The 64,645-nt window shown below is 32.9% G+C and overlaps 6 protein-coding genes and 1 pseudogene across 7 annotated transcripts; 3 read left to right on the forward strand and 4 right to left on the reverse strand.

Annotated features, from left to right (window-relative positions):
• Window positions 1-5,427: 5,427 nt before the first annotated feature.
• Window positions 5,428-6,392, forward strand: LOC132032824 (NDR1/HIN1-like protein 2). Its single transcript, XM_059422577.1, has one exon. The coding sequence runs from the start codon at window positions 5,550-5,552 to the stop codon at window positions 6,237-6,239; it is 690 nt and encodes a 229-aa protein (XP_059278560.1). The 5' UTR covers window positions 5,428-5,549; the 3' UTR covers window positions 6,240-6,392.
• Window positions 6,393-6,836: 444 nt separating this feature from the next.
• LOC132034714 (NDR1/HIN1-like protein 2) lies at window positions 6,837-7,903 on the forward strand. Its single transcript, XM_059425082.1, has 2 exons — window positions 6,837-7,001; window positions 7,652-7,903. The coding sequence occupies exons 1-2, from the start codon at window positions 6,837-6,839 to the stop codon at window positions 7,901-7,903; spliced, it is 417 nt and encodes a 138-aa protein (XP_059281065.1).
• A 7,397-nt stretch (window positions 7,904-15,300) lies between these two features.
• Window positions 15,301-16,096, forward strand: LOC132035197 (NDR1/HIN1-like protein 3). The gene has a single exon (XM_059425483.1). It carries the CDS (start codon window positions 15,449-15,451, stop codon window positions 16,067-16,069), a length of 621 nt encoding a protein of 206 aa, XP_059281466.1. The 5' UTR covers window positions 15,301-15,448; the 3' UTR covers window positions 16,070-16,096.
• Window positions 16,097-16,570: 474 nt separating this feature from the next.
• LOC132035196 (mitochondrial carrier protein CoAc1-like) lies at window positions 16,571-18,507 on the reverse strand (annotated as a pseudogene).
• Window positions 18,508-18,834: 327 nt separating this feature from the next.
• LOC132035198 (uncharacterized) lies at window positions 18,835-20,376 on the reverse strand. Its single transcript, XM_059425484.1, has one exon. The coding sequence runs from the start codon at window positions 20,332-20,334 to the stop codon at window positions 19,543-19,545; it is 792 nt and encodes a 263-aa protein (XP_059281467.1). The 5' UTR covers window positions 20,335-20,376; the 3' UTR covers window positions 18,835-19,542.
• Window positions 20,377-23,891: 3,515 nt separating this feature from the next.
• On the reverse strand, window positions 23,892-30,096 carry LOC132032825 (uncharacterized). The gene is made up of 9 exons (XM_059422578.1): window positions 29,984-30,096; window positions 29,811-29,894; window positions 27,166-27,275; window positions 26,980-27,030; window positions 25,998-26,141; window positions 25,814-25,903; window positions 25,028-25,134; window positions 24,599-24,683; window positions 23,892-24,371 (listed from the first exon to the last, which is right to left on the reverse strand). Exons 1-9 carry the CDS (start codon window positions 30,093-30,095, stop codon window positions 24,273-24,275), a joined length of 882 nt encoding a protein of 293 aa, XP_059278561.1. The 5' UTR covers window position 30,096; the 3' UTR covers window positions 23,892-24,272.
• A 13,399-nt stretch (window positions 30,097-43,495) lies between these two features.
• On the reverse strand, window positions 43,496-47,807 carry LOC132032826 (protein SMAX1-LIKE 3). 2 transcript variants are annotated; one of them, XM_059422580.1, is made up of 3 exons: window positions 46,067-47,807; window positions 44,803-45,055; window positions 43,496-44,709 (listed from the first exon to the last, which is right to left on the reverse strand). In XM_059422580.1, the coding sequence occupies exons 1-3, from the start codon at window positions 47,365-47,367 to the stop codon at window positions 43,627-43,629; spliced, it is 2,637 nt and encodes an 878-aa protein (XP_059278563.1). In that variant the 5' UTR covers window positions 47,368-47,807; the 3' UTR covers window positions 43,496-43,626. The 2 variants fall into 2 exon arrangements, with proteins under 2 accessions (XP_059278563.1, XP_059278562.1); XM_059422579.1 differs by having other exon boundaries at window positions 43,496-44,712; window positions 46,067-47,804.
• Between the last annotated feature and the right edge of the window lie 16,838 nt (window positions 47,808-64,645).

Genomic DNA, 64,645 nt, shown 5'->3' on the forward strand with positions numbered 1-64,645 from the left:
ACCTCCTATAAATTGTGGTTTATGAACTAGTTCTAGGGAGGTCGGAAACCGGCGGAAATTCCCTAAAAAATTAGAGTTTTTAGCCGTCGTGAATCACCTATGAAAATAAGTTTTCAACCGCACAAAATCCCCAAAAAATATTAGCCCGCTGTTTTCTTAATATTCGAAGTGTCGATTCGTCTTTACTTCTTATTTTCGCTCCCATTACTGTTTCGCATCCGAGTCTACGCAAACTCGGAGATTTGAAGCGTTCGAGGTCATATCGAAGCCTTCGCCCCACTTCGCTGCACCCGAAGCAGGTAATTTTCCTCCATATCTTAGTTCGTGTTTCATTCAACTGTGTGTTAAATCATGTTTAGCCGAATGTTTGGTATGTCGAATATTGGTCTGCTTTGTTTATTAAGATTAGTGTAAAGTAATGAAGCGTTTAAATGGTTAGGAAGAACATGATGTGTGTGCTATTCGATATGGTCTTAGACTTATTTAGGTTCAGTCTTATATGATTAAATATCAGTATAAAGGGTAAGCTTGAATTCTAGTTTTTTTGTTAACATTAAAATCTGTGATTCCGTGTATCATGTGACCATTATGATTAGTTAGCTGATGGGTGATTATCATGTTTACAGCTTCTTTGGTATGAATGTAGGTTAGCCGTTGTTAACTTTGTTTTTGGTTAGAAAATCAGCCTCCTTACTCTTCCTATGTAAAAGTATAAAATTCTCAGTTAGTATATATTTCTTCTATGACCTTTAGCAGATTATATAAGCTTGTGCTAATCATAACTGCAATTTCAATTAGTTGACCTTTAAACGATGTGAAAACTTAAGTAGTCGTTAAACTAAAATAAGACTAAGAGTATGATCATTATGTCATTTTTCCAATATTAGATTAACTGTAAGTCATCGTTTGCAAATTCAAAATGCTTCCCAGCTTACTTGTAATGAGTTTCATTTGAAGTATGTGTGAAATGGTTAACCCTTCTGTTTATACAATTGTTCAAGAGTGGCTTCGCGGAAATAAATATTGCAATTTTAACAATTAATCGGGAAATTCTATTAAGACCTTTTCACTGGGAATGCTAGATTAGCGGTAATTAGCCTTGGTTTTAACTCCAGCTTTCTTGTGATCTCCTATGTGCAAATATGACGTGCAAGTATGACAGTTAGTCCAAAATAGGCAAGTGTTGATCACTGTTTGAACCCAAAGGAATGTTGTAAAAAAAAAAAAAGAAATTGCCTCTGCCTAAAGATCTTAGTAATTATATAAAAATGAACAGTTCTGTTTTTTGTGTCTTTTGAGCGTTTAAATATTGAATAAGCTAATTTGAGTACCCTTATTTGTTATCTATCCTATCTTGAGCTGTGAAATTCCTTGAGAGGGTGCTTTCGCCTTGAAGGTTAGCGACCTATTTTAGAACTTGGGAGAGTTGTTTTTTTTTTCGGCCCTTTAGTGGGCTGCTGGAAATTTCTTACTAAAAAAATCAAGTCTATCTTTTCGAACCTCTTTAAGTTACGGAGGATAAATGAGTTTTGAGAATTGAAATGATCACCGGGCTTAGAGGTTAATTGTTCTTTCTTATTGAATCCAGCTTTTTTTTTCTGTGCTGCGAGATCCTGAAAGTATGTTGCTAAAGGGTTAGTATGCTGGCTGATGCCCTCTGTTTACAGTGGCTTGGAGGTTTAGCCTCACTTGGCTAGTTAACTTATTCTCACAAAACGACTCTTCAGGATTATTATGGACATGTTTTGGGTATCAAAAAATAGAAATATATAATAACTTAGCCATGTTAAGAGTCGAGAACACCCCCTAAAGTAAATAACTCTAGCATTGCATTGTTCTCATATCCACCCCGTGAAACTTGTATGAGTGTTGTTCTAATCCCCCTCTCTCTTTTCCTTTGTCCAAATGACTAATCATACACACATTTAGCCATGTTTTAAATAATCACGATTTTGTCTATGATGAGATAAGAGTAGGTTTTGTTGAAATAAGACTAAAATGTTTCGAATAAGATTGGATTATGGTTGGTGGTGTGATATGATATTGCAGCCATGCTTAGGTTCATTTGTCTTTGGATGCATGATTTTTGTTTCAAGCAGCGTGTTTTCTGTTTTGGTTTGATCTTTGCCTATCTGAAATTCGCTGATGCTGCCGCAAACAATAATAAATAATAAAATAAAACCGACAATGACTCTGCCTCAACGAAATTCCAGTTTGGGTTTTGTCCGTGAAAGCTTCACATGCTAAGTGGAAACATTATGGAACTTTGTCTAATGTATGTATTGGGCTTCTGAATAGTACTCATACTCGGCCCATTCTATCTACTTTCGTTTTAATAATTTGTTTGGGCCCTAAACTCGTTTCGCATGACTCAGTTAAGGCCTGTTTGTTTTAGATCGTTTATCTTTGCGTGTTTGCTTGATTTGCATATCTTACTTTGCTTAAATGATGAAATTATGTGTTTGTTTAAGTGCTCAGACGTATACTAATCCTTTTCCTTTCATTTTTTTGCATGACCACCGCATACGAGTCCGAGAGACTCGTTCCTCTCCCGCATTCGGAGTTGGGCTAAGAGCCCAACCTAATCCCGCTCAAGTTGTCTCTATTCCAGCCCTCAGTCCACAGCAAACAAAAGTTCTGGGCCAAAAGCCCAATGACAAAAAATGACAGCAGCTCAATCGCAGCCGCCCTTTTAAAAATGGGCTGAGCCCATTTACATTTCCTACTCCTCATTTATTGTGTATTTTTATGACTAACATCTTATCCTGTTTTTTTTTTTTTTTTAAACTTAGATAAATTTTAGTAAATTAGTGGGATATAGTTTTAGTAATGGGTAGTTAGTTTAAGGGAAAGTAATAATTAATCTCATAAACTTTCACCTCTCTTTGTTATTAAAGTTATTTATAGTATCTATAATATTTATTTTAGAATGATTGATTTTCAATAGCATAATCCATATTTTAGAATTAAAGGAGTCATATTCTTATCATCTTAATATGCAAATATAAACCGAAATATATTCTTAAATAATTTCTTTAAGATTTATCAAGTTATACATGTTTTCTTTAAGTTGAGCATAGTTAATTAAAGGAGAAAGAAAACTCACTTTCTTTTTGCATCCCATTTACTAAGTCTTCTCTTAAAAACTATTATTTATATGCAATTATTATACTTCGCAAGCTTTATTTTTATATATAGCATTATTTCTTCACGCTTTGGCAATATTTATAACTTCAATTTTAAATATCATTTTTTTTTATGCAAATCATTACACCTTTTATAAATCTACTTTAAATAGTATTACTGCATTTCCATTTAAAACCTTAATAATATTTATAAATATTATTTTAAATAGCGTTATTATATTTTCTTTTAAAACTTTAGCAATATTTTCTAGTTTATTTTAAAATAGCATTTAAAATCTTCTTTCACGCGAATCATTACGTATTAAAATGTATTATTTTGTTTTATTCAAAGTCTTAACGCATTTATAAATCTTATTTGTAAAAGCATTTAAAATTTGCCTTTATGCTAAATCGCTATGATTTCTACAAGTTAGCTGAAATAGTATATTTATACTTTCCTTTACAATCTCAGCAATAAGTATAAGTCATTTTCTTGAAATTCAATCATCACTTTTAACCTAAATTAATTAACCTAAGTTTGGCCGGTAAACCGTAGTTAACAGATTCTAAAGGATGCCTAACCCCTTCCTTTAGGATAATCTAGAACCCTTACCTAGAATTAAAATTAAGCAGACCATTAACGGAGGTTTAGTTTGCTTTTACCTTAGTTAATAAAATAGGTGCCCTAATTCACCTTAAAATCAATTAGGTGGCGGCTTAAAAAATAAGCGAATTTAGGAATCTCGATATGTTGTACTCTAAATTAGCCGGCTAAATGGGGTATAACAATACAAAATCCAAACACATGAAGGGGAGCGCCGCGTGGCCCCCTGAGTAAGTTGTTGTCGTGTGACCGTGAGATCACCACTCGAGCGTGGAAACAACCTCTTGCGAAATGCAAGGTAAGGCTGCGTACAATAACCCTTGTGGTTCGGCCCTTCCCCGAACCCCGCGCAAAGCGGGAGGATAGTGCACCGGGCTGCCCTTGCCGTAAAATCCAAACACATACATAGGATGTGTTTGGTATAAAACAAAATGTTTTTCGCTGTAAATATTTTGAAAATAAATGGTTGTCCCAAAAGAATTTATACATAGTTTAGGCAAACACTATGGGGGTGAGATGGGAATTGGGTGTGGAGTATTGGGAAAGCGGGCTATGGGCGTATGTTGGAGATCGGAAGTAGGGGAATGCCACTTATAAAACTTATTTTTTCTCTATTTTTACTAGAAAAGTCATTTTTCTCATTTTTAAGTAACTTGTTTTCCTAATGAAAATATTTTTCAAAATTTTTGAGCAATTAAACATGAAAAAAAATTCTTTTTGAAAAATATCTTCCTCCCTACTAACACCTTGTTTGGATGGTTGTTACCTATTGTATTGTTAGTTTAAATGTTTATTTTGTTGTCACTTAAATTTTATTATATCGTATCGTTAAATTCATTATTATGTAATGATGAAAAGTCTCATTTTATGTAACGACCGATTTGTTGTGATCGAATGTCTCGCATTGTTACCTTATTTTTTTCTACTCATTTGTCTTGCTTATAATCTAATAATTGTATTTTTATCCTTTATCCTACTTATTTATACTAGCTCACTCTTTTTGTAGGTTTGTTCTTCAAATTGTTGATACACGCATTATGTAACGACGGAAAAACTATACATTCAATCCAAATAGTATATTCATCAAAACAATACGATATAATATTATACAACATAACACAATATAATACAATACCCTATCCAAACGAGGTGTAAAACACCCATAGTGTATAAAGTAATTCTTATCCACGAAACAAACAAAAGTTGAAGACCAAAAATAAACATTTTTTTTGTGTGGAATGCCCCTTCAAAGGCAATGTCTTTAATTTTTGCCCCTCAAATGGATCTTTAATTTTTTTTCCTTTGGCTAAAAATTTCTTAGTTCCGGGTTCGAACTCCAGCTTAGTCAAAAAAAATTTTAAAAAAAATTTCAAGATAGAGTTTGAATTCGGCAGATAGAGTTTTTCCTCAAACTCTACCTGATCAGGCAGAGCTTAAGGCAAAACTCTGCCACGCTGCCTAACTTTTGTCCGAATAGGCCTAATTTTGCTATGAAACTCTCCCTTGCAACTTTTTTTTTAAATGAACTGGAGTTTGAATCCAATACCTCGACATATTAAGCGAAGGACAAAAATTAAATACCATTAATTTGAGAGGAAAAAGTTTTAAAAAACCCAATCCAACTAAAACACAATAACTAAAACCTCCCCCAATTGGGCCAGGCCGCACACCCCACGTCATTTTCCCTAATATATAATTCATACCCCTACCCATACCCACAATCCCACTAGCATAACAAATCTTCCACATTATTTTTTACTTCACATATACTCCAAACAACTTTCTTTCTACCATTTCTTGATTTTCCGTCCAAGAAAACCATGCCAGAACCCCACTTAAACGGTGCCTATTACGGCCCATCAATCCCCCCACCTTCATCCAAGACTTACCACCGTCCAGGCCACTCTAGTTCCCCTTCATGTTGTTGCAACCCATTCACATGTTGTTGTTCTTGCATCTTCAACTGTATCTGTACTTGCATTTTCCAAATCCTATGTACACTCTTAATCATCGTAGCTGTCATAGGATTCATTCTCTGGTTTATCCTACGACCAAACAAAGTCAATTTCCACGTGGCCAATGCTCAGCTAACTCAGTTCAGTTACTCTAACAACAATACCCTCAATTACTATCTTGCCCTTAATGTCTCCATAAGGAATCCTAATAAAAGGATTGGGATTTACTATGATTTGATTGAAGCTAGGGGTTTTTACCATGGGGTTAATTTTGGTAATTCGAGTATTGATCCGTTTTATCAGGGTCATAAGAATACTACTGATTTGGATCTGTTGTTTAAGGGTACTAAGAATGAGATTAAATTAGGGGATTATTATAATGGAGAGAAGGATGATGGGGTTTATGAGATTGGAGTGAAGCTTTATATGAGGATTAGGTTTAAATTTGGGTGGATTAAGACTAAGAAGATTAAGCCTATGATTAAGTGTGATTTGAAGGTGCCTTTTAAGGGTAAGGGTTCTTTTGAGAGAACCCAATGCCATCTTGATTGGTGATTTTTGCTTCATCTTAGGAGATATATTTTCTCTGTTTTTAGTAATTTTTTGTTATAATCTTGTTGGATTATTGAGATATTATTCATCCATAGACAATGGTATTATCTTGCTTTTTTGTTATTGTTTGTGAATAAATAGTGAGTTCTTGAATTTCATTTTTTATCTCTCCATATTGATGTTGGGCTATTTTTCCTGTTTTTAATTTTTTCTATTGGATTATTGGGCTATATTCATCCACAGAGAATGGTATTATTTTTCTTGTTTTTTATTTTTATTTTTTTTATATATATATCTGTAACCATATTTTGTTTGTTGTGTTTCGCTATTGTTATTGTTCTTTTTCTGAATGCGTTACTGTTTTTCGTATTTTCTTTTTTATAACTACTTTAATTTACAGCACCTGATCTTAGGCTCTTTTAGAAACGTCTATCTACTTCCACGAGGTAAGGCAGGGTCTGTGTACACCCACCTAAAAAAAAAAAAGGGATTTACTATGATGCAATTGAAGCTAGGGCTTTTTATCATGAGGTTAATTTTGGGAATTCGACACTTAAGCCGTTTTATCAGGGTCATAAGAATGCTACTGATTTGGATCTGATGTTTAAGGGTACTAAAAATGAGGTTAAATTAGGGGATTATTATAATAGGGAGAAGGATGATGAGGTTTATGAGATTGGGGTGAAGCTTTATATGGGGATTAGGTTTAAATTTGGGTGGATTAAGACTAAGAAGATTAAGCCTATGATTAAGTGTGATTTGAAGGTGCCTTTTAAGGGTAAGGGTTCTTTTGAGAGAACCCAATGCCATCTTGATTGGTGATTTTTGGATCATCTTAGGAGATATATTTTCTCTGTTTTTAGTAATTTTTTGTTATAATCTTGTTGGATTATTGAGATATTATTCATCCATAGACAATGGTATTATCTTGCTTTTTTGGTTATTGTTTGTGAATAAATAGTGAGTTCTTGAATTTCATTTTTTATCTCTCCATATTGATGTTGGGCTATTTTTCCTGTTTTTAGTTTTTTCTATTGGATTATTGGGCTATATTCATCCACAGAGAATGGTATTATTATTATTATTATTATTTTTATTATTATTATTATTATTATTATTTTTATATATATATATATATCTGTAACCATATTTTGTTTGTTGTGTTTCGCTGTTGTTATTGTTCTTTTTCTGAATACGTTACTGTTTTTCGTATTTTTTTTTTTTTTTATAACTACTTTAATTTACAGCACCTGAGCTTAGGCTCTTTTAGAAACGTCTATCTACTTCCACGAGGTAAGGCAGGGTCTGTGTACACCCACCTAAAAAAAAATGGGATTTACTATGATGCAATTGAAGCTAGGGCTTTTTATCATGGGGTTAATTTTGGGAATTCGACACTTAAGCCGTTTTATCAGGGTCATAAGAATGCTACTGATTTGGATCTGATGTTTAAGGGTACTAAAAATGAGGTTAAATTAGGGGATTATTATAATGGGGAGAAGGATGATGAGGTTTATGAGATTGGGGTGAAGCTTTATATGGGGATTAGGTTTAAATTTGGGTGGATTAAGACTAAGAAGATTAAGCCTATGATTAAGTGTGATTTGAAGGTTCCGTTTAAGGGTAATGGTACTTTTGAGATAACCCAATGTCATCTTGATTGGTGATTATTGCTTCTATTGTTTCTTAATCTCTTGATATTTTTTGGATATTAGGAGATATAATTCTTGATATTGGGATATTTTCTCTGTTTTTAGTTTTTTTTTTTTTGTTAAATTTTTGTTGGATTATTGAGATATGATTCATCTATAGACAATGGTATAATCTCGCTTTTCTGGATATTGTTTGTGAATAAATAATGAGCTTCTTTATTTCATTTTATATTATTTTTTATCTGTTGATAGTCTTTGATATTATTGAAATTGAGCTATTATCTCTGTTTTGTTTTTTTTTTTTTTTTTTTGGGATATTATTCATCCATAGACAATGAATGAGGTATGCTCTTGATTTTTGGATATTGTTTGCGAATAAATAATGAGTTTTTGTTTAAAATTTTCTCTTTTTGTCTTGTGTTTCTTTGTTTTTATAATGCTTGCAGAAGATAATTAAATTGGGATTAATTGTTTTATCCAAATAAAAAGTTGAAATGTTCCTTTCAGATTTTGTTTTCACATAAATAATGGTCAAGTTGTTGCACATTAATTCAGTAATATTTCCGTTACACAAAAGTTAGAAAGTGCCCCCTCGGAACTGATTTTGAATTTGAAAATTGACCCTCTCGGTGTGTTTTCGTTTTTGGTTTTGCTATAGGCACTTGTCTTTATTTTATACTCTCTATGTTTCAATTTATGTGAACTCATTTCCCTATTAGTTCATGCCAAAAAGAATGACATCTTTCTATACGTTTGAAAATAATTTACCTTTACGATGATTTATAACCACACAAAATATATGTCACTATTTTACACGCATAGTTTAAAAGTCTTCTCTCTTTTTAAACTCCGCGTACGGTCGAATGGGTTCACATAAATTGAAACGGAGGGAGTATTTTTTTTTTTTGAAATAGTTGCAGCTGAATAAATTAGGCATAATACATAAATAGACCTTTAAACTTGACTTCAGCTGACAACTATGCCCTTCAACTTTGAGTGTGTACAAGTAGGCATCTCAACTTGTATAACGTTGAACACATAAATATAAATACTGACGTGGCACTGATGTTGCACATAAATTTTGGAGTTGTCTAGACTATCAGTTTGTAAGTTGGAGTGTTCAGTTAATGAAAGTGGAGAACAGTTGAGGTCTTTCTTGTAAGAGACGAAAGTTAGAGGACTTTCAGCTGAATTCAAGTTTGAGGGCCTATTTATGAGTCTGTTTGCCTTAGCTTATAAGTTGCTAAAAACAGCTTATAAGTTGTTTTCAGCTTTTTTGAGTGTTTGACTTTGTGCTTAAAATAAGTCCAATAAAAAAAAGTTGGGTTTAAGCCCATCCAAACAGGCTCTATGTATTATGCCAATAAAGTACTGCTGTAGTTTTCCACGTGTGCAATTTACTTTGTTTTCTTAACATTTCCATTTTAAATTGTAGTAATAACAAAAGTTCTCACCCTTTCTTAAAGAAGTGTGATTTATTTCTTGTCTTCTTCGGTAAGTGATTTCATATCTCACTTTTCTTAAAAGCAAGTGCTTTATCTTCAATAATACATTTCTGCAACAAAGAATCAAAACACACTTCAACATTTTTCCCGATTTTTTGTTTTTTCTATTGGATTATTGGGCTATAGTCATCCACAGAGAATCGTATTATTATTTTTTTAATTATTTTTTACTTTTATATCTGTTACCATATTTTGTTTGTTGTGTTTCGCTGTTGTTATTGTTCTTTTTTTTTTTTTTTTGAATGTTTGTACTGCTTTCATGTTTCTTTTCCATAACTACTTTGATTAACTACACACAGAACATTTTCTTTCGGCTGTCTCTCTATTTTCACGAGGTAAGGCAACATCTGCATACACCCTACCCTAATAAAAAAATTGGGATTTACTATGATGCAATTGAAGCTAGGGCTTTTTATCATGGGGTTAATTTTCGGGAATTCGAGTATTGACCCGTTTTATCTGTAGATTTCTTTACTACAATATGTGGGATTGCACTGGCTATGTTGTTGTTGTATTGGTAGATTTCTTTGAATATAGGAGATATTATTGAAATTGAGTTATTATCCCTGTTTTTTGTTTTGTGGATGAGGTATGCTCCTGATTTTTGGATATTGTTTGTGAATAAATAACGAGTTTTTGTTTAAAATTTTCTCTCAATTTCTTTTTGCCTTGTGTTTCTTTGTTTTATAATGCTTGCAGAAGATAATTAAATGGGGATTAATTGTTTTATTCAAATAAAAAGTTGAAGTGTTCCTTTCAAATTTCGTCTTCACATAAATAATGGTCAAGTTGTTGCACATTAATTCAGTAATAAGTCCGTTACACAAAAGTTAAAAAAGTGGCCCCTCGGAGCTGAATATTGATTCTCTCTCAGTGTTTAAATTTTGAATTTGAATTTGTTTTCGTTTTTGCAGCTGAATAAAAGTACCACTCCTACGATTTTCCACGTGTGCAATTTACTTCGTTTTCTTAGAATATTCATTTTAAATTCGTCCTAGCTAAAAAACACATATATTAAGAAATTAATATTATATAATAAAAATAAATTTTTTTCTTGTTGAAATTATCATTACATAATAAAAATAAATTATTCAAGTTTTATGTGTTTTAATTAGGGTATTCAAAATAGTTCATTTATGCTGGTCAATAGTTTGGCTCATTTATGCCATCGAACTATCAAAATGGCTCATATTTTCATTAACACCAGTTATTACCATGTGATTTTTTTAATCAATTAGAGATCCACGTTGTTTAATTTAACCGCACCAATTAAATTCTAAATTAAACTAAAACATATAACGTTTTTTGACATGGATCTCTAATTGGAATGTCGTATTATGTATTATGTAATGAGAAAAATGGCAATAACAAAGGTTCTCACCTTTATAAAAGAAAATTTTTATAAAAAGTGTGATTCATTTCGTGTCTTCTTCGGTAAGTGATTTCATGTCTTCACTTTTCTTAAAAGAAAGTGCTTTTATCTTCTATTTTACTCTTCTGCAACAAAGAATCAGAATACACTTCAACATTACATTTTGTCAACTCATTTAGATTATTGATTGTAAACATTTCTTATCAGTATCGCGTCAAATTAAAAGTGGGTACTAAAGTTGAATTAGAATGTATGGTGTGTAGGTTTTAAAGGCAAAAAAGGCGGTATTAACATCAAGCTTCTCGCGAGTCCGGAAAAATGTTGGATAAAAGGGTCAATTATACGTAGCGACACCGCATTTTTGCAATGGCGCTTATAGGTTTTATTGAGGAAAATACATAAAATTACACTACTAACTTGTGTCGAAAAGTCAGATGTGCTTTATAATCTTGCAAACTGCCTTTTACTCTCCCATTTTCGTGTTTTAAGTGTAATTGGTACCTGACGTGCGGATTTAATTTTTTTTATGAGCCAAATACATATCTTTTTTTAGAGTACTATAAGGGATGATTGTGATACTCTTATATGACCTTTATCTATCTGCTAACATGTTAAAATGTGTGATTATTTCATTTGAAACTTTGATCTCACAATTCAATACTAACATGTCTTTTCGCAGCAAATCTAAGTTTCAATCTAGGAAAATCTTCGACCTTGAAAGAATTTGTAGCTTATCTTCGATCTTAAGCTAACTAATAATTCTTTTCTTAAAGTTTTTTCCTTCCAATCTTGAATCCTTTTTCTCTTGTTTTATCTGGATCAGAAAATTCAGCAACTGTCATTATCATGTTCGATCATAACCTAATCAATTATCCAATCCTTCTTTCTGAAAGGAATAGCATAATCTCGCTTTATGCACACTTTATATACAATAAACATTCTCAATTATTGACAATTCATTTTTCATTTTCTTCTAACATTGACTATTGCAAACACAAATTCACGGAAGACTACGTCTTTCATCTTCTGTTCTATGATCTTGTGAAGTCCTTTACTTAAGACTCACACTTTCTGGACAGATTGCTCTTTTCTTCATAAGTCCGGAGAGTATGATTCTCTTTGAGAATATCCTGTCTCTCAACATGTCCTCAAATTCGGAGAAACACCTTCAATGAAGATTATGAAATTAGCCTTACACTTTCATGATCAAACCGACAATTTGATACTAGTTGTTAGAATATAAGATGGATTCTTGATAATATAATAAGGCATAAAGCGAACGGGAAAAGGAGACAAACATAAAACATAATTGTATTAACAAACAACAATATACCCAGTTGAATCCTGATGTGGGGGTGCAGGAGGGTAAAGTGTCACGGACCTTACCCCACCTTGGAAGGTAGGAGGCTGTTTCCGAAAGACCGTAAAAATGGGCGAAAAGAAAACAAGGAAAACAAAGGAAAGAGTCGGATACGGACAAGCAAATCAAAACAATGCGAAAATGAGAAATAAAGAAGAACAAGAAGTCATGATAAACGAAGAAGAGAGACAAGACCCAACACACATAGAAGCCGAGTAAAAATACTCCTAATACGAGAAATGAAACCTCGCGACCCCCGACTAGCCCTCCCCGATACTCGACCTCCACCCCCTCCTATCATGGTCGTGTCCCGCCGGTAAGGCGAATTAGCGCCATGTCTGCCGAATCACCTCTCCCGGAGCTTCTTTGGCCTACCCTCTCCCTTTAGGCTCTTTTACCGCCATCCTCTCACACTCTGCCTCAATCGGGCGTCTTGGACATCTCACGCCGCACACATACTTATATCATTAAAAGAATTCACTTTTGCAGAGCAACCTTACAGAAGAGATTTTTATAGGTGAAATAAGTGACTTCTAAACTCTAATTGCATGAACTGGAGTATAATTAATAAACATTCAAGGATGACTTAAAAGATACTCAAATTACAAGCTCAGAAGATGTGGGTGGCCCACAAGTCTTTAGTTCGTTAAATGAACCCCTTAACCTTTAAATTAGAAGTTTTTTAGTTGTCAGATTCACCCTGGAATGTTTATTTCATTTCAGTCGAGTCCTCCTGAGTTAGTTAGAATGGATAGACCTGTATTAGTAGTACTGCTGATCAAAGGCTGTAGGTTTGTGTGTTTACTAAATAATACTCCTTCCGTCCCAATTTGTTTGACATTTTTAGCTTTTGGAGAGTCAAACGAGTTATTCTTTGCCCCTAATTTTTTCATATGTCTTTTAAATATTTTAAATTATTAACTGTGGTGACTTATAGTACTTTTAACGTAGTTTCCAAATATGAAAATTTTATTTCGATAATTTGAAAGATTCTATGTTCAAACACATGATCAAAATTAAGAATTTTGACTATCGAAAGGCGAAAAGTGTCAAACAAATTGGGACAGAGGGAGTAAATAAATTGAATGAGAATGTATGTCTTTGCAGGTTTATTAAGGGGAAAATATATAAATTACACACAAGCTTGTCGCCAAAAGTTAGTTACTTACATTGTAATCCTAAGCTGAGATGCAACACCCAAAAACAATTGGCCTGCCCAATTATCATAATACTTATTTATCTAAATCTTAGCTCCATGAAAGAATATGTTACTCTTGAAATACAGAAGAATTGAAATCCTATCATAAGGGATAACTTAGAGTGCATTAAGCCTTCGTGAAATTGACGATCAACGACCACTTGACATAAGTGCTTTCCCATCATTCGGAGGCTCATCAAAACTTCTATCGAAGCTAACTCCAAAATACATTCTATCACCACCCATGACCCACTAAGCGGATCCAAGATTTAAAGTTTATGAAATTTTGTAACATTTTCAAACTAAAAATACAATAATAACTGAATTGACTATTAAATTAAGGACTAGATTCACATGAACTCGTAACCAACCTCTAAATTTGCCTTTACCAAGTTACCATCCATAACATGTGGTCTGTGTCCTAGAGTTGGGTATTTGAGTATCTCACCACTGCTAAAATTTTGAGTATTAGGTCGACGACATGTCCACCCCCATTTCTACTTTTGAACCCTTTTTACTAGATGAAGTGTTGGAATCAACGATTACTTTTATTTGCATTTGTGACAAAGACACCTAATCTTTCCTTCATCCAGAAATTGAGAAAGAGATTTTTCTTCATTAGGCGAGTATTGAATTGATAAGTAATCATTTATTCTCCTTTTCAATTCTTTTTTTCGTCCAAACTTGAATCATTCCTCTTTTATTTTTTTCAATTATTTTTATTTGAATCATTCATCAACTGTCATTTCCACATTCGATCATAACTTGATCAATTATTTCATCTTTCTCTTTAAAAAGAATAACATCATCACTCTTTTTTCGCACTAAATATCAATAAACGACCTCAATAATTGACAATTCATTCTCCAATTTTTTCTAACCTACATTGGCTATTGCAAACACAAACCCATTAAAGACATTTGTTGTCGTCTTATTGACGGACTGCTCTTTTTTTTCACAAACCCGAAGAATTCACACTTCTTTTTTGTAAATACCCAACCTCTCACCAGGTCCTCAAATTTGAAGAAGCACCTTCAATAAAGATTGTTAAATTATTTAATTACCCTTACACCTTTCAGGATCGAACCAACAATTTGGTACCGCTTGCTGAAATATATGATGAGTTATAAACTGTTTGTGAATAAAAAATAGAAAACAACAAAGTATGTGGATTAAACGCTGGGAGGAAAAGAGAATCAAGAACTTCATGAAGAATCTTTTGACGAGGGAGAAGAAGAGAATAACGATACCATTGTTTTAACTAACTATGGCTATGTCTCATCCATAATAAAATTGAGTTTTAGTTATATACACTGTTATTAATGTAAATAACCTTAGGTGATTTCTTTTCATCCACTAGACCAAAAACACACTTTGTTAATGAGTTCCCAAGTTGTATTTCTTATATATTCTTGGAATTTTCAATACAAATACTGGATCCACGCGAATGTATAGGGGTTCCCGGGATGTATGGGGGTTCCGGGGAACCCCCATTGTATAATCTAAATCAGCCCCTGTTGGTTGTGGGAGATAACATATACCTCGTGAAATTAGTCGAGGTGTGTGCAAAGCTGCAAGCTAAGTCGAATATCATGGTTCTTCTGCTAGTCTAGTTAATTAGTTTTTATACCATCATGCCACAATTACATGTTGCAGAGGAAAACATGTCTTATTTTTAAAATCACAAATTTCATATTTTAAGGAGGCTTACTTGTAAATATCCTGATAGGTAAAAAAAAAATACTTAATTACTCAATATATATATATATATATATAACACACACTCAAACTCAATAAAATCTCCTCCACATAAAGCTAATTTTAACAAAATTGACTAAAATAGAATTTCTCAACAAAGACAACCGTGTGTCAAACCTTAACCACAACAAAACATTATTGGCATTTCCAGTATTTCCTCCACGCCTTTTATTTTCCTAGTTCACAAACTAAATATATCTATACATATACACATTAACCCTACATTTGAGACTAGCAGCAACACACATACAGAAGAATCATACTCCCACCAATTTGATTCTTCTGTATTAGAACACATAAAAAAGAAATCCTTCCCATCCAAATTTATTATTAAGACAAAAGAAAAATAAGAAACAAAATCCCCATCATGGGGAAATTTTGTTGTTGCAACTGTATCTTTAGTTGTGTTTGCGCATGCATTTTTCAGATATTATGCGCCATCATAGTGATCTTTGGCATCATTGTTCTAGCCATTTGGCTCATTTGGAGGCCCAACAAGATCTATTTCCACGTCGCGGATGCATCATTGGCCAAATTCGATTTTTCCCCTTCAACCAACACCCTTGATTATGACCTCAACCTAAGCTTTGACATTAGAAACTCCAATGAAAAGCTCGGGGTTCACTTTGACTTTATCGAGGCCAAGACCACTTTCCATCATAGAAGATTCGCTACCACCAATCTTGAATCGTTCTATCAGGAGCCTAGGAACACCACCACTTTGCACCCAGTGATCAAGGGACAAAGCGCGGTTGAATGGGGAAGTAGTGAGAAATCGGATTATGAGGACGAGAAGAAAAATGGAGCTTTCGATATTTACACAGTGTTTTCCATGCGCATTAGGCTCAAATCAGGTTGGATCACAACGGGGGAGCTTAAATTTCTTGTTGGCTGCTCACTGAAGGTTCCCTTGAAGTCAGATAAGATATCGTCTTCTACTTTTGAGAGAACTACGTGCATTCCCCTACCTAATTGGACGAAATCTTAATTAATTAATTTTGGAACTTATTTCTTTTTTTTTTTAAAAAAAAAACTAAAATTTTATAATTTGTTTCTCTATACATGTATTCTTTGGTTTGTTAATTAGATGTTGTTGATTATGGGTTTTGTTTTTTAACCCGATTTATCTTTATAAGGATGAAATGCATTTGAATAACTATAACGAATATAGAGAATTCATACAGTTGATCCCCTAGCTTGGGATTTGATGTATGCATGGTTAGTCATTGATAGATCATATTCTTAGATGCTATTCATCGATACACATATATATAATCTGGTTATTTTGATGTTGGATTTTCTGTCATTCTGGTTTTGTTTTGTGTTTCAATATTTTGGGAGATATGATTATGAGAATAATGAAGCATACTTTCATTAAGTTTGTTTGGAGATTTAGGAGGATTAATCATTAATAAATTATTTAAGGAAGATACAATGATAATTTAGACAAATATCCCTTATGATCAACTCTATCAAAATAATGTTTTTTTATCTCCTTTTCAATGGGTGTATCAAATTCTTTGAACTACAGATTAAAAGGACCAAAGAGAGCAACTTAGAAAGTAAACTAGTTGTGATTCTTTCGAGAAATGGAAAAGAAAGAAGTTTGTACGAGGGGTTATAATACGGTAAACACTTACTTACATCCAAGTAATTTAACCTAAATAGTTAAAAATAAAAGTGAGAATGCATATCACTTATGCAGTAGATATTGATTTTGATTTCAGTCGAGGAGGTATGTGAAGCCAAGCCTTCATTCTGTCATATGCCGTGAAACCAATTGCCACCGATGGAACGATCTTCATGTAGTTTACGCTAAGGCTAGCAAAAAAATTCCTCCAACCTTGATTACGGACATTGGATGAAAGCATGTTAAACGTATTCCTATTTTGCGGGTAAAGCGCTCCACATTGAAATGAAGGTTGCATATGCTCTACCTGCATCTGCCTCCTAACCACGTGCAGCGGATATGTAAACGTCTGTCCAAATAAGCCAGCTAGAGCTCCACAAGAAAGACATATCAAAATGGAGCTTTGATGCTCTTCGGGAACACACCTCTTTAATTCCTCATAAACATAAAACTTTAATCCAGCATACGGAAGAATACCAACAAGTGTAGGCCCTATGCCGCGATATAGTGAAGGTAGTCCCCCTTCCTTGTAGACAGTCTATATGACATGTTTAACACCACTATATGGAGGATGGATCCTCAAATATCCTTTTGTGTCCACAACTTGATAGGCCAACTTGGTACGAGCCAAATCTAGAGGATAGGTATACAAAACTGCAGTTCCTCCTGCAGCTGAGCCAGCTAAAAGATCTAGAGAAGACCCAGATCCCATGACAGAGTCGTAGTTATTCAAAATCAAACCACGATAATGCTCATAGGCCATGAAATGCAATGCAGCATATGGAACAATTCAAAGGACACTCGCTCCATTTCCTCTATAGAAACCAACAATGCCTTCGTGTTTCAGGATCTTCTTTAGAGAATGGTAAACTCCAAGAGAATTAAAGTCTCCCGTTCTCGTCTGCATAAGTATTTTCACCCACTCTAGAGGAGCAACCGCGGTTTTGGCAAATGCACCAGCAGCTGCTCCAGCAATTAGCTCCTTCACATATATATATGGGCAAACCATTAAAAACTGAAACATCTCTATGATTAAAGGACAAAGTAAACCCTAGTGAAGAAGACCCCATCTTTAAAAAATACTATCTTTAATCCAATTACCAAAACTTAAGCCTTTTAATACACAAAACAAAAGAATTATTATCCACCCTATAGTTTGTAGAACGCTATGTCAACCTATTTCTTAGAGGCCCCGAAAAATATATTCTTCCAATTCTTCACTACTCAAATAGGTAGTAACACTCTTATTTATAATAGTAGTTCAAAACCCGTTTTTTAGTAGAAATTGGAAAATCTATTTCCATATGAATTTGGCTACAAATCATATTAAGATACCAAATCCTAAACTATTTAGGTTTCCTACTTCAACTTTGAATTAATCTTCTAATAATGGGAAATCACTTATCTCGATAGATACGCCACAATCAAAACATATAATGACAGTCCTCTTTCGACGGATACCGTCAACTTTCCAATTTTTGTGTTAGTGTTAGCCTTTTTCGAATGGTCAAAAAGATGTCGAAATTCCGACAGATCGGTGTCGGTCTAAAATTGCTGTTAGAAATCCGATAAATTTTAATAGATCCTAAACTTCAATATAGGAACAATCTTGTGATATTTTAATCTGATTATCCATCTATTATTATTTTTGCGTTATTTTCATTATATTCACATTATCAAAGGATTAATTAAATTTGGGCTAACCCAATTGCTTGTGACCTCATTATATAAATCTAATTGATTGACCTAATGAGCAAATTTTAGGTTAAACAGCAAATACCATTTTCAAATTTGTTTACTTTAACAATATAGTATGCTTCCTTCGTTTCAGTTTATGCTATCCTATTTTATTGTAGTCCGTTTAAAAAATAATAAGTCATTTCTATTTAGAAACTTATTAACTTAAACTTCTCCGTTAATCATTAAAAATGTGTGTATAGTTAGTTACATAACTATTATGAACAATTCTCAAAAGTCTAATAACTCTTTTAAGGCTAGACGTATTTAAAAAGTCTTATTTTTTTGAAAAAAGAAAATTCATGTCCCACTAAATATGTTTAAATAAATTGAAACGAAGAGAATATATCTTATGATCATTATTATCTCATATACATGCTTCATTAATACTAAAAATATATAGTTCTGGTCACCTCAAAATTTCTTAGAAAGTTCTAGCGACACAACAATAACATAAATATACAACCAAGGGGAAAAATAGAAACCAATAAGGTAAAATGTCAAAATCAAACCATACAAAAGATTTCCTACTACAGCTCGGCAAAGCCGGCCGGCGATCAGCAGCCGATCCAGCTCTTCCACTACGGGTTTTCGGGAACTCAGTAATTTGCTCATATCCTATATATGTATTATATATATTCGATTGTGCACCTAGTTATCATTGTAAAGTAATTTGATATTGCTGTAGGAACCTATAAATTTCAAATTATGGATCCCCCTGCCGACGCTGCATAACAATGACATTTTATAAGCTTACTTCACGAGTTGGAGAAGCTACTGGAGTTAAGTAAAACGACGTCGTTTTACTCTCCGTAGAATTAGCATCATTATTAGTTGCCGCCGCAACCACCTCCTCCGGCAACTCTTCGCTGACTAACACCAATACAGGCAAAGTCGATATTTGGTTTGCAATTTAAAAGCTCGTATATAACTAATACATAAATAAGTTATGAGGAAATCTATATATTATTTTATGCAGGATAAAAAGTGAAATAACTATTATATAAATAACTAATTCGTGCATAAAATAGTATATAAATTCCTTCATAACTAATCCTTATATTACTTAACACCCGCATAACTCTAATCAGCTTCTAAACGACCCCTTCACAACTCGGAGAAGCCACCGGAGTTAAGTAAAACGGCGAATCGCAAGGAGTTGAAAACGGAGTCGTTTTATTCTCCATAGAATCATAATCAATTGCCACCTCCTCCGGCAACTCTTCGCCAACTAACTCCTTTTTCGGCAACTCCGGCATCACTTCCGGCAACTCCGGCAAGTTTTCCGGCGAGTTTTCCGGCGACTCTTCATCAATTTTCACACACTCCTTTAAGCTCATACTCTTCATTTTCTCATCCGATTTCTCCGATTCCAAATCTTCTCTCTCTTCTTCGTTTATCGTAAACAGAAATCTCGATGGTCCATACATATCATGTAGCTTCAAAAAATCAATAAGCTCCATTTCCACCAGATCGTGGGAACTCGGGTTCGGGTCCGGGTCGGGTTCGACCCGAGAGACATTCGTTTCTTGTGTTTTAAGACAGAATAAAAAGAGAAGAAGCTCTTTGGAAGATGAAGAAGAAGGTTCTTGAACATTTTCATGAACATGAATTGGAATATTATTGCGGCGACGACGACGACGCCAGAGGAGAAATAAGAGCTGAGTGAACAAAGCTAGTAATGAGATGATGAATATTATTGTTAGAGCTGTTCCTAGTGGGCTTAGACTGGAAGTCATGGCAATAAAACGGGTCGGGTCGGGTGCTTTCTGGTGGGTTGTTGCCGGTGATGGAGGAAATATGAGATTTTGGAGTATGAAAAAAGTGGACTTTTTAAAAGTTTTGGAAGTTTCTAACGGATATATTTCTTGGAAATCGAGAGACATTTATATATGAAAGAAAATGTTACACCTGGTTTGGATGGTTGTTAGCGGTTGTATTGTACTCGCGTATTGCGTTGTTAGTTTAAATGCAATATTTATTTTGATTGATGCTTAATTTTTGTTGTGTCGTATAGTTAAATCCATTATTACGTAACGACGAAAAATCTCATTTTATTTAACGATCGATTTGATGTTATCCCGTCGTTACCCTTTTTTCCCCTTCATTTTGTCTTTACTTATAGTCTAACGCGGACTAACTCTATTTTATCTTTTATCGTACCTTTTTATTGCAGTAGCTCTACTCAATACTTTACTTTTTTTGTAGATTTATCCTTCAAATTATTGATGTGTAATATTATATAACAATAGTAAACGATACTATCTGTCCAAAATATTTTATTCATCAAAACAATACAACATAATACAGTATAACATGCATTAACCATCAACACAAGGTGTTAATGTTACGAAGAGAGGGACGTGGAGGGCGAGAGGTAGGTGACATGGATTGGCTATATTTAATTTGAAATAAATGAGTGGAACTTTCCTTTTGACACTTATCTACCCACAAAACTTTGATATTTTTCTTTTAGTTTTTTAATGAGTTTAAGTTATACATCACGTAAGTGTAAAGATTTTTTTCTTCATATTATTACCTAAAAGATATTTATAAATAAGTTTCGTTAATTGTACGATTAACAATTTAAAAATAAAATAAGTTATCTATTATTATTAGAATAGATCAGAGTGATTTAATGATGACAAAAAAATCTTAATGACAGCGTGTATAACTAAAGCTCTTCCTAATATGGGATATGTAATCAATATAGATTTGAGTTTAGCTTATATAAATTGATAGTGTAGATTATTTCTTATATTTCTTGCATTATCATATCATTCAAAAAATATTTATAAGTACTTCATAAAAAGGCAAAATTCATAATTTTGGAAATGAAGGAAGTTACCAGCTACGATATAGAAAAGTAATCCGGCATTGTAAAAATTTATTATTTTATCGGTGTATATAATTAAGTTAAATACATTAATGGTGTAAAAAAAATTAGACTATCAATGCAATTTAGTCAGATTACTAGCCTTATTTTAAAATTTTAAGTTACCATCATCGATGCATAGAACTTAGAAGTTAATATATGATTAAACTAAGGCATCAAAGCAATAACTTGTGGAGTTTAGATTTCTACGTCCTTGAAGGTTGTGACAAACCCTAACAAGTCAACTTTGTGTATAAGGTATGAATTGAATCTTTGTAGTTGTTATTATAAGGATTTTGCAATATCCAACTCATTGACTCCCCAGGTATTTGGTAGTATCATTAAAAGATTGAATAAGATTAGAGTTGCTCTTTGTTAAAAATACTTTTGACTCTATTTATTTAGTATCATTTCAACGTTGAATAAGAACACAATTTTCTCCCTTTGTTTATAAACATGACATAATTGATGTTTCATGCTGATTAAGATAAGAACTAAGAAGATTGAATATAGTATTATACAAGACAAAAGATAAAATTAAACGTTTTAAAGACCTTACATAAGGTGTAGAGTTGTGGTGGGGGTGGTAATTAAGTACTTTAGTCCCTAATAGAGGTTTGGGATTCGAGTCGTGATAATGGAATCGTTTCTGGTAGGGAGTGCTTCACCCCTATAGTGAAATTTGTCGGAGCGAAATTGAACTAGTCTGGCCCATAAGTGAGTATCAGACACAGGGTGAGAAACAAAAAACACTCTCATTTAAATTAAAAACAATTTTTATTTTTATTAACGAATATTGACCTGTAATATTAGTACGGCCCCTCCACAAGGATAAGATGCACCAATCGAGAAATTGTTCAATTTTCTTTCCTTTTTTATAGTTTTGACCTGTAAGAGTGAAACTATATATAATTTAGTTTCTTTTTCCTTTCTTGATACATATGCCTACCTTTGTTTTGTTAGAGAAATGATTTATAAAGATAATATTAAACTAGTTTCCCTGTAAGCTTAACTAAATTTCATAGGATTTAGGCTCTTTAACATGAAATGTGAGTTAATTAATTTTCTTATTATACCTCTGGGAAAATTATAAAAAGGATGTTGGATATAGATTCCAACTTAATTTAGCAAAGGGTATTCATAAATGATATATTATAGAGAGTTAGTGACCATAATTTTTGTGCAATTTTTTAGGCCATTTACTTCAATAGATATCCATTTACTATAATTTATCTTTTGTTTTATTTCTTTTTTTTACAGAAACTTATAGTTTTAACCGTAAGAGATATGTCCAAGATACATACAAACACTTTGTAATTAGATACTGATGTTTCTGCTTGAGGCCCTTCTCCCTGCGCACTCTTCCTGGAAGGTTGTACTGTGGTTGGGTGCTCTTTAATTTTTATTTTGTTTTGTTTGTTATAGAATCAATAATTAGTCAAAATCACACGCATCGTCCCAAACTTTATTATCCACTAAATTCTTACCAACTTTTATGACAGACTCTCTATACCTATAAATAGGTCACTCTTCCTTGTGGTGATGACGAAAAGAGTGATGTACTTTTGCATAAAAAAGTGGTATGTGTGGGAGAAAATATTTTCAAGCACTCCAACATATAGAAAATAAAAGGGAGAGTTAATTTAATCATAACAACATATACCATACTTTGAATTCACTGAACTTCCTGCCCCATGGAGTACTTAAACTTTGCCTTTTTAATATGATATCGGTACAATGATTTGTTTTTTGTACACCTTTTTAAAATGTGAAACTTACAAAAGATCCTACGTATATTTGAGCTTGAACTCTTTAGAAAGGACCAGATACTCTCGCTTTAATTAGCATGAAGAACTGTTCTTGTCACTTTATCAAAAATGCTTGTAGTTTCACCAATAACTTATAGGAAATTCAATAGCTACAACTGAAAATCGAAAGATATTAATGTGGAAGAGCTCAACAAGCTATTTTATTTCAATGGTACTCCTTCAAGAAAACAAAGCGTTTCTCTATTAACTTTGTAATGATGTGAAAAAATTGACTCATGAATGGTTGACAATAGTTTAAAATCAAACATGTAATATAAGTATTTACCTTGTTTTGCACCAGAGAACGTCATTGACTTGCTCTTCGAGATATTGGAAACTTTAATAAAAGAAAAACATAGAGTGCTTCTGTTGCACTGTATAATATAGTAGTTCTATTTTATTTTTTTCAGTGCCTTGGTGCTTAGACTTGTTCCTTCTTCCTTTTTTTTTTTTTTTTTTTTATGAATTTACAAAAATGGTTAATGAAGACATATTAATCGGATTCAAGTACTTTAACTAGCAAAATACTTTTGATAGTAGCCTATTGTTGATTCAGTATCTAGCAAGCTTAGTTAAATTGTTGAGTACGTGGTTGAAAATGCAATTGAGGGTTGGATCAAATAGGCTACCTTTAGAATCGGCAAACAACTAAACAAAACCTGACTGACCATTATCAAAAATAGTTCTAAAATTATGTGCAAGCTAAAAAGATTATATGCTTAACACAAGGGAAAAGAGAATTATTGACCAAATAACGAAGTTGCAAAGAAAATAATCACTCTATTTTGCTCTTTCCTCAATCATTTAAGCTGCAATAACCTCAAGAAAGAAGAGTCATATGAATCAATTTTGAGATTTGAAAAAAAACCTAGCACAGTATACATAACATTATATTCCAAGTTCAAGACCTTACATCTCCTCTCTGTGGAATTGGAAGCAGCAAATTTAAGTCAAATATGTTGCTCTAAGATCAATCACCTCTCTTGCATTTCAACGACCAAACATATGTCTAGCTAAGAGACGTTTTTTTGGGTAACAAAACTGATTTTAGCAGCAATCATCACCAAAGTATGAAATCAACTTCTGTTGGTGCAAACGGAAAGACGTGGAGGCTTCACTTCAAACTTCATATTCTGCATGTTCAGTCCCCTAGAAGCGTCCGCTTTTTGGATGTGTTCATGTAAGGCCTTATGACCCATTCAGTTTGAGCTTCGTCTTGGTCCATCGTCCCTAATTTAATCTACGTATAAAAACAAGTAACTTGATCAGGAATGAGCAGATAAGAGAACTTGCAGCACTTCTTTTCTTTTTTATCGTTCCAAATTATTTTAAAGGAATATGTGGATGTGGAAAATGTAGGTCTGGCTACTAAACTTAGATAAGTCAAGATACCATAGTTTCACAATTATTCATAAACGTGGATGCAAACAAATATGACGAACCAGGTCTTGTATTAATCATTGTTACCTGGTAAAGCCGTAGTTCAAATCGAGGGCCAACCTCTTTCAGCTCAATTGATTTTGGACCTCCATGCTTTTCATAGATGTGATGTCTGCATGTTTCAATCAAATTTAGTACAAAGTAATGGGAAAAAAAGAAGCTGTATCTTATTCAACTATTCTCTCAGTATCTTAATGATATCTGAAATAATCACTATGCTAAGCTGCTGGAACAAATGTATAAAAGGCAATGACCAAAACAACTAAAAGAGCCATCGCTGAAATGATTAACTTGAAAGCACACAAAAAGATGTTGCACGAGAAAAAAACAAACTTCTTATATCTATAATTGTTTAAGAATAGCTAAGCCCAAAGACATACTAGTTTATAAGCTTCATCCGCTCGTATGACACCATTATTTTTTCAGTAATTTAATCACTATGAACAAGAAACTAACCTGAATGAAATGTAATCCGACTGGTTAGCAAATGTGATGATGCGTTTTGTATCAGGCTTGGGCACAGGAAACAAATGCTTTAGGATGTTAACCGTCCTCTCACCAAGCTGCATGATCAACATATCCGTGGTGAGTATAGAACAGTATATATGATGGCTACACTAAGAATACAAAGACACTAGATACTAATGTATTATTAAAACTTCCAGGGATTGATTTTGGCGACATAAGCGAGCAGTTTCAAAGAATCATGATGTCAGTATGTCACCAACTAACTGGGAGCCACTGTGAAGCCATGGACTTTGATATGGAGATAACATAGAATTCTTGTTTCTTTTGGCAATAACTGTAGCAAGTCTATTGAAATGCATGAAAGGGTGATAAGTCTTACAGTTATAGCCTGTTTGGCCAAGCTCCTCCAAGGCCAAATGTGTTTTTTCCAAAGTTGAGGTGTTTGGCCAAGCTTTTAGGAGGAGAAAAAGTGCTTTCAAGTAGAACAGAAGCAGTTTTGACTTTTGAGAAGCTGGAAAAAGTAGCTTCTCCCCAAAAGTACTTTTTTGAATAGCAGTTATGAGAATATACACTTAGAAGCACTTTTGAAAAGTTTGACCAAATACTAATTGTTGCTCAAAAGTGCTTTTCAAATTGATTAGCCAAACACAAATTGATTCTCACCAAAAATACTTTTTTGAAAAGCACTTTTGGAAAAGAACATTTTCCAAATTAAGCTAATTTTAGAAGCTTGGCCAACATGTTATTAATCAAAAAAGGGTTGTCAGGAATTACCTTAGTTGAAAATTTATCAAAAATCAAATGTGGGTAGGCCTCGGGCATTGTTCCCATAGATTTTTTGTCCTTGATATCATGTCTAGTGACCTGCATGAAAATGGTAGATGACGGACATCATCTACAACTCACACAACCAGCAGAAGACTTTTGGGCTATACAAGGGAAGAATAAGACCACTTACCACATTGAGCAAACCAAAGTAAGCAGTTGGACCAAAAGGCAGATGGCTAATGATAATACCATCAGGCACACCACGATGCTCATGGACCAAAATTACATCTGTAAAATCATGAGCACGGCAGGTTTCAATTATTTCTGATATAACCTGCAAAAAAAATAGTAAAATACAATTACACAAACACATGATAAACAATACAAGGTAACTCTAAAAATGTAAATAGCTTGAAGTTCTGCTGCTCGGACTCTCAAAAGTATTCTGCCGTACCGTGTTGGATTCTCCAAAAATGCAGTACTTTTGAAGGATACAACACGCGCAAGTGACATTTTTGAAGAATACAAGCAACTTAGGACTGAAGAACTACATAGCTAGTTATGCATGTACATAAAAGTTAATAAGTCAAAGAATCATTTTCTTCACAGAAAAAAAGGGTCTAAAAGTCAAAGAATCAGAGCTCCTTTCTTTACAAAACAAATATGTGACATCCATTGCAATGTGCTCTCTTCTTTTTATATTCAATTAATTTTTTCTAGATAGTTTGCACTTGCAGAAGCGTATACATGTGTGCCTGAAACACTGTTCCAGTATTTACTCTGTGTTTCAGTATACACATACAGACACAAAAATGTGCATATACACATAACGTTTGAATTGTAAATTAGACTAATGCAACACCTCGTCCTATTCCCGACAAGAAACTAGAGACAACAATTCCAATTCTAATACTACTTCAGTCTCAAATTATTTGTCGTGTTTCTCTTTTACACGCCCCTGAAAAGAACATTAATTAGGAGGGAACATTAATCCATTGCATAACAATTACTACTACCAGTAAAATGGGAAAAAAATTAATTTTGTCTTATAACTTCTAATATGACAAATAATTTGAGACGGAGGGAGTATTATGAATCTTTCAAGCTGTAACCTCCAAACAACTTAGCTCGCAATGGATTGAAGTACCAAACAAGAACAATAGTAGACCAACCTGACCACCACGATTCATCCGCTGAGCATTAGGGAACACAATTTTCAACTCCTGTCTCCATACAACAAGGAAAAAAGGAAAGAATAGGACATGAGAAGTGTCAACTGAAAAAAAATTGTTATCATTTTAATGACTTGTAAAAGAAAGGAGTGAAGGGAGTAGGGGACAACTTAAGGGTACACCAACCTTGACAAACTGAGTAAGAGGAGCACTAGGATTTCTTGAAGTGGTAAGCAAAATTTTGGGATCTTTTTCAGTTGCATTAGCATATTCATCATCAATAGTTGATCGAGGTACTGCATCAACAATATTAAAAGTAGACAAAAGCCTTGTCTTAGCAAATACGTAGCACATACAACTACAACTCAACACGTAATGTAATTGGAGAACATCTCAACAACAAGCAATTATGTTCTATTTGTACATGCATCATCTACAATTCACATCTCTGAAATTATTAAGAGAACAAAGTGAGAGATTTTTCATAGAAAAGGCATGATGAAGATACAGCATAAAAGGGCGAATAACTGTAAAGGTTGTAGGTCCCCACCACACGGTTTTTAACACCAAAAGGGAGTTATGTAGAGCAAGGGAACTTCAGTTCAGAAAATGGCTCTACAACAAATCCTCAAACAGCTTCTTTTTTCTTTTTTTTTTTTTGTTGATTAATCAAAATTTAAAACCTCGACTTTCTCCTTTCTTACAACAACCTCTTGTATTTGCTTATTATTAGATTTCTACTACTACCTGTTGTTTCTTTAGCCACAATTATCTTATTATCTTGTTGTTGTTTATGCTCGTTGCTACTGCCTCCTTTCATCTTTCTTTGAGCCGAAGGTCTATCGACACAACCTCTCTACCTTCTCAAAGTGGGGGTAAGGCCTCCGTACACACTACACTTCCCACTTGTGGAATTGCACTGGGTTTGTTGTTATTGTTGTTTTTGTTAACTTTCTCCTTTCTTTCATTATTCCAAAAGGTCAACATAATCCTGGGGGACCACACAAACTTGAATGCCAAAATTTCTATGCTCCTGAGGACCAGTCCATGACATGAACCCACAGAAATTTGTATCCTAGGAGAACACCACTCATTGATAACCAAAAACAACCGAAAAGTCCTGCCAACTTGGAGGTGAACCAGAGTGAACTATACACGGGGACTATGTTCTGATTCCTGAAAATCTTTAAAATGATGACATGAAAGTGAAACTCGTGACAGGAGCACAATGAATTACTTTCATGACCATATTACAAGGAAGCAGGAAGCAGTATTTGTCATTTTCCGATTCTGCAACCATAGTTGATCTTAGCCAAAAGGTCGAAAAATGCATTTTTTTTTTTTTGAAGTAATTAAAATGTATTAGAATGGCATCAAGAAGATGCTTCAAACAAGAATTAACATGAAGCTAGCTGAGCAAAAACCGAAAGGTCGAAAAATGTATTCTGAGTCTAATACTATATAAACTGAACAAACAAAAGGGTGTGAAAAAGGATCCTCCAGCCAGCACAAATACCCGTTAAATCCGCTCACTGAGGTTTAGACAAATGAAAAAAAAGTTCGACTAGCAATTTTTATTACTCTACTGGGATTTGAACCTTGGTCTCCCATAATTCATTCAAGCTTCATTGACCACTGGCGCTAAGCACGCCCTAAAGGTTCCCTATATACATTCCAACTTCATCGACCACTAAGTCACACCCTTTGGATCCATGGCACTACAAATTTAGCCAAAAATCAATTTTTTGTCCTTCAAGTTATTTTTCATTTAAACTAATTCCAGTAAACATATCACTTCTTCTCCTACCTGAAGGCCGCTAGGTCACATCCTAAAGGTACCCATAATACATTCCACTTCATTGACAACTAGGTCACACTCTTGGATGCATGGAACTGCAAACTTAGACAAAAAAGAAAACAAATTCTTGGCCGTCAAAGTTATGTCTGTCAATGATTTTTAACAAATCCCAGCAAACAACACTTCTTCTCCTACTTGAAGGCAATTAGGTCACATCCTAAAGGTTCCCATGATACATTCCCGGTTCATTGACCACAAGGTCATACCCTAGGATGAATTACACTGCAAATTTAGCCAAAAATCCATTATTTGGCCTTCAAAGTTATTTCTCATTCGGGTACTGTTTTATTCAATGTTTGTTCAATTACTCTTTCAATAAGTTTAAACAAATCCCAGTACATATAGCACTTCTTCTCCTACTATTATACACCAAAACCACTTCCAGCTAAAACAAGTATCCCAATAACCAATACAATAGCAGGATCCTTAATCAACCCTCTAAACTTAGAAAATCATGCAAACAACACATGGGCAAAACTTTAATGAAAAAGGCGGGATAGGGAGAATAACGAAAAAAAATCCAATCTTTGGCCTTCAATTCATTTTTGTCAATCATTTTAAGCAAATCCCAGTAAACATGCCACTTCTTACTAATGTAATTTCCATTACTGATGGACAATTCCACTTCCACCCCAACTCAATCGGGAGATGTTTCGGCTTATATTCCTACTAATGTAATTTCCATTACTGATGGACAAATCTTCTTATCCGCCGACCTATTCAACTCTGGAATCAGACCTGCTATTAATATGGGTATCTCCGTTTCCAGAGTGGGGTCCGCAGCGCAAATAAAAGCAATGAAACAAGTAGCTGCTAAATTAAAATTAGAACTAGCACAATTCACAGAATTAGAAGCCTTTTCACAATTTGCTTCTGATCTCGATATCAAGAATCCCCATAACCAAAACAAATAGCAGAATCCTTAATCAAAAAAATACAAAATAACACATGGGCAAAAGGGTAGTTAGCATACCAGCAGTATTTTCATCTTCAAGGTCGATTTCTTTGCGAAGAGCCGCCTCTTCATTCCTCAGCTCAGTTGGAATCGGTTTTCCCTCTGAAAAATACCCATAAGAATAAGTATTATTCTATAAAGTTGAAGATTTTCTCAATTATTTTGTGAAGAAATTTAGTATTAAAACTTACCTTCTAAAGCTTCTTTGATTTTTCGTTTCTTTTCATAAAGCAAACGTTCTTTTCCTTCTAAGCTTTTTCTGTATAGATATTCTCTTCGTAACCTAATGTTCCTTCTATGCATGGTTTCACTGAGGTTTAGGGTTTAAGAGATTTTTGGAGAAGAAGAAAGGAAGGGTTTTGTCATAAAGAATTATTGAAATGGGTTTCGTTTTGATCTTGCCATTTTTTGACCCAATGGGTCATTTGCACTTTTGGCCCTATTTTGTGTTGCTCTTTTAATTTTTGGCAATCTGCAGGATTGTCCTTCGCTGGGGTGGTCTTTAATTTTTTCTCCTTAAATTAGTGGTTTTTAATTTTTGCCCTTCGCTAAAAACCTCTTGATTCTGGATTCAAACTCCTGCTTAGTTAAAACTTTAAAAAAAAAAAATCGCAAGGCATAAGTTTGGATTCGCAGGGCACAAGTTGGGTTTCAAACTCTGCCTTAAGGCAAAAAAAAAAAATATATATATTTTTTGCTGAAATTTTGCAAACTTTTGCCTTAAGGCCTAACTTTGGGCAAAGTTTAGGCCTTAAGGCAGAGGTTTGCCTTAAAGGCCTAATTTTGGGTAAAAGTTTGTCTTAAGGCATAAGTTGGGGTCCAACTTATGCCTTGCAAATCCCAACTTAAACCTTATGAATTTTATTTTTTTTACTGAGCCTGGGTTCGAACCCAGGACCTTTGGGTGTTAAGCAAAGGGCAAATATTAAAGACCACCAATTTAAGGGCCAAAAATTAAAGACCACCTCAAAAGAAGGCCAATCCGAGCAAAAAAATGTTTAATTTTTCTCCCTTCAGATGGGTTGGTCTTTTAATTTTTATCCTTCAAAATCGAACTTATGCATCGAAAAATTGCGAGTATTTCCCTCTTAAGGATTGGTCTTTAATTTCTGGCCCTCAATTCGCTGGTCTTTAAATTTTTGGCCTCAATTCGCTGGTCTTTAATTTTTGGCCCTACTTCTCATTTAATGAAAATTTGTGGGTTAAAGCACCCTTTTCGCACCAGAAATTCTGGGTTCGATCCCAAGCGCAGTCGAAAATGATAATAATTTTGCAAGGTTGAACCTATGCCTATTCGGGCGAAGTTACATAGAACATTTGCCTTGTTGGCAAAGATTCATGGAAATGAAGTTTTGCCTTAATTTCGCAATTATGCTTGTAGGCATAGGTACTGTGTAGTTTCATAGAAACTTTTGTCGTCTCCGTCATAGTTTCTATGTAACTACATAGCGAATAGGCATAGTTTCATATGAACTTATGCCTTGCGCATTTTTTTTTTTAAAACTCTGTTGGGATTCGAACACAGCATCCAAATGTCGGGAGTATTTTCAGCCACTTTTTTGTTACATAAAGTATCGAAGGGAAAAAATTAAAGACTACCACCAAATAGGGGCATTCATGCGGATTACCCGTTATGCACATAAATTATGCATCGTAATATTTACAAGTCATGCCTACGCCCTTAAAGAACTTATGCTCCATTAGACATAAGCTCGATTTTGAAGTGTAAAAATTAAAGATCAGCCCATTTGAAGGTCAAACCGGGCTATTAGAAATAATTGCACAGCTTGACCTTCAAATAAACTGGTCTTTAATTACTGTAAAATTAGAATTTCGATCAAATCACACATTTGCCTTTCAAATTTGAGCGTATGTCTAACGGGGCATAAGATTTTTAAGGTTGCGGGACATAACTTATGGCATATTATGATGTGAAAATATAAATTTATGCCTTATGAAAAAGTTATTTGCATGGAGGATAAATATTAAAGACCAGCACAAAATAGGAACAAAAGTGCAAATGACCTAAACTTGCAGATGGACTTACATTTGTTTGGGGTTCCTCGTATATATGCTGGACCAAGGTATTGGGGTTGATGTTAGACTTTGGCAATTCCAACTTTAAACATGAAATAGGATGTAGCTAGTAGTATAGATGTGGTTCATTTGAATGCACAACTTTTAGCCTAAATTTAGATTTATCCGTGTAAATTTCATTGAAATTGCTAAAAATATTAAACTGTGCACTCATAACTCACATAAGATGATGGGTTTAACGATTGGAATTTGAGTTCTAAACGAATAGAATTAAAAATTTGGATCCACCGTTGACATTAAGTAATGAAGTTTGAAAATTTTTAGCCTAGAGATTTGAAGCTGGAAATTGGCGAAGAATTAATTTTGACTAAACCCATCGGCGATCCCTTGTGGTTATTCAGATTTTTCACTTGAACACCTCAACTAAAGCTTGTTTCATTTAGACACCTGAGGTAGGGTTTGACTGTGCCATTAGAGACTTTTCGCTGAATCAGCCAAATTTACAAAGTGTGTATAATACACTCGCTGCTGACGTGGCAAATGACGAATAAAATGAGGACATGTGTCTTTTTTAGGAAAAAAAGAAAAGAAAAAACTATTTTAAAATATTTAATAACAATATAAAAGTAATACTCTCAAAAAAAAAAAAAAACTTGATTTACACCCTATCAGAAAATGTCACATTATTAACAAAAAGAAAAAAGAAAGAAAGGACACATCGAAAATTTTGAAATGAATTGTTCTTGGTGTTCTTCACCATCTTCATGTTGTTCTTGTTCCAGCCACGATTTTAATCCAAATTTTCAAGAGAAACTCCTCCAAATTTGTGGTGGAACGTTTGTTAAATAGAGAAGAAAGAGAAAAAGAATAAAGAAGAAGAAGGAAATAAAAAAGAATTTAAAAAAAAAATTGTATTTGGGCTCTTCACGCTCCATTTTGGTGTGGAAATCACACAAGTTGCCAAGTCAGCAAAAAGTGTTTAAATGGCACGGTCGGGCCCTACCTCAGATGTCTAAATGAAACAAGGTTTAGTTGAGGTGTTCAAGTGAAAAATCTTGACGACCACAAGAGGTTGTCAATGAGTTTGATCATTAATTTTTGCATTTTAACAAAACAGATAGTTTTGGTCCAAATACTTGGATGGTATAGGTGAGTTAACAAAATTTTGAGTCCTTTTTTTTTTTTTTTTTTGTGTGTGTGTGTGTGTGTTTACCAGAATAAATTATGAAAACCTTCACAATTTCTCATTTCTTTTCAATTAGCCTTATTTATTAAAAGCGTGTTAATAATGTACCCTTGAAAAGGACAGGAGTAACCCTTTATCAAAAAGTTTCTCGAGGAATTAAGATATAATAAAATATTTAAAAAGGTTTCTAAAGTTAAATAAAGGTGATCAACTCATAAACATTAAAATGGAAAATTCATAAACTAAATAGAAATATGACTTCCACAAAAGCGCAAAAAGATTTTGCATTAATGATTATGATTTGTATATTCTATAAAGGCTTCATATAGAAGTTTCAAAACCCAATAATTCATCATCTTTGTTTACTTCTTTTACGGAAATTTAAATTTTAATATTGGATTGATTTCCTAATGTCCACTATATATTCATTGGATGACCATGTAATTCCACTAATTTCATGTTCCAAATTCATGTAAAGGGAAAAGGGGATCCAAATAATGCCAAAGCTATATGTAGCCTAAACTCTGTGATTAGATGCTTATGCAAATATTTAATAATGCCTTTCTTTTTTCTATATCTTTTTTAATATAAAAAGAAAAGATAATGGAAGCATAGATATTCTTCTTTGTTATTTCTCTCTCATAACATATCAATGCAACTACCTTCCTTTTGGGAGGAGGGAGAGAGGGTAAGGCAGATTCTTATTAGGAAATTCTCTACACTATAAATTGGCCGAAGTGGACGAATACTCGATTTTGGATCTACCATTTAAGTTGTATTTGAATTTGAAATTGTTGGAATCACTTTAGACATACGGGACTTAAATTGCAAAAATTCATGTAACGAAGCTTGGCAAACTTCGGACATTTTTTGCCTAAAGCGCGATGTTGTTAAAGTCAAAGTTTAGACATTTCTTGTACTAAAGTTGTGGCCTTAGCGAGGCCTAACTTCAGACATCTAATGGATACTTCAGACATATAATGACCCATGGTCAACTTCAGCTATTTTTACTGAAGTTGTGGCCTTGACAAGACCTAAGTTTAGACATTTGTTTTACTGAAGTTCTCACGTATTAGGCTGCACTTCAGACATTTTGGCATAAAGTCTAGGTGAATATTCTTTTTCTTCAAGAACCAACAACTTGTTCTTTGTTGAAGAAGAAAGAAGAGCGACAATTTTATCTGAAGTTACTTATAATGGCTACCAATTAGATTTTTTAGAAAAATTAAATATAGATTAAGTAGGCGTTTGGCCATAGAAACCAAATATTTTTCACTTTATTTGAAATTTTGAAGTTGGATTTGTGTTTGGTTATAGTTTAAAAAAATTGGTTTTGAATGTATTGAAAGTGAAAACATGGTTTTAGGTGTTTTTCAAACTTTAAATATAACTTCAAGTTGTATTTGAAATTTTTATGAACAAATGCTAATTTTCAAATAAAGTTAAAAAAAAAAAAAAAAAAAAAACTGAAAAAAGTGAATAGTTCTCGGGGCCAAACGGGTCTCTGTCCAAATAGATACTGAGTGCAATTGCCTCGTACACGAATTACCTTTTGCAAAGTCCAATATCCATTTTTTGGATCGTTCTTTAACTTGCCATTGCTAGAATCATGAATTTTGACATAGATTCGCCTGTTAAAGCAAAAATAAATTGGATGGGAAAAGTTGGATTTTGTGTTATTCAATTGTGAAAATGGTATAATGAATTAAGAAAGTTTATGCAATAATGCTTTCCATATATCCCAGTTCAATTCTGAAACCACACGTGCTTCCTTTTTCACCACATAATTAAGGGAATATAATTTCCTTATGTATGAAGGGAGGAAAAAAGTTTTCTCCAAGTTCACATATCTTTCTAATAGTAGTATATGATTATTAGGATAGAAGACTGGAAAAAGGTGAGGCGTTAAAGGTATAAAAAAGGTGCTTTAGATGAAAGTTCATTTCAGATAAGAAAAGGTTAAAGTTAAACATCAGTCTTTAAAGGAATGAAAAAAAGCTAACAACTTTTGGGGGTGTTAAAAGGGATGTCCACTTTCTGCATTAATGCTTTTTAGACTTTTATTCATTAATTAGTTCATGTGTAGTGGAGGATCTTTTTTACTTGGTTAGAATCCTTTCATCCTTTTGAGGAAAAAATGTAGATTTCCAAACACTTTCACATGTCAATATAAGTATAACTAATGTATAGTTTTACTAGTTGGATATATAGGCCCTTAGAGTAGAATGATACTTTTGTTTTCACGATTTAAGATCATGACATGTATTGTTTATTTTAGCTCAACCACCAAATTTGTCTCTTGGGTTATACCGTCTCGAACCCAAAAATGTGCATATCATATGATCGTGAATTTGTGTTATGCCTCATATAACTTCTCACTTTCCTTACCCACTCCGTTGTGAGGTATGCCTAAGGTATCACGTGTACCCCTTCTTCAGAAACTTATCAACCTAGAGGTGTGACAATCCTTCTCTTTGACCTGCTCTTGTCTGGCCACCTCCATCATGGGCGTCACATAGATTGCCCTTTAGGAACCCAGGGTTCTCACTGAGGTTTGCACCATCACCAGACTGTGAGAGTGTCAGGATCTTATGCCATATTTATCACTACCCAAACTCATGATATGTATTGGCCGCTTTGGTCCGACAGGCCTCATGGATTTGTCCTTTGGGATAAGTCATCATCAAGCCTAAAAGCGCGCGTACCATGTGGACCAGTTCCTTGCCTTACGGATGTTTCATTTAGAAACATGCCAGTCCTTCTCTGTGACAACTGACACGTTCTTGTTGGCCTGCTGTCCGTCACGAGCGTCACATTTGTTTTATCATGAATTTTTCACTTCTTAGTTCTTCACACACTACAAAAGACAAGAAATAGTTACGAAATTCATTATTAATCTCTTTTAAATAATCTGTAATTAATATAATTTTGTTGATAATAGTGTTGGGATATATACTATTAACCATGTGTTTGGATATAGTATTTATTATAGAATAATTGTTTATTCAATTTTTAATAATGATTTAAATAGATCATGTATTTGTATGTGTGTCCTTTACTTATATAGTAGATGATTTAGTGTATAGGGTTTAGCTTATATATGGAAGATTAAATCATCGGTTCTTATAAGTATAAAGTTTATGTTCACAATCTAAGATGGAAATTGGACAAAGCCATCGGTATGATTGTAGCACAAGATTAAATATAATTTGTCTTCATTATGAGAATGGTATAGTTCCAACTTCTTGTGCTAGTACATTTTATATGTATTGAACGGATCAAGCAAAGATAAGTATTTTGTACTGAATATATAAAACAACGTCTCTAGTTCATTAAATGTACTTATACTCTTAATCTTGATATAATTATTATGATCAATGATTTTTGTTCTTTATTTTGATTTATCAAAAGGTACGACTCTACTGTGAGTCAATGTATACTAATAAGTTGGATAGTGGTAGATAACATTTGTGAAATAATAATTAGTTGATAGAATCCATGTCTCGTCTTTGAGATTGATGATACCCCTTTATAGATGCTTATAAGTTTCATGTGAAAACCCTGCAAGTGGATTTTTTATCCGTCACATGGAATAAGTTAAGTGGAAATACAAAGGATTTAATTAGTCAATGAATTAAATTGTCAGTAATTTAATTTAATTGATTGGTATCTGTAATTTTAACCTGGGGAATTAAATAAGTTTTAATGAAAGATTTCGAAATTAAACTAGGAGTGAAATTAGGGCTGCATATCGCTCGGTTCAGTTCGGGTTTCAACTTATTGGTTCTCGGTTTATAGATATGTTAAACCGTTAAACAACCGTTAAGATATCGGTTAATGGGTTATCGGTTAATCAGTTGTTAGTTGTTATTTATTATCGGTTCAGCTATCGGTTTAACCGTTAAGATTTCACACAAAAAGTTTTCATGAACAAAGAACCCATGCACAATTTTGAACGAGAGAGAAATACAAAAACACAGAAACAAGAGTGAGAATTGAAAGCAATGTAGAAGATGTAAAAGAGATTCACTTCTTTTCTTTCCAAGGTAAAGCAAAAGACCATGAAAACTTGGAAGTTTAAACATTAAAGCTAAATTTTGAAAATAAACTTTATAAATTAGTAGTACCTGTTTGAGCGCGGTTGTCAAAGAAGAGGCAAAAAAAGCACTCAAGCAGAACCAGAACGTGATGGAATGCAAAACATAAAACCCCTTTGCTAATTTGCTACCCTTTTTTCTCACAAGCAATGTTTACTAGTCAAGTGAAATCGCCTTGAGACTTGAGAGACTGTTTATGAAGTGGAAATCAAGTAACCCTAAATCTAGTCAAGTGACTTTATATATAAAAGGGTAGAATTGTAATTAAATAAATGATTATCGGGTTATCGGTTCACCCATTAACAAAAATGGCCAAACCGTGACCCGACCCAACAAGCCAATAACCATAGGGCACCACCCGATACCCGAACCAGTAATTCATTAACACGAACCATTAACACATTAACCCAATAATCGGTTCGAGTTATTGGTTTAACCGTTAATATGCACAACCCTAAGTGCAATTACAGTTTTTAGTTGAATAAACTGTAATTATTATGGTAGGATTAATTCATTCATATTCCAAATTAGTACCACAAGAGGAAGCCTCGTAATTAAAATATGTGGTCCCTACTATGCCTGAATATTCCAGAACAGGGAAAATAATATTCTTTGGGGGCAAGGAAAAGCCCACACTTTTTTGCTTGGGTTTTACACTCCAAAAATGTGGCTATATATACAAGACTTTTCAGTCCTAAGAGACACATTTTTTCTCATTTTTTTGTGCACAGTGCCCTTCAAATGCAATGGTCTTTAATTTTTGCCCCTCAAATTGGTCGTTTTTAATTTTTGTCCCTTTCGCCTAATACCATGACTTTCCAACCCCAGCTCAGTGTAAAAAAAAAAAAAAAAAAAAAGAGACACTTTCGCAAGGCAGAGTTTTGCATATGCAAATCTCTGCCTTGCTAATCCAAACTATACCTTGCGATTTTTTTTTTTAATTTTTGACTGAACGGGGGTTCGAACCCCAAACCAAGAGGTTCTAATGAGGACAAAAATTAAAGACCACCAATTTAATGGGGAAAATTAAAGACCGCCCCAATATAAGGGCATTCCTGCGAATTGCCCCTTTTGTCTAGTCGTAATACTCGCGACTCGAGTATTCTTGTTTACAGAATACTTAGTTAATAGCAGAAGACTACAGACCGTGGAACTGAAGGAAGATCGCGTGGATGCTTAAAGGTTCAATTTGCAGTCGCGATCATGCTTCAAGAGATAAGTATTGATTTTATGTTCGATTAAAATCTTGATTATGTGTTGTTTATATTACATGCAAGTTCGATCCTGGCTATTTGCTTCCGCAGTTTATGTCTGTATTCAATCAAATATCTGTCATGAAATAAAATTAACTACGAATATTACTATTTACCGACAAAAATTATCATCACTAATTCCTGTTTTCTTTTACTAGCACTAAAGCATTTGGCAAGTCATCTGTTCTTTTCTTGTCTTCTTTTTCCTAATTTTCACTTTGCTCCCTTTCCAAGGTGAATGAATCCTAGGTGAAAGTAACTGTTTCTTAATTGACTTCAGAAAATGTATAGTACTCTTCTCAATATATTACAAGAGATTTCAAAAAAAAAAAAAAGGAATGATAAATTATACGTCGTAGGATGATGTACAAAAAGGAGAAAATTCAGATCAGTATCCTGTATGTTTTTCAATTACTTTAGCTGCCACTTCATTTTTCTATCTTTTTTTCATAATCAGATATAACATTAATGCTAATCGAGACAATTACATAAACTTAGATATCTCCTAAAAGTGAATTAATTAGTTAATTGATTTCTTTTGTTGTCAATATCTATCTACTTAGCTGCAAGCATAAAAGAACATTAATGTATGAAAGTATGAATTAACAACAATTAATTCAAAGAGATCAATTAAACGGTAAATCTTGAAAAGGAGGAAAAGGAAAGTAGTCAAATATGGAGGCTCCTTCCTTTTTAACAGTACAAAAAGGAACAAACATTGATGAAGTTTTTGGTCTTGAAGAAGCTGGTTTTGTAAATACTACGAGTGTCTATTATGTGGAAGAGTAAAAAGGATACAAAATGATATCTAGCTGTTTGCTTTAACATTTTTGGTCCCTCAATTCTTGGTAAATCTTTAAATGATATGTGGAGTTTGGTCATTTAATGTAGAAAAATAATTTATACTACTTTTAGAATTATATTACTATCAAACGTGCAGTAAGTCAAGAACGCACACGTTCGTAAAAATGAAGGTAGCGAAGGTGCGGATACTCAGATGGATGTACGGGCATACTAAGAGAGATAAGATTAGAAACGAAGTTATATCAGACAAGATGAGAGTGACTTCCGTGGGGAACAAGATGAGGGAAGCGAGATTGAGTTGGTTCAGACATGTGAAGAGGAGGTGCGCGGAGCCACCAGTGAGGTGTGAGAGGTTGGGTAAAACAGGTTTTAGGAGAACTAGAGACGGGCCAAAGAAGAACAGGGGGAGGTGATTAGACAAGATATGACACATCTTCAGCTTACTGAGGACATGACCCTAGATAGGAAGGTATGTAGATCGAGGATTAGAGTATAAGGGTATTAGGAAGCCGAGTGTTGTAGTACTTTTATGTGGGAGAGGCAGGGGGCTAGTGTCCCCTTCTCATCTTCTCCTTAGGTAGTAGTATTATCTAGTATTGGCATAGTATCTTATTATTCAATTTTTATTACTACCAATTACCTCATTTGATTTGTTTATCTAGTTATTTTTGTCGTTGTTATTTTGATGTCTATCCTACCTTGATTACACTTCTTGTGAGTCGAGGGTCTATCAGAAACAATCTCTCTACCCATCAAAGGTACGGGTAATGTCGACATACATCCTACCCTTTCTAGATCCCACTCATAAAATTACACTAAGTATATTGTTATTGTTGTCAAATCTGGAATAATGATACAAACTTAACATAACACGACATGTGTAATTAAGTGGTAAAACTATTGATAATCCTGATAATTGTGAGTATTCACAAGCAAATAGATAAACAGAATCTTTTTCAAGTTATCAATAATTGAGTGACCAAAAACACTAGTACCCTTCTCATAAATAATGACACTATATTATTTGAAAGTTATTATTTTTTATTATGATCTTTTAAATCATCTTTGAAGTAAAACTTAGATCGATGTTTGAATTCATACTAAAATTTAGATCCAATAACTCATCCATTCTTCCAATCTTGTCATTAACCTTAGAACAAGGGTAAATGTTTATATAACTATACTATTTCTTTTATTTGTGGTTTTACTTTTTTTGTTCTAAAGGATGTGATTCTTCTTGAAACTCTTGAGCTTTTCAAAAGCTGGGTACTAAGCGACAAATTCCACTCTTATTGTTATAATTTTAATTTAAAGTGATGAAGATAATCACTTTTGGTGATTCTAAAGTTAAATTAATTAATAAAGCACATCTTTAAGGTTTAAAACAATTAAAGAGATTCTTATCGATGTTCTTCACAATATTTTACTTTTTCTTCTTCTGCTTTTTCATTAGATCAATTTTTAAATTTTTTTAATCAAATGAACTAAGTTTATCATTCCAATTTTCTGGAATAACTCATTTTTATTCTTCTACAAATTCTTTTTACATAATGCTTTTTGAAGATAAGAATGTTGGGTTTACAAAAATCAAAGTGAGAAAAAGTGATTATGTTCTCCAAGACCTATATAGCATGAAAAAGTAATTGCCTCTTTCTTTCTTTTTTGGATATTTCTTTGGGAAGATTTTGCTTTTTTTTTTTTTTTCTTTCCATTATTGTTTTTCTTTTGTGCTTCTAATTATGTAGAAAAGTTTATCCTCCTTTGCACAATTCTTAAGTTTATCCTACTTGGCACAATTCTTACGTTATGGATCACAACACTTATAAAATTAAACTTGCTTTGTGGGATCCAACTTTTTTTACATTTAGTACTGATTTATTTTTAACTATAAAAACTGGCCTAACGCTAAGCAGTAAAAAGCTATTGCCAACTTATCAATGTTGTTGGCTCCAACAGCACCAAGAATATGTGTGTAATTACATCTCAAACCTTTTTGGGGGAATTCTATATAGTTAGTATTTATTTATGGCAAAAAACAACAAATTCCGTCCAACACACATTCACAAATAAGTATTGTAGAGATACGGATATTGAGATGAATGTACGGTTACTGCATTCATGGATTAGACAAGATATAGAAGTAACCACACTCACAAAAAAATTCAAGTGGTACATATCAAAGATAAAAAATAAAAATTTCCATCTCTCAAATTGTTTTCTCTGCTTTATTATAAGTACTTATTTAAGCAAATACTTTCCTATAAGTTTTTTCGCTTTTATTTTTACATTTTCCTTCCAGTAACTAAATTCAATGGAGGAAAAAAAAAAGGAGGTGGGGGGCAAAAAGTTATACATACTGTTCATACTTTTGCTGTTTGAATTGAGCTGTGAGATGCTCTCTAACTCTGAAATAAAGATTGGCACCTCAGGATGGTAAAAAATTCATGAGGAAAAAAAGGAATAATCCTATTGTGGTCACCGACATACTTTGGGTTAATTTCGTTATGATCACTTAACTTTTATTTTATCACGCTAAATAGAGTTACTAAGCTATTTCTTACCATAAAACATAAGTTAACTTTATCTAAATATTACGAAAATCATAAATTGTTAATATTTTGTAACAAAAGAGTCACTCAATTTGCCTAAGTATGACAGAAAGTTAGTAGGAGAAAACAAAAGAGACATCTCATATGATACTAAGGTAAAGTTGAATGATTTGTTGGCAAGAAAATTATTTACAGGTTTTATATGATACTTAAGCCAAAGTTAACGATTTTTTTGTTAAACTAATTAATGACTTTGATGCAATAAATAAAACTTGAGTGGGTATTCGTGAAATTATTCTTTTGATCTTTTTTCAGTATTTTCCCATGATTCAAGAAAAGAAAAACCTTATGAAAAACAGATTTTTCTTTTGGGAAATCTGTTTTTACAGACAAAAAGCAAAATTCCTCCTTTGGCTTTCTTTTCCTCTTCTTTTTCTTATTATTTTGTTCAAAATTCCATGTTCTTTCCCTTTTTCTGGTCGTGATTTTCTTTCTTAATAAGAGTATAAATGAGAAAGCGAGGACACAATAATTGTGTTCTTGTAAGATAATGTAGTCCTTATCTTTTTAGGTTTAGCAACCTTTTTAGGGATGGTAGAAGGCTTTTCTTGCAACCTGGCCTATTTACGCAAATATGTCTACTAAGTTATCATTTAGATTGTGTTCATACCCTTATCTTTTTAGGTTTAGCAACTTTTTTAGGGATTGTAGAAGGCTGTTCTTGCAACCTGGCCTATTTACGCAAATATGTCTACAAAGTTATCATTTAAATTGTGTTCATATTTTGAAAAGTCGAGCAAAGATAGCTCTCGGATGATTATACTTCCGGACAATGTTAAACTCGGGTCTAATGTTTGATATATTGGTCAAACTATTAGGCAAAATATTAGAATGTCGTCTAACGTTGGAGATAATTACTTATACAATCTTAGATTAGATTGCAGTTTAATGTTTAGACCGTGATTTAAACGGTCAATAAGTGACCGGCAGCACAAAAAAAGATTCATAAGTCGCAAGAGAAAATAAAAAGAGGATCATTTACTAAACAACTATGCCAAAAAGAAAAACCACATAAAATTTATCGTGAAACCTTACTATATGCAAATATCGATATCTATTCCCTTCTGAAAATCCTTTATTCTTGTAATTCGATCAATCACAAGCCACATGTATCAAAATAAATCATAAACGATGTTTTATCACTTGTAATATTCCTACCCCGAGCCATATAAATTGATGACTTAGAAACAAATACACTGAGAGCGGATATACCGTTGAAGTTACACATATTGGACAGAAGTCAGTAAATTTAGCACACATGAGGTTCATGGCTTGCCTGTTGGTTGGTTTAATTTTCATATGATATTGCGTTAGACTTTTTATCTAGATCATCAGACTATATTATTTAAAGACTTCGCTAGCTTTTATTAATATGTTAGTTCGGAAGTGACTATTAAATAATTTAAACAAGATTCACTCGACAAATAATACACTTTGGGTGTCAATTAAGTCCACCCTAATTTGAGGTCATGACACTTTCTTTCTTTCTTAAATTCCTTATTCGGTCAAACATGTCTACATAAAATGAGATGGAAGGAGCAACAAATATTGTTTCTTTCAAAATATTCAATCGTAATGACAGATAACATAGGATTGACAGTCTTAATCTTTTCTTTGTTACTTTTAATGACAATATTGTTGTAAGAACAGTATTGAATATAAGTAGTCTCTAATAATGGACATTCTATTTAGAACAATTTAAACTCGGAGCAGAAAGAGACAAGGAATTAAACTATTTGACTAATTACTGCTATCTAAATAGTGCAAAGATACACAGAAAAGTGACAAGGATAAGGAAAATTTTCTCATCACATAATCATACATAAGGCGTTTAATTAATTTATTCTCCTACATTTCTTGAATTCTAAACATAATGCATCTATCAACACTATCAAGAAGCCTAATATCATCAAGATTGTACTGTTGATCATCAACACTAGTTTCATGGTCATCAATTGAGATGTTTAAATCCAAAGAAACACAATTAGGACTAATACTCCTAGTTTCCTCCATTGCATTTGCCCCTTTAATTTCCTCATTGTCTGATCCATCACAAGGAGAAACACCTCTTGATGACCTAGAACTAATAAAACTCTCATGATCACAACTCAAAATGATAATGGCATCCCTTAGACTCACTTCTTCACCACTTGAATTTGTAATTTTCCCTCTTTCAATTGCCTTCTTGATTCCCCTTTGAGAACAATAGTCCACTTGTTCCACATCCTCCACGAAGAAAACGCGATGAGGATTCGAAGAAACCCCTTGTGCAAATCTCTCAATGTAGCTACAACTTTGTTCATCTCGCGACCTTTTGTAATCCAACTTCATGGAAGAAAAACTGCTCAGAGCAATCGATGTGCATCGCGCATAAGAACCAAACACAACCTTAGCTAATTCCCTTGCAATTTTTTCCTTTGCTTGAACATCATTGCCTTGGAAAAATAACCAAGTGTCCTCTTTGACTTCACCATTTCTTTTTATCATTCCTGACCTACATTGCAATATTGTCCCTGAAATTTCTCTAATGACCTCTTTCTGCCATGGCACTTTCTCCTCCAATGCATTGGTAAGAATCTTCAAGTTTTCTAAATTGAACTCCTTAAACATTGAAGTATAGTAATCCATCTCCATGATTTGATCACTTGAGGAAGCGGAATTAGGAGTAGAATTCGGATTACTTGAAGAAAATGCGTTTCTAGGCTCACCATCACTGTGCTCAGGAATGTAGATTCTCAGACTTGTTTCGCGTGTATTATCATTTTTCTCCCTCCATGTGTGTACTTCTGGATCAACAAATGGCGAATTGAATATTGAAGAAGGCGATGTTGAAGAAGGAAAGGTTAAACTTCTTTCAAACATCTTGGTTTTTTTATGAGACGAGTTGCATATTGAATTCCACTTCTTGCAGAGTTGTTCAATTGACACACCCTTCTGAACGAAAACACAAATTTAAATTTAGATTTTTTGAAAAAAAAAAAAGGTCACCCAAAAATAAATCAAGATTTGAAGCTTATAAGGTACCTGTTCATGATGATGATTACTATTAAGTCTTTGCCTCTCATCTTTAAGCCATGAAGGTAAACTTGAGGACAATGTTGAAGATTCAATATTAGAAGCATTGTTTTGTTGTAAGCTCAATGCTTCTAATTTGAACTTGGAAGAGCAATCGGCACAACAAGTCAATTGCTTCTCATGATAATGATCTCCATTATCAACAATCATCCCACAAGATCCATTTTCAGATGCCTTGCTTCTAAGTTCAAGTTGTGTATCACTGATATACAAATATAAAAAACATTGGAAAAAATAAATAATTTGACAAAAACATTCACTATAAAAATAAAAATAAAAACAAAAACAAAAATTAGTTATGAAATTCGTTCATTAATCTATTGGTAATTAGCCAATAACTAACAAGATGTTCTGATAATATGTCATTAAATAGAATTAGCAATGAATTTTGTTGTTTAGTAATAGAAGCTGTCCATCTCTAATTTTTATTTTTTATAATTCACTGCGTGTAAGCTTTGAGCCTTTTTTTTAAAAAAGAAAAAAACTTTGCTTTCTCATAGTTTGAGGGAGTTAAAGAGAAAGCCGATCATAATGAAATTAAAGTGGAGGAAAAAGGAAGGAAAAGGGAAAAGTGAATGGTCAAACAACAAATTGCCTAGAATGAGAAGAAGAAGAAGAAGAAGAATAAAGGTGAAAGAAGGATTAAGGAGTAATGCTTTTGAGGAATATTAGTAGAAATATAAAAAGGGTAATTAACACGTTTTCTGCTCTCTCTTTCATGTAACATTTTCCGCACAAAGGATACTTTCGATCAAAGATAACTCCCAAAATCTAACAATCAAATTCAAGAAAATTTGGTAATGCTGATACACCAAATAACAATCAAATTCAGCCAAAAAAAAATAAAATGAAACGATGAACTCATTAAAATTCAGTAACTAATTTATTTGGATATAAGTAATATGATTGATTGCGTAAAGGATTTTTACGTCAATAAATCAATTATTTACTTGATTACTCCCGAACTTCTGTCACTAAACAACACAAAATTCATTGCTGATCATATTTAACGATGGATTAGCTTATAAAAAATTCATGTTAGCAATGAACTATTTAGAGAGGGATTAATGCCAAATTCCGCAGCTATTTCTTGTTTTTTGTAGTCGAAGATTTACATATTGTTATAAGTGAAACTTAACCTGAAATTAGAAAAAGTATATATCTTAAAAATCTATAAATTGACAGTGCATATTGTTTAAGTGTTTTATCTTACCTGTCAGAGTTGAGACTCAGGCCCAAACTGCCAGTAGGAACAGTAACAGGATGCAGGCCCCAAATAGACTCCAATGAATTATGACCATTTCTGCATCTCATGTAAGTTTGAAATGTTGCAATTCCTACAAGCCAAAATTTTCCATTTTCACCAATACTACAAACTAATCTCCCGAGTTCCATGATCATGTGTTCCACAGAATAGTAGTAACTTGAATTATTGTTACTATTAGCCCTATAATCAGTAATCCACTTGAGATCTCCCAAGTACAAAAGAACTCCTTTGGTCACTAGACTTTTCACAAGGCAAGTCAATTCTCCTATTTTTTGCTCAACTTCTTTTCTTGTGAAATTAGCAAAACTTGAAAGAGGAACACTTATGAGTTTAATTTCCTTCAAAGATTCATCAATAGTACAATCTCCATTTATATTGTCAACCTTATCCATCACTCCTTTAATCACTCCTTCTAAGCTACCAATACATTCACCAACTATCACAATACTTTTCCTCCTTTTGTTCTTCAGACTTTCCACGACACTCATCACATCCTCATCTTTAACATGTGCAAAAGAATTAGGAGTACTACTTACTTTGTTGCAACTTGCTTTTAATAATCCACCACTTTGATCATGAGAAAGGAATACATGGTTGTTGTTGTTGTTGTTTTCTTTGGGCTTACTTGAAGGAGAAGGACTTTGAGAAGTAGTACACATGAGGTCTAATGAAATTATAGCTTGTTCAACATTGGTTTTGACTTGAGTACTAGAAAAGCCAGCTTCTCTCATGACCCTACTCACACTAGGATCATCCAGGATAGAAATAATGAGTTGCTCAAGATCTATCTTCACAGCCAGAAGAGGTTGTTGTTGTTGTTGTTGATGATGATTCTCTACTATTGACCCTCTCCTCTGATGAGCTTGAGCACGCTTGAAGGCGGCCACAAGCGCGTTAGAAATGGAAGGATGTTGATGTTGATGTTGATTCTGATTCTGATGAGGATTATAAGGGCCTAATAACATGGGGCTACTAGAAGAAGAGGAAGATGTAGGAAGGCGATTGAGGGCCACGTTGAAGCAAAGCTCAAGGGCTTTACAACGAAGGGGGTGAGACTGAGACTGACTCTGAGACTGGAGACATGCTGTCCTAAGTAAACCAGAAGAAGAAGAGAGTAGGGTGTTGGCTACATGGAGAGGTGTCACTTGGGCATGGCCGCGACGTTTCGCTAGCACCACAGCTTGTTTTACTATATTTGCTGCCTCTGATGTTAGAGCTTGTTGCACTGTGCAACCTCCACTCCTCATTTTTAACTACTTGATCAAGAAATTAAGGAAGAAGGAAGTTGGCTAATTTTTTGAGCTAGGGTTAATTAAGCTATGGTGTATAGACCCTTGTGATCAAAGTCTTGGTTTCCTGATGAGTAGAGAATTAAAAGTTGCACTCATATAAACAAGGCTTTTGTGACTTGATTGAGTTAAAATTTAACATGGGATACAAGACCTCAATAGAGAGAATGAATTACAAAAGAGAAATTAAGCCCTATTCAACATCAAAAGAATTAGGTTTATATATGTCTATCTTGGATAGAGGACTGTGTAGACATCAAAGCTGAAATCTAGAGTAAGATTGTATTGTTTGAGGGAGAAGTGAGAAATATAAGGTTGGGGGTAGTGAGGAGTTAATAAGTTTTAACTTTTATTTTATGTATCAGGGCCTGTTCGTTTCTTGTATGTGAGGTAAAATTTTGGGGGTCCAAAAGTGACTTGTAGTGGAAAGTGGAATGCATGTACTGACAAGGACGTTGAATTGCACCATTACCAAAGGCAACTAATCAACTTCAAAAAAAAACAAAAAAAATGATAAACTTTAGTTTACTCTCTTATACACATTGTAGATTTATTTAAGTTATATACGCCTTCGATATAATGATTTTTATATCTTTCGGTTACCTTTATTTGTTATAGTTAACAGGTAATTTGTATTATTTTTATAAATCCCATCTATAAATATCCTTTAAGTAATCTTATAATATAATAAAAAAATCTACACTGACGGTGTATATATAGCTTAAACTACGGCAAATACTTACTCGCACCGGGTGTTTACACCAAATCAATGACATTTACCGTGGTTAAGTGATTTAATGAAGTGAATACATACATTAATCATGGTTAAGTGATAATTGTATACAATCAAACACATGTCATGCATTCATTAGTTTGGTATAAACACCCTATACAGGCAAGTTTTTACCACTACCTAATACTCCTACTTAATAAAGACAGTGATATGATTCCCCCGTTTCTTTCTTTTGTTTAGAGATACTTAAAATGATCCTACAACCTTCCATTTGTTTTAATTAATAAAATAGAAGTTGATATACACAATTCCAAAAAATTATACAGAAAAGAATTAGGGTAATTGGTCTGGTTAGAAGATAAATTATATCTAAGTAGGATAATGGGCATCATTATAGCAAATTGACTTACGGTTTCACGTGCAGGGCACGTGCCCCTTGCTGCTAGGAGACGAACTGAGTTAGTGGAACCATACCTTTCATGCAAGTATTATATATTTACATTATTATTATTACTACTTTCTTTAACTATTTTATTAATTTACAAAAGGTGAGTAGTATTGGATACCAACACATCCATCAATTCATTTGGGGCACCAAAATCTTTCTTGTGGTTTTCGTATAGTTAGACTAGTATTAAATTTGAAAAGATTTTTTAAAAAATGACTAGTATTAAAGAAAAGGTACAAGAACCAAATTGGAACTTTTTTTTTTTTTTTTTTGGGTTCAAAAGATCACTTATATTAGGAACCACCTAAACCTAGACATAGCTTTAACTCAAACAAAGAGACGAATATGTGATTTTCCAAAAAGAAATGCTTTACAACGATACATTTGACAATTTTACATTTCGCACAGTTATGGTTAGTCTTTAAAGAAAACGTGTAAGAGCCCCGTTTGAATTAGCTGAAAAAAGTGGCTTTTATGCATAAGCGTTTAAAGTACTTTTTAAGTGTTAAAAGTTATTTCATAAATAAGTAGTTACGTGTTTGGATAAAAGTGCTTAAAGGATTTTTAGAAGTAAGGGTAGTATTGGAATTAGAAAAAAATATAAGGGATAAAAGGATAAAGTTGTTGGTCAAACCAAAATAGCTTTTAAGCCCAAAAAAATAAAAATAAGTTGGGGTTGAACAACTTCTTAGTTTTGGCTTATTTTAAGCACTTTTTAACTCAATTTAAGCTGTTTTCTATGTTACCAAACACCCAAATAAGTTTAAAATGGCTTATAAGCGCTTTGGCCAACTTATAAGCCAATCCAAACAGGCTCTAAGTTGAAAAAGAGGGCAAGAGATCTCATTTTATCTACTTTTAACAGTCTCAGTTTATCCTTAATAACACTTTTTCCTTATAATCACATGACATATTTAAGACCCACAAGAATCAAATAGGCCGAGCTAAGATTTGAAGTTTATGAGTTCAACATTTTAGCCCTTTTAAGTTATTGGAATCTAAATCAATAATTTATACATATTAAATAAATTTCTTAAGACAAATATAGAGTTTTGACCAAACTTAATGGATTCGACCGGACTCATACTTTGATCTCTAGCTCTGCTCCCCATACATAATCCTTTCATATATATGTTATAGACACATTTAATTTAAGATGCTAATATTTACTTTTTTAAAACTATGTCTAATCAAACTAAAACACACAAAATAAAATGGGGGAGCTGTAAATATGCTGACTAATTTTGCAAATATATAAAAAAAGGTTAAAATTTGTGACTGCCCCAATTAGAAGGAGAGAACATGAGATGAAAGTGTGTCATGGAACCTTGTAAATACAACTATTTTGTTCCGAACTAGAGGACAGGGAAGAACGGCCTTCAATTTATAATTGACTACTTATAGTTAGATGTACTTACATTCAATAGTTCAATTATATGACCCTTATGATTTTGTTTTATATTGGTTAAAGAACGTGAAAACTCTACTTTAATACTGGGTGGGGGCAGGGCCGGCAGGAACAGCGGCGGGAAGTAGTCCGCGGGATACGAGTTTGGTTTCACTCAAATTGTGTATGTATTCAGAAACTTATTAAATATGTAGAAACTTGAATTTAATTTAGAACTCAGTTACCAACACTTGAAGGACCGTTTCAAATTCATAACATTATATAGTTCAAATTCTGAATCCACTTCTGATAGACATTTGCATGTTCCGGCAACATCAAATAATATGAGATAACTACAAGTAATTGCTCATACTAATTTGTTGCACAGAAATAAAGCAGACATCCCATTATATAATGTTGAAATTAACCATTTAAATGGTAAAGTCTTTATATTATATATCATGCCTTTACTAGCTAGGCATAATGATATGATAAAGATAAATTTTTATCGGACTCAAAGATTATCTAAATCCAGATTGTAGAATTGTGCTTTGCTTTCTGTCTCTAAGCAATTGGTTTTAACGTTCATATTAATCATCTTTTATCTTTCTCGTTGAAGATTTTTTTAACCAAATAATAATCCATCATTTCATTGTTTTCCCGGATAGTATCTACACAATATGATTACTGTCTATTTGTGGTCCAAATCTACAAGTTATTTGATGATTTTTAATGTTATTTTATCTTATTTTATGTTTATACTTTATAAGGATACTTTGTGGGGGCAATTTTACTTTGTATTGGCCCATGCTATGTTAGATTTGTGGTATCATTCTTCAGCGTGACATATTATAGCATATAAAGAAGAGCAACTCCACTCGCTATCCTCTTTATCTTTTGATAAATCCAACAGAAAAAACAAAAACTCAAAAAGAAAAACCATTTGTAGTATTAAATTAAGATATATAGAAAATGTTAATTTGTGTTCTACACAATTAACGAGAGATCTCACTTTTAATTCCTCAATCATATTCTGCTTTTACTGGCCTTCTTCAAGACTATCTGACAGAATAATATGTTGGGAACTAGCTACTCTTAGGGTGTGTTTGGTACGAACGAAAATGTTTCTCTAGAGATACTTTTTTAGAAAACAAGTAATTTTTCTCTTTTATTTTTTTTGTGTTTGGTGAGTGAATTAAAATTATTATCTCAAAAATATTTCTATATAATCTAGACAAACACTACAAGCATATATAAAGTGAAGTGTGCATGTAGAAGTGGAGGGGGAGGGGGGCAAAAGGGGGTGGAGTGGCGGGGTGAGGGAGGACAGGGGAATGCGTGGGGGCGAGGATGAGGGTGGGGGAGTGAGGTGCGGGGCGAGCGAGTGGTAGGACATGGAGGTGGTGTAGTGGTAGTGGACTTGGGTGGATGGAGAGTGGAGACAATCAACATGGAGTGTTACTTATGAAATTTGTTTTCTTTATTTACACTAGAGGAATCACTTTTCTAATTTGTTACAAGAAACATATTTTTCTAAAGAAAATATTTTCAAAAAATATTTTGATTAACGAATATGAGAAAATTAAAAAAAAAACATTCCTCCATATAAAACTCACCCTTAGTCTCAATCTCCTTTAATTCCAAAAAAAGAAAAGGAGGGAAAATTATTTATTTTAGCCTTTAGGAACAGAATATTTTAAAAAGTGAGCTAGGTAGGGATCTATGTATCCCTTTAAAAACAAGGAGCTTCCCTTTTTTCACTTTTAACTATTATCATTTTTGGTACTGTACTTGAGAACGATAATTTGTGATCTCGCAAAAGAAACAAAAAAAAATTAAAGCAAACAAACCGTAAGAATGTTTTCTTGTGAGGATCCAAGAAGTGGGGGACAAAGCTACAACTTTACCTACGAATTTGACAGAATCCATTAGCATTGGATCAAATCTTATGTTTGTATTTAAAATTCCACTTAATAAGTATAATTAATTTATCAAAAACTCAATAAATTGCTTTTTAAAAAGTTCAGAACTCATAAATCTAAAATTCTATTTCAATCTTTGCCAAGAAGATGCATACAAACGGCCAAATTGTACTCCTCGATCAATTAGTGATGGATTCAAAATTAAGACGTATTGAATAGTGGAGGCCTATCACCTTAAAAGCCCAACAGTGTCACTCAATACTGTATGGACAAACAAAAAGCCGAAATATTTTACTTTGTGTATACACGTAAATATATTGTGACGTTAAAATAAAATAAGTTGAGTCTACTAGGATCACTACTCACTAGCTGGCTTAAGACCATATACATAAATGGTTGAATCAATGGTGCTTAAAGTTAAAGTCAATTTTCATTTACACCTCAATTAACTAAGGTTTGTATCTATTTAACACTTCAACATTATTTTCTCCGGTTCATTTTACATGTCGTCCTTATTAAAAATAAATGGTCCAAATATAATTGTCATTTTAGAAAATCAAAATATAATTAAGTACTATTTTTTTCATCTTTACGAGAGATTCATGTAGTGAAAAAGAGAGTAGAATTGAATTGAGATCAAAGAGTGAATCGGGATAATTTAATCAAATTACCCTTTTAGTTAATATTTTCTTAAGGGAAGTGTAAATAGAAAACATGATAAGTAAAATAGACCGGATCGAGGGAGTTTTTAGATCTTTTGAATTTTTTAACTGAGTATACATGTAAATAAAATGTAAAAAAACATATAAATAACATAAGTTGACACTACGAGGCGTGCGTATCATAGTCCAACTAGTCAAATGTGTAGCTTAAGGCCAAATACAATTGATGGTACTTTAATTTAATACCTTAATGAGGTTTGCACCAATTAGGCAATTTAACAAGATCCAAAATGTATCTATTAAACACAAAAAATCGCAGTTGCAACTTGCATTTTTTTTTTCTTTTCTTAAAATGTCTTTAATATTTATTTTCTCATTGTGGATCTTGGTCATTTGCAGTAAATTTAGTGGTGAGGGGAAAGTAAAAGAGAATAGAAAAAAACAGGAACTTTGCTAGATATGGTAGATGGTCCATTAAACTGTGAGAATATATTTATCTTCTTTCAAGAGGAATTAGCATGCCAGTCAAAAAAGTTTATCTCCCTCATCTTTGTTTTCTTAAAAGACATAACAAGATTGTTTTCATTGAAAGAACAAAGAGAGAGAGAGAGAGAGAGAGCACTCTTTGGAAGCCATAAAAAGTAGTGTTTGATCAATGAAAGTAAGCAACTTTTTTTTTTCTTCCTATAATTTAGCATGCACAAACAAATATCACCCATACAGAAGGTGTTTAAAACCCCCCACCCCATACCCAAACTCACAATTGTTAGAAAGTTGTTCTAATTTAAAGATTATTAAAGTGTTAAAAAGCTCCCCCAAACTGTTTGTTGCAAGTTATTCAATTAGGTAGACCGCTATAAGATATGTGAGCATATATAGAGGAAAATATTAAGTTAACTTAGGCTATTTGGGACCCCATTAGGTTTTTCTCTTTACCTAGTCAAACTAGCGCCCTTTTTTTCCATTTGGTGTCCGGCCGGATGTTCACTTGGGTACTAAACTTATAACGTCAGGACTTTCAGTCAATAGTGACTATAAAAAAAAAAAAATCAATTGTAATTAAAAATAATGACCAATTTGGACTTTTGGAGACTGAATTTCCCTTTAGTGAGAGCTTTTTTTTTCTTGTAATGTCACCCATATATATAAATTTGCTTAATATGACTCAACTTACATTATGTGAGTAATCTAAAGAAATTACTCTACTTTTCTGTACAGATATTGTAAAAATACTAACAGATTATCACAAAGACATAATTGTGAAAAATGAGATTATCAGCCTGAAAAATAAGACAGATAACTTATAATATTAAAATACATTAATTTGTTTTTTCACACTGTCATGTATATGAGTTAAATCCTACTCGTAATAGCAATCAAGTTGTCAACATCATGAGCTAATCACTTATCTTGAGAATTCATGTTGAACCAATGCCTTGGGCTTTCTTAATTAATAATCTTAACTCTAGATCTTTCAACATCAAATCCTAAGTTCTTAGTAATGATTCATTATTTTAATCCAAAAAGATAGGATGAGTGATCATAATTCACACAACTTTAAAACGAAATCCTGCAACATAGAAGTAATCAAGTTGTAACAGAAGTAACTTGTTTGTTCTTTAATCTTTTTCTTTTTGGTTAAAGCAAAGCAAAGCATTCTATGCATAAAGCACTATTAAAAGCAAAATATGGCATTATCTACTCAAAAGGGCTGCTCATTTTTATGCTTTTGAGCTTCTCCTACGCGCCTTTGGCCATGTGGTTTAAAGGAAATATCACAAATTAAGTATATAAAAAATATATGTTTTCCCTGTATTTCAAATTATATGCCTTGCTTTCCTTTTGATTTGTTTAAAAGAATGTCACTTTTTATATCGAGCATTTACTTATCGCAATAAATTTGACACTATCTAACTTAGGATGAAAATTCCGAAAGAAAGAAAGAAAGTTTTTTAAACTTGTGACATATATTTGTCTGACTATCATCTCATTAAGGATAAAATGAAAATTTTAGAGTTAAGTTATTTTTAAATATAGCAAGGGGATATTCTTCTTGAGAAAGAGTGGAAAAAAAAGTGTGTCACATAAAATTGAGACAAAATTATACCTCTTTAATTTTAATATTTAGAGGCGGATCCAAGATTTAAAGTTTATGGGTCTTAGATTCTATGTCTTTCGAGTTATCTGGTTTTTAAATTAATAATTTGTACATATAAAATAAAACTTAAGACAAATACAAGATTTTGACCAAAACTACTAGATTTTAGTTGCTTATATGTACCTTCTACTCTACCTCTACATCTGTCAATGTCCCGTATGACATGTTTAAAATCACATATTTATATAAAGACCTTGAGATTTAAGTTTTTTCTTAATTTTGTATCCGGACAAACTAAAACACATAAATAATTTCGTATTCAGTCAAACTCAGTAGGCGTTTGGCCATGAAAACCAAATATTTTTCACTTTATATTGAATTTTGGAGTTGAAGTTGTGTTTGGTAATAGTTTTTGCAAAGAATATTTAGTTGTTTGAATATATTGAAAATGAAAAAAGTGGAAAAAAAAGGTTTTAATTATTTTTCAAATTCCAAATACAACTTCAAATTGTATTTAGAATTTTCATGACTAAATGTTAATTTTTAAATAAAGTGAAATAATTTTTCAGAAAAAAAGTGAGAAATTCTCGTGGCCAAACGGGTCCTAAGATACATAAAATAAAAAGAGGGATACATAAAAATATGTATGTTTCATATGTTGGTGCTTTTGGGGTGGGTTTGGTTTGGTGGGGGGGGGGGGGTTGGGTGTGTGCCTAGAGCGGGATACTTTAAAGGTGGAGAAGGAAAAAGTTGCTCTAATTTTGACATGACAGCCTTCTTATAACGTTAAAGGTGATGGATTACGTACTATACCCAAACTGCTTTTCCAAAAAGTATTGATTATTTTTAGGCCATTATTTTGTAATGACCAAATTTTATGTTTCATGCACTTGTCAAAGCATATCATGAGAATATAAATGGCAACCATTTGCTTTAGAGATTATTATAATCTGCAATCATCTCTAGGGAATGTTCCCTAGCCCTTGCTTTAGTAGGGCTTTTTGGCCTTTTATTTTAGATTTAATTTATAAACCATTAGTATAAAAATAATTTACACTATCATGTTATTCAAAGAAAATTTATAGTTAATTATTTTTCAATATGAGATTTATAATCTTGAAAATAAAATATATTATTTATTACAATCAGAAATTTTAAACTAATATTATTAAATTTTTCTGTACACCGACGATATATAATTAAAAATTATTTCTCGAAGGTGGAGCCTTTCGATGGAGGGAGTTTTGTGGAACTCAAGGGAATGTTCTGATTCACTCTTTCCTAGGATTATGCTTCTTGTATGTTGGAATATTAATTTGCATTGAGAGGAATGAGATTAATTTTAAACAGCAGCAATATATGAAGTTAAACTATTGATAGTTTGAAAACTGTTCAAATTGGAAGCTATCGGAAATTAGAGTGGTAGTTAAGTTATCTCAGCACTTACGTAATATGGTAGGTAATCTATATACCATGCAGTGGTTGTGACACTTGACAATTGACAATAATTAGAGGCGGAACTAGAGGGATAAAGGATTCGTCCGAATCTTTTTCACTGGAAACTTGTACTGTATATATAAGGTTAAATTATTTTTATATAGTAGATGAAGAACACCATTAGTGGAATCCTGCTTTCCGCCATTGTGTATGGTTGAAGATTAACTCTCTTATTTGATACTTAATAGTATAATTGTTTTTCACATTATCATTACGTATATGGAAGTTACACCCTTTCTCAAATACAGGTAACTTAGTATGTCATAGAGTGTGTTGTTGTCCTTAATTTGTGGTACTTAGCTAAGTAATTAATATTTAATCTCACTTAGATAACTTTTACTATTCTATATTAAAACATCCCAATTTTCATGAAATAACCATAAAAGATGAAATATTCTTATAACATGCAAAGACCAAACGTCGTATCAAGTTGTGTAATGCCTAAATTCACTGGGGTCATTTGCACAATTGCCCTTCAAAGGCACTGGTCTTTAATTTTGCCCTTCGTCTAATATTCCGAGGTTCTGAGTTTGAACCTCGGCTCAGTAAAAAAAAAATCGCAAGGCAGAGGTTTGTAGCAAAATAAGGCCTATTCGGGAAAATTAAGCCTATTCAGGCAAAGGAGGCAAACTTTTACCCAAAATTAGGCCTCAAGGCAAACCTCTGCCTTAAGGCCTAACTTTTCGGGCAAAGTTAGGCCTATAAGGCAAACTTCTGTCTGAATAGGCCTAACTTTGCCCGAATGGACCTAATTTTGCCCGAATATGCCTAATTTTGCTACAAACCTCTGCTTTACGATTTTTTTTTTTTAACATTTGACTGAGAACAGGAGTTTGAACCCGGAACCCTTGGATTTTTAGGTGAAGAAAAAAAATTAAGGACTAGTGCCTTTGAAGGACATTCCGCGCAAAAAAAATGAATTCACTGGAGTTCGAATTATTGGGCCAGGTTTGATTTGTCTTACCAAAATTCTTTGGAGCTTGGCCTCATTATAGTTTTGGAATTGGTTAGTTGGCCCAAATCTACGTTCATGGTCCAATAAGAAGACCTTAGAGGAAAACTCACCAGTCATTTGCATTTTTGTTCGTATTTTGTGCTGGTCTTTAATTTTGCCCTTCAAATGGACTGGTCTTTACTCTTTCCCTTCAAAATCAAGGCATAAGTTACGCATTATAATATTTATAGTTTATGTCAGTTCCCTTAAAGAACTTATGCCCCCCGCTAGGCATAAGTTCGGCATAAGTTCGATTTTGATGGCCAAAATTAAAGACCAACCATTTGAAGGGGGGAAATTAAAGACCAGTCCATTCGAAGGACAAACCGCTCAATTACTTCAAAACTCACAGAATAACTATGGGCCCAATAACTATTCCAATGAAGAAATTTCACGGTTTTCCCTTCATATGGGCTGATCTTTAATTTTTGTCCTTTAAATGGATTGATCTTTAATTTTTTTTCCCCTTCAAATGGGTTGGTCTTTAAATTTTGATTTTCAAAATTGAATTTATGTCCAGCGGGGCATAAATTTTTTAAAGAATCTTGCATAACTTGTGAGATATTAGGATGCAAAATTATAAACTTGCATCTACGAAAAAATTATTTATCTGAAGGGATAAAATTAGACCAGCACAAAATAGGAGCAAAGGTGCAAATGGCCCTATTCTAGCTAAGTCCCACAGATCTAGAAATGGGTTAGGAGCCCAAATGGAAAGAGTAGAGTAGGGGAATTTATACGTTATATATGTGTGTGTAAGAACGGTATATACAAATTTTTTACAGTAATAATGTAGTTTAATCATCGATAAGAGGTCAGCTCAACTAAATAAAACAAATTCCTCAATTCTTTTTAGGATAGTTGTTCAATAAATATTCTCTTTTGTCTAATGATTTGTCTTTAAGGTTGAGTAATATACGAGCAAACATTAGACAAGAGTCTAACATTGTCCGAAAAAGTAACTTTCAAGAGGTATGCTGCACAATTTTAACACTAGGGACAAATTTAAATAGTAGCCTAAATATGGACATTCTCTAAATTAGTCCCAACTAAATCGGATGTCAAAATTTTTGAGTATAGCCTTTATATATATATATATATATATATATATATATATATGAAAAACATATAATTTTCTTAAAGATAAATGTACAATTTTAACCATTATTTTGCATTTTAATCGATTTATTATCCAATCATGCATATCTAACATTGGTGAGCAAATAATCCTCCCAAATTTAGGTGGATTTGACGGATCATATTTTGATGGGTTAATTTATCATCCTAAGTGCTAGCATTCGAGTTGTAACAGTGCACCATTAGATAAAAAGTATCATATTCTTAACAATCTATATTATTTTAAAAACATGAATATAAATGTTGGTTGGAAAAATATCCTTCAAATATAGAACGACTTTTATACCTTTCAAGATGAAATATTTCTTCAAAATATAATTTTGTATTGGAAAAAATTGTACTTGAAATTCGCCCCTAATATTAACTTCTATGGAATTCTAATCACAATCAAGTTTCAACTTGCTACGTACCTATTATTTAGTATTTCGGACTCCAAAGTAAAATTATGAAAGAATATGAATTTGGAGTACAAAAAGGTAATGCCATGAAAGTCATATCAAATACGAGCAACTTTTTAGTTATCTTTGTTTGGTCCATAACTCCATATGCCTTGAAAGTCAAATATGAATTTGGAGGACAAAAAGGTTATGCCTTGAAAGTCATATTAATGAATTCTTCATCACGAAAAAAATGTTAAATATTGTTGCATTTGTCAAGTGATTTTACATCTTTAACTGCATGACTTTGTGATTTCGGAACGTTTTGTTCAATTTAATTTATCCTTTGATTGTGTCGAACTTTTTCAGTAAAGTTGGTTTTGGTTATATATTGTATTCTTTTATTATCTATATTATAAAAGTACGAATAACAATGTTTAACGATAAAAACATTCCTAAAATGCTGATTGACTTACATACCTTTTTAGTCTAATTCTATCATATTTCTATCGACCATTTTCGTAAATATAGAATATTACAGTCAAAAATAGAATTTAAAATAAATACTATTAGCTTCCTGAATTTCGGCTTCCAACCTGATTAATCAAAGAGTCTGAGTCTCAATATTAAAAGGATTGAGTTGTGTTAATGTCTTAACTAAGTTGTATAATTTGAGGTTTAGTACTATTAGACCGCGTGCAATTCATCTTTATCACCTTTGTTTCCAATTCAAATTAAGTATGGAAAGACTTATTTCCCCAAAAATATAAATTTGAACGCCTTTGATTTTTTAAAGCCACTTGATATTTTTTTTAATTAAAAAACAGGCTAAATGATTTTTTTTTTAAAATTCTGTCAGCGAAAAGAATATATTTGCATCATTTGTATAACGACAGGAGCGTATTATTTGCATCATTTGTGTAACGACAAGAGTGTATATGCACCACTTTTTTAACAAGAGGTATATTTGTTCTAAATCGCAAAATTGAGCGGTATATTTACACATTTACCCTTTATTTTATTTTATTATAAATACGTTTAACTTCTTCGGCAAACAAATGTTTGGTATTCTTTTGATTTTGCATAATATAATAATTTTCAGTATAATGGGTTATTTTAGTCAAAAAAAATTTCCACGCAGGTAAAAACATAAAGAATTATGGAAAGTATTAAGTGGATAAGATCAAAAAATATTTTTGTACCTTATAAAATTAATAATATGTAATTTCAAATAACATCATCTAACATTTGAGAGATTGACAGACAATAACGCTCGAGACATGTTCATAGAGACTAATTTCTATAAATATTTAAACCCACGCAACTTTTACAATATTTTTATTCATTCATCGAAAGAAAAAAGACAGATAGTATTAAATTGTGGACTGATGTAACCTTGTCTATATTGAAGTACAAAGTATCTGACCAATGAGTGTCCCTATCAATTTCACTTTTTTATAGCTTTCAAAAGTGGAGGAAGAATTTCAAGAAATTGGTTCTCTGATATGACCTAGTCTTATTACTTCATTTAATTCCCAAACAAAAAATAATCCTAGAAGATATTTTGCGGCGCTTTTAGCAACACACTCTATCCACAATTCTAATCAATTCAAAATCTTTGAAACCGCAATTTTTATTTCCATACAACTCAAGACTTTTTTTAAAAATAAAAAAATACTTATCATTCTATCATAATCTTTGGTGGTGTTCAAATTGAATCCATATATATGTGTCAGCCAAATAATACTAACCTAAGAAATAATAATAAAAATTAATCAAGAGAGATTATCTATATATTTTGTAAGAGAAATGTGATATTTTCTAAGTGACAACTAATAGGTTTGATCAATTCAAGAATCTTTACATATACTTGAGAGTCTTCTTCCAACATCTTGTAAACCAAATAAGATTGGAATTTTTATAGATCTTGAGTATCTTTCTAGTTATATCAAGGTACATTTGTAACATAACCGATGGTTGGATTTTTGACCCTCTCTTAACTATTCTTCACAAGATTTCATTTAGCAATAAGTTAATATAGGTTATTCAATTTAAAATACAGTACTACCTTTATTAATTTTAATAGTTTGGTATATCATCAATCTCACATATATAATGGGGCAAAAAATTATATGAGAAGATTTTTACATTTTTTCCCTATATGCATTGATAAATTTCGTCTTATTTCACGTAGCTTGTTTCTCTGATTTATCTTATTGGAAATGACATTAATTAGTAGCATGAGAGATCTATTCAAAGTAATAATTCATATATTTTAATTGATTTTGTTCGTAATCCTTAGTCTAAAAATGAGTAGAATTGTTATTTTTCTTTTCTATACATTGATACCACGCAAATAATTGGCCACTTAATCTAATTATTTGCATCTTAGCTTGTCCTCATCACTTCAACTGTGTACTGCTAATATAGTCAAATGGATTTGAAGTGATTGAGAGCTTTACTTGTCCTGGAAAAAATAAACAAAAAGAAGAAAAAGTAACTAAACTAATACAAGATGGATTTTGGATATCCGCCTGAATGATTTTGTTTTACAAACGTTCTATCCATTAAATCAACTGAGATTTTCTTTGGTAAGAGGACTAAAAAGGAGGAGAAGAGTATTAGATCCTATTTTCCAATTGCTTATTTATATTTTCTATATCCACCTAACAATAGTGACTAGGTGGATTATTTAATTTAATTGAATAAATAATATTTCCATTTATATAAAATGTGTCACAGTGTATTGAATGGAGAAATGAGAAAAAGAGTTATATATGCAAAATGAAGTTCACGAGCTTCATTAGATTTACTTACTTATGATGTGTGTATATTAATAATTTATTGAGTCAAACAATTTAACTTTACTAGTTGCGGAAATGAGAATGTTTAGATGGATGTGTGAGCATACTAACAGAGATAAGATTAGGAATAAAGATATTCGGGATAAGGTGAGAGCGGTCTCTATGGTTAACAAGAGGAGGTAAGCGAGACTGAAAGTGTTTGAGCATGTGAAGAGGACTTGTACAAATGCCCGGATGATAAGACGTGAGAGGTTGGGTATGTAGTGGGTATGAAGAGAGGTAGAGGTAGGCCGAAGAAGTATTGGAGAGGGGTAATCAGACGGGACATGGAGCAGCTTCAGCTTACTGAGGACATTACCTTAGATAAAAGAATATGGAGGTCGAGGATTAAGGTAGAAAGTTTGTAGGTAATTGAGCATTGTCTCACTTTTCGGTGGGATTAGGCATAGTGGTGGTCTGGAGCACTATGTCTGTCATAATACAAACTTATTCGTGTATGCTTTGTTTTTATAAATGTTACCTTGTTTGTTGTGTTTCACTATTGTTATTGTTCTTTTTCTTTTATTTCTAATTATAACTACTTTAATTTTGGTGAAACAACATTTTTACCTCCACGAGATAAAGATAAGGTTTGGATACACTCTATCCTTTTAATTCAGACACCATTTTTTGAATAACACTGTATATTTTGGTGCAAACGATTTAACTTTAAGTGCTATAAACTAAAACTAAAGTGAAAACATATTAAAATTGTTACACCTCGGAAAATTTTTCGTTGATGCGCAGTGAACAGACTAACGAAAGACACGAAGTATATGCTGTTGCAATAAGTAAAGAATGACATTTGATGACCCTAAGTAAGATCTCAAAGACATTCGATGTTAGATGAGAAAATTTGCCAAGGGAAGGCAAGGCATACGATAAGTATCGGAAGAGATTTACGAGTAACGAGTTAATAATGATTTAATGATGTTTTGGAGAAGAGTTATAACGTCTCTTAGGTTGTTAATGAGGTGATAAACAAGTGTTAAGAAGGTTCCATAAGGATTGGAGATCAAACGAAGTGATGAGAACAAGATCAGTGGACTGATGGGTTATACGGCCTATTATACGGACCGTATAATGTTATACGGACCGTATATATACGGTCCGTATAATGGACCGCAGAACCATCACAGTGAAGGTCCCTCACTGGTGGGATTATACGGTCACTTATACGGACCGTATAAATTTATACGAACCGTATAATGTGCCGTATAATGTGCCGTATAATGGTCACAAAGACGAGGTGTTGAAGGGTCCATTTCACGGTCACTTATACGGACCGTATAAGTTTATACGGACCGTATAAGTGTCCGTATAATATCCCGACAGATCAGATTTTTGAGTTATTAAAAAGGGGACCAAGTTCATTATTTCATTTCCATTTTCACTCCCTCTCTCTAGAACTCTCTAGAACACTTCTCCCACACAAATTCAAGAGATATTAGTGATCAACTACATCAAACTAAGTGAATCAAGAGTAAGAAACCCATTAAAGTCCATCCAAGACAAGAAATCCAAGTGAAGGTGAAACTAGGGTTTTGCTCAAGTGAAGTGTTTGCACCCAAGGTTCATTCCTACACCATCTAAGGTAAGTTTTATGACATTTCCATGTTGTTTAAGGTATTTGAAAGTTGAAACACTTGGATTATATAAGGAAATAGGAAATGGGTCATGAATGTGGGAATAGTGTCACTTTTGAGTAAATGTTTGGATTGAGTTATGATTCTTGATACATTATGATTATAATCATGTTATAAATGATATTGAGAACATGGAATAGACATTGTATATGAATGAACGTAATAGTGTGATATGTCCATGAATATGGATGATTGGAAGTGAATTGAGAAGTAAGGATAATGTAGGTGAATAAAGGCTATTGTTATGATGTTGTGAATGTTAGTATTGATGTTTGGGAGTTGATATATGATATGGAAGAAGTCGCATAAATAAAGGAGATGTTGTCCAATTTTCTCTAGCTTTAGTCAAGTATGCTAAGCTATCGATTTCCTAATGATTAGTATGTACTCTAATGAAGGTAGAAACGTGAGCATTGAAGAAAAAGGTGCAAGTGATAGATTAGTTGAACGGAAAGGTATGTAAGGCTAACCCTTCTTTCATAAGTCATGGTTCTTTGGCCAAATAGCTATCCTTCTATGAGCCTATGATCTTATTTCTAAAAGCCACTAAGCTTATGATTCTCAATATGATGCGATCGTACTAAGTTCCTTATATGACGAGTAATCCTTTAAGGATAGATGTAATGAACGACGATAGTAATAATGCTAAAGATGCTTATGAGCTTATACGTGCCTATGTGTGGCTACTATGAAACCCGAGCTTATATGGCCGGGTAGAATGTATAGATATGTATGTATGTATGTATGTATATATATATAATGCGCGCTCACCACTGCAGTTGGCTACGGATAACCCTGAGCCTTGGTAGGGCCAGGTTTGTATGACATAAATTAGAATAAAGTCGTTAATAAATTTAAGAGCCGAAGAAATAAATTAGAATAAAGGAGGGACAAAATTGGGTGTCAACAGCCACCTAATTATTTATGGTGAATTAGGGCACCTAAAGTTAATTAAAGTAATTATCTAAAGTTGATTTTATTTTAAAGTCTACGAAACCAAAATTCTAGGTAAGGGTTCAACTAACTTAAAGGAAGGTATTAGGCACCCTTTAAGATCCATTAATAATGGTTAACCGACCGGACTTATATTTAACTAGGCTATGTGTTGAATATAAAATTCAATTGTTTAAACTTTTAAAAGGGAAAAGGTAAACTGAAAATGTTCATACGTTTCAAATTAACATCGGGTATGACCCATTTAATATAAAATACTCAACGAGTCAATATTAAAATGTAGACAAGGTTTTCATATTTAAAAACGCCGGTTTATGTTAATAAATAAAAAAAAAACAAAATGGGATTAGCAGATTAGTGCAAGATCCCAAACATAAAGGATTTTAAAAAAAAGTGATTACCGAAAAAGGAGATCCAAAAAAAGCTACTGATTTTCAACGAAAGTGAAAGCTTTTGGGCATTTCATAACAGAAGGTTTTCAACAAAGATTTGACCGATTCTCGATAAAAATTTAATAGACGTAATATTGATATATCTT

Source organism: Lycium ferocissimum, chromosome 10, assembly GCF_029784015.1.
Source record: "Lycium ferocissimum isolate CSIRO_LF1 chromosome 10, AGI_CSIRO_Lferr_CH_V1, whole genome shotgun sequence".
NCBI classification, from domain to species: Eukaryota; Viridiplantae; Streptophyta; class Magnoliopsida; order Solanales; family Solanaceae; genus Lycium; species Lycium ferocissimum.

Excerpts from the sequence above, each read along its gene's own strand:
- LOC132032824 (XM_059422577.1), top strand. The coding sequence starts at position 5,550 with ATGCCAGAACCCCACTTAAACGGTGCCTATTACGGCCCATCAATCCCC.
- LOC132035198 (XM_059425484.1), bottom strand. The coding sequence starts at position 20,334 with ATGTCTCTCGATTTCCAAGAAATATATCCGTTAGAAACTTCCAAAACT.
- LOC132035197 (XM_059425483.1), top strand. The coding sequence starts at position 15,449 with ATGGGGAAATTTTGTTGTTGCAACTGTATCTTTAGTTGTGTTTGCGCA.
- LOC132032825 (XM_059422578.1), bottom strand. The coding sequence starts at position 30,095 with ATGCATAGAAGGAACATTAGGTTACGAAGAGAATATCTATACAGAAAA. Across the intron at positions 27,031-27,165 it reads CTCTTACTCAGTTTGTCAAG|GAGTTGAAAATTGTGTTCCC; the intron begins GTTGGTGTACCC and ends GTATGGAGACAG. Across the intron at positions 24,684-25,027 it reads TCGGATTACATTTCATTCAG|ACATCACATCTATGAAAAGC; the intron begins GTTAGTTTCTTG and ends TGAAACATGCAG.
- LOC132032826 (XM_059422579.1), bottom strand. The coding sequence starts at position 47,367 with ATGAGGAGTGGAGGTTGCACAGTGCAACAAGCTCTAACATCAGAGGCA. Across the intron at positions 45,056-46,066 it reads CTGAGTCTCAACTCTGACAG|TGATACACAACTTGAACTTA; the intron begins GTAAGATAAAAC and ends TTTGTATATCAG. Across the intron at positions 44,713-44,802 it reads GTAATCATCATCATGAACAG|AAGGGTGTGTCAATTGAACA; the intron begins GTACCTTATAAG and ends GTTTTCGTTCAG.
- LOC132034714 (XM_059425082.1), top strand. The coding sequence starts at position 6,837 with ATGTTTAAGGGTACTAAAAATGAGGTTAAATTAGGGGATTATTATAAT. Across the intron at positions 7,002-7,651 it reads TGATTAAGTGTGATTTGAAG|GGTCATAAGAATGCTACTGA; the intron begins GTGCCTTTTAAG and ends CCGTTTTATCAG.